General features: G+C 38.5%; 1 protein-coding gene and 3 pseudogenes across 1 annotated transcript; all 4 read left to right on the top strand.

Moving 5' to 3' along the window:
* The first annotated feature begins 9,125 nt into the window (after positions 1–9,125).
* On the top strand, positions 9,126–10,620 carry LOC149004719 (phospholipase A1-IIgamma pseudogene; annotated as a pseudogene).
* A 26,140-nt stretch (positions 10,621–36,760) lies between these two features.
* On the top strand, positions 36,761–53,223 carry LOC149004718 (putative folate-biopterin transporter 2). Its single transcript, XM_089169340.1, has 5 exons — positions 36,761–37,168; positions 51,872–52,131; positions 52,214–52,309; positions 52,395–52,565; positions 52,654–53,223. Exons 1-5 carry the CDS (start codon positions 36,808–36,810, stop codon positions 53,221–53,223), a joined length of 1,458 nt encoding a protein of 485 aa, XP_089025466.1. The 5' UTR covers positions 36,761–36,807.
* Positions 53,224–58,337: 5,114 nt separating this feature from the next.
* LOC149004717 (phospholipase A1-IIgamma pseudogene) lies at positions 58,338–60,104 on the top strand (annotated as a pseudogene).
* A 10,050-nt stretch (positions 60,105–70,154) lies between these two features.
* LOC149004716 (phospholipase A1-IIgamma pseudogene) lies at positions 70,155–71,888 on the top strand (annotated as a pseudogene).
* The last annotated feature ends 201 nt before the right edge of the window (positions 71,889–72,089 follow it).

The raw sequence follows: 72,089 nt of genomic DNA, 5'->3' as shown, positions 1-72,089 counted from the left end.
GCACCAACCGGTCTTAGTTGCAGATTCCCCACTTCGCTTGCAATTCTTAGAGAAGTTTCACAGTATTCCAATTGGGGGCCTTGATGGTTCCCTTTAGACATATAAGAGGGTTGTTGCAAGTTTGTACTAGAAGGGGATGTGGAGTTTTGTAAAGACTTATGTGGATTCATGCCCAGTCTGTCAACAAATGAAAGTAGCAATGACTACTCCAGGAGGCTTATTGCAACCTCTGCCCATCCTTGCTAATGTTTGGGAGGATATCTCCCTAGATTTCATCGTCTCCCTAGCTCCATCCAATGGAAAAACCATCATCCTCTCCGTGGTTGATCACTTTAGTAAGTTTGCACAATTTTGTGCATTGTCGGCCAATTTGACCAGATACAGTGTTGCTGATGTATTTCCTCTAGAAATTATTAAACTTATGGCTTTCCTCACACCATTGTCAATCACGGGAACACATTTCATCAATTAGTTTTGGTGTGAGCTATTCTGCCTTTATGGAACTACCTTAGCCATGAGTAGTGCATACCATCCAGAATTGGATGGCCACATTGAGGTTCTTAATAGGGTCATTGACCTCTATCTCCGTTGCTATGTGGTTGACAACCCCCATGCTTGGACAATTTATTTACCTTTAGCAGAGTTATGGTATAACACCGCCTTCCACTCGGTGGCAAGCTCTTTATGACCGTCCTCCACCTCAGTTAACTAACTACCTATGTTCTAGACGCAATCCTCAATCCTATAGTCTCTCAATTGGCCAGTGACAGGGTAGTGGTCTTGGCCTAGCTGCAAGCCGATTTACAGCAAGCCCAGGCATGCATGAAGCTCTACGATGATGCACCATACTGGACTTTCTTACTCTATTGGTGAATGGGTGTTCACGTGCATGAAACCCTATCGTTAAACTTTTCTAGCCATTCGTCGGAAATAAAATGTTGGACAGTGTTATTTTGGCCCTTCCCAAGTGATTAAAAGCATTGGCACTATGGCTTACAAGTTGGATTTATCCCCTGATGCCCACATACATCCTGTGTTCCATGCTTTTCTACTTGCATGGGTGATTCCTTAGCTCAACATGTTCCTCTGCCTCTAGCTATTGATCAGCTCCCAATTCCATTTGCCTTCCTTAATAGCCGATGTTTGCGTTGTCCCTGGGTTCTGGTGACGCAATTGTTAATCCAATGGCAAGGATTACCATTAGAAGATGCTTCCTAGGAGGATTTGTTCATATTGCATAGTTGTGTCCTTCCTTGAACCTTGAGAGACAAGGTTTGTTTGGAATTTGTTTGGAAGATGGAGGCAATGATATGAACTAGGAGGACAATGGACCAACTACTATGGATACAAACTGGGTCTGAACCAATTGAGAACAATATCACCCCAAATGCCTTGCGTCACATGGAGAGGCCACGAAGGCAGCATAGAAGGCCTGTGACATTCACTGATTATGTTCTATGGTTGTAATGGGTATGTGAGTTAGTTAGGAAGTACTAAAGTTGTAAGACAGTAGGTTTAGGGAAATTACTATTGTGGGTATGTGAGTGGGACTATAAATACTATAATGATCTTAAAGAAATCATATGAAAATATTTGTCTTCTTTCCCTATTCTTCTTCTCTTACCTAGAGGATGCCCCCCTCGAAGTGGTCATTGATCCCTAAACCTTAACATACTATAACTTGTTGCAGATCTGAAATTAGGGTTAGATTGAGAGAGACTGAAGAGGAGAGAATTGACACCAGTATTTACGTGGTTCGATTGGAGTGTGCAAACCTACATTCACAGGGTGAAGGATAGCTTCTCATCAGATAACAATATTCTAACAGATAAATCATTGATATGAAAAGGGAGAAGATAAATCCTAGTTGTAATATATCTTTCCTCGTATAGAGGGAAGAGCTTTTGTTCTCTATCCCTCTTCTTATACAAGAGATAGAAATTATAGGCAATAACATAGTGGAAAACCTTACAACCATGAAAATAGGTAGATGACAATCCAACCATGTAAATGCCTTAACTCTCTCAATTCTGAAAAATAGCAGTTTGTTCAGCCATCTTGAAGTCATATTTGAATATGATTCAAATTATAGTTGAGAATTACAAAATGGATATTATATCACTTATAATAGAGCCTCTTTGTAACCTTGTAATGTAAAACTTGTATCTCTTGTTTGTTTTTGGGAGTTAAACAACTTGGATGAATCCCTGACAAAGAGGACACTGTCAACTATGATTATTGGTCATCATTTATAGAGGATTCTCTTCTCACACCTCTTCACCACACATTTAGGAGGGGCCCACCTCTAAGCACTGATAATGTGGCTCAGAGATGGACTCCCCTACTAAACATATAATAATAGGGGAGCACAATCTTCTACTCGTCTCCCAACTTGTCCATTATGAGCAAAAAAATTAATGTGACTTAGTCCCAAGAATTCAAGATATATAATTGTGTTATGAAGCCAAGTAAACTAACATATTAATATTAATGTATTTATACATAGAGGAATGTACTAGAAGTACACTTATGGTAGTATCTAAAGTGCGCATAATGTACATAGGTAATTACTTTCCAACAAATTGTTTGCCTCCATGAGTTCTTCCGGTTCTCTGGATAGATTTATTTTCACCAAAAAAGAAAAGTGTAAAATAGATAGTGGTCTTTTATCTGATTTTTCCAAGTCAAATTAGTTTAAACATCATTTAGAAAGACTTCTTCCCTTTATGCTACAGAGCATGCATTCATCCAATCCATTCTCCCACGCTTTCCACATGTTGGAGTTTCAGAGAAGTGAATGTTGACTATTCTATCATGCCATGCTGAAGCTAAAATTTCATGCGTGTGCTTGAGACATGCTTGAAATGAACAGAGCAGAAATTTCGTAATGGTACAAGTTGCCAATTCAACTATTTGAAGATATGTTGGTCACATGGACACCAGCATTTGTAGAAATTTTAATCAGTGAAAGATATCTGAGCAATTTGAGACAAACAGCAGCCACGACCATGAACCAAGTCTGACTGAATCGATTAAGTAGATCTGAATTTTTGACATCCCTTGACTGTTAGAATGGTAGGTTTGGAATTGCCCTAGTCCTAACCCATATGCATGGGAAGAGCGCAAAACACCTTCCCGGCTTCAATACTTAAAGACCAGCTGACTTGGTCCAACAATACTGCATGAGCTTGCTGGTTCCGATCAGGGGACCAGAGGAGATCGCCGGGTAGAAGTTGATCATGATATTGCGAACTAGCATGGGGACAGGTTGAAGGATGAGTATCTTGTGACTGTTTCATGCCGGGTTGAGAAGAATAAAGGAATTAATGGTCCAAGTTGTTAATAATTCTTGGAAGTTAATGGAGAAAGATATTGATTTTGGGCTGTTCGTATCTTATACAGTTTCAGATTAATTATACCTCTTGCATACATTTGTAATCTATCAAATTTTGAATCTCATAGACAAAACTGTGTTTATATATATACATAATATTCATTAAATTTAATAAATAATGTGCATTTTATTGTCTGGATATGCATGCCAAGATGTCAACTCCTTGATATTCTTTTAATTTACCCATTAGATCTGCTAAACTTTAGCAAAAGGAGAAAAAGAATATGGAAATATATAGATGATAGTAAAGAGTGTAATTTCAATCATCCACAAGTGCACATAGATACATACTACACGGTAGACCTGTAAATGGATAGCTAAAATCTGCCTCCGATTTCGCATTCGTATTCATTTTAAGGATGTCTGTATACATAATTTTTCTTACCGGAAAATATTCATATCCGTCCACTAAGCAACCGTATTCAACTTTTTTTTCTTCTTAAAATGAATGATAATTGGATTTGGAAACCGGTAATCAATAATCGGATAATCATTCAGCTAGAGTAAAGTATTAAACACTTTTATCTAAAAAGGTGTTGATAATTGGATTCAGAAACCAGCAATGGCAGGGTATTGAATCCAAATGCATCTTGAACCTGATGATTTATTGAAATTAGTTGTTTATCCATGTTGATTGATGAGGTTTACTTGAGATTTGTTGAGTTTTAGTTGAAATTCAATTTATTTTTGAAATCACAGAAGAGAAGAACTTTTAGAATAATGCTCGAGGACAAACAATGGTTTAAGTGTCGGGGAACTAGATAGGTCACTTAATTGCCTTTATATTATATCAATTCTTGTATTTTAATGAGGCCAGATGCTTATTTATTAGATTTTTATTATTTGTGCTATATTGACATATTAGAGCATTTGAATATACACTCTAGAAAAAGAGTGGTTTAGAGCCACAACACCACATTTTTACATCAAAGGAAGGTTGACCGAATCAAAGAACAGGATCCAAAGCTGGAAGATTTGATTATGTCCAAAGCTGAAAGATTAGATTATGTCTAAAGCCGGAAGATTTCACTATGTCCAAATTTGGATGAAAATTCCTTCTTCAATAACCAAAGATTTGATTCCCTCTTGTGATTGGACATCTTAGGAAGAAGCTGAATTATAAAGTAACTAAATTGAAATTCATTACATTGGCAAGAAGAAGAATGGAAATAACCAAATAGGCAACGAACAAGAATGAAAACCATTACATTAGCAAGAAGGAGAATGGAAACAACTGAATTGGGAAGAATTGCATTAGTAAGAAGAACATTGGAAATGAAAAACTTAGAAATGAGACATAATTGTAAGAAGGAGAATGGAAACATCTGAATTGGGAAGAATTGCATTAGTAAGGAGAATAAAAGAAATGACAAAATTGGAATAGAGTTAAAATTGGCCGGAAACCACTAGAAGAAGGAAGACATTTCCAGAGAGTGATCATCACACACCACAACAAGAGGAGGCTATAGTTTTAAGGAAGAGAGGGAACAATGTTTTCATCATTTTTTATTTCTTTGTTCTTCTTTCCTATGTCTAGCTAATTCTGTCTTCCAATCAAAGTTAGTAGAAGTTTTATTTTCAACAATTGTGAGATTCCGAGTAAGTAGTTTTCTTTTTAATTCTCGGGTTTTTATACATTTTGCATATTTATCATGATATTGGAATAATACTTAGACAACGGGCGTATTGTTTGATGGTTAATTTTGATAGTTAGTCAATTAGAATAGTTATCTATTGATTACTTTAATATAATTGATGAATAGCATCGTCGAAGGATAATCAATGCCCTAGGAAGTTTGCTATGAGAATGTTCATCCTAGTTAAATAAATAAGGCATTTTTGGGTTTATCGGCTAGGGATTGGGTATTAATATTTAATTTATTAATAAGCATAGTTCATACGACTAATCAGAATGTTATGTTTATTGATAAGGGAAATAACTCAAAGGACAGATCCGAAGGTTATCAAGAAAGTAGGGAAAGATTGGTTATTAGAGCACTTATCCTCAATGACCATAACCAATCTATCCGAAATTAAAGGTTTTATTTTTGAGTTAATGATCAATTGAGGGAATCAATACTGAAATTAATCCTTGATTGAAAGTTTTGGTACATTGGTTTTCTTGTTAATTACTCATCCGATTTTTCATTCATTGTTTAGTTTCCCAATTCACAAACCCCCAATTTTTGTTAATGAATCAACTTCACCAATCTCTATGAATACGACCCTACTCACTACTATCAAAGATTCAACTCATAAAAGGATTATCTTTAATGGCACCACCCCTTCACCCACCTAGGTCTTTGAGAATAAATCTGAGGGTAAAATTATAATTTCATTTCTTATAATTTTAAATTTGGGTATTATGGTCATTTCATGTATGACATTGACAATCATGTGAAGGTGTTAGTTGCAGTTGGATCTAGACACAGTTTTGGTGGCAATAGGGATCCAACCCGAGTTTAAGCCCAAAAATATGGACTCCAATGTAAAATTTTCTATTGAAAAAGCATAAGGATATTTTGGTTGTAAAAGTGATTATGCATCACCAATTGGTTTTCTTAGATACCACACGAGAAGAAAATAGAAGATGTCATTTTTCTCGGTTAAAAAAGGACTTAGATCAAACCTCAAGGGATCCAAATGAAGATTACACATTTTTTTATTAATTAAAGGAAAAGAAAATCAATCCATCCATCCCAAATCTCAATATAGGAGGTTGCCAAAGAATGTCCACATATTACACCATATCTCATTAGAGAGGTACATGAATAAAAAGGGCAAACCTGGTGCCATAGGCTTCCGCACAATGAGAGTCCGAGTGGATTTCCTAAGCAGTCTTACCTGCCCCAACAATCTTTGTTGGGAGGCTGTTTTGAAGCCTTGACCTTGGGGCTACAACTGTGGTCTACCAACTGTCACGCCAAGGATTGTCCCTTAGAGGTACATGTAAAATTCCCTTAAATAAATGATTCATTTGGTTTTGACTATGTGATTCTTATCCTTATCATATGAGGTACCTCTAGCATTTCAATAATTGAATAGATTATTGGTCTTCTAACTTATTAAATCTGCGGGACTTCTCATCTGAATGGAGAACTGGTCTCGGGTTCCGTTAATTGATCAAATAAGTAGTGGTCCTTTAACTAATTTTTCCATGTCAAATTTAGTTAGCATGTATAACCATCAAACTAAGGGGTTTAAATCCTCGGCGGCGCTCATCCGAGCGGCCATCCAGTGGCTGCTTTGGATGAGCGCCACATCTCAGATAAAAAAATATGGATCGTTCAATGTTTTATTATGTTTTCCCTTTAAACCGCTCAATAAACTCAGTTTAAGACCAAACCGTGTTGCCTATCAACTTGCTTTAGACTATCGAATCTTATGGGCTCTCTTCTCTACCCTCTCCCCAGGGCAATCGGAGTTCCCAGCCGGACTCGATGAAGACATGGAATCTTATCCTAAATATCATAAAGTATCATCTTTGAAGCATCTGCATTGTTCATATCCAACATCTCCTTTGCATTAGTAAACAACTGAATTAGGAAGAATTGCATTAGTAAGGAGACAAAAAGGAAGGAGACAATGCAGGGGAAGGAGAGCCTGAATTAGGAAGAATTGCATTAGTAAGGATAATAAAGGAAATGACAAAATTGGAAAGGAGGTAGAATTGGCCAAGAAGGAAGACATTTCCGAAGAGTGATCATCACACACCACAACAAGAGGAGGCTATAGTTCTAAGGAAGAGAGGGTGCAATGTTTTCTTCATTTTTTATTTCTTTGTTCTTCTTTCCTATGTCTAGCTAATTTGTCTTCCAATCAAGGTTAATAGAAGTTTGATTTTCTATAATTGTGAGACCCCGAGTAATTAGTTTTTTTCTTTAATCCTCGGGTTTTTATACATTTTGCATATTTATCATGTTATGGGAATAATACTTAATTAGACAATGGCCCTATTGTTTGATTATTAATTTTAATAGTTAGTCAATTAGAATAATTATCTATTGATTATTTTAATATAAGTGACGAATAGCATCGTTGAAGGGTAATCAATGCCCTAGGAAGTTTGCTATGAGAATGTACATCCTAGTTAAATAAATAAGGCATTTTCAAATTTATTGGCTAGGGATTGGATCTTTAATATTTAATTCAATTAATAGGCATAACTCATAAAACTAATCTGAATGTTATGTTTATTGATTAGGGGAAATAACTCAAAGGACGGATCCAAAGGTATCAAGAAAGTAGGGAAATATTGATTGTTAGAGTACTTATCCTCAATAACTATAACCAATCTATCTGAAATTAAAGGTTTTATTTTTGAGTTAATAATCAATTGAGGGAATTAATACTTTAATTAATTATTGGTTGAAAGTTTTGGTATTTTGATTTTCTTGTTAATTATTTTATCTGGTTTTTCATTCATTGTTTAGTTTCTCAATTCAAAAACCCCTTAATTTTTATCAAGGAATAAATTTTCACCAATCTCTGTGGATACAACCTTACTCCTTACCATCATAGATTCAATTCAGAGAAGGATTATCATTAATAAATTTGACACCCACCTATATGGTCTTTGAGAATAAAATCTGAGGGTAAAATTGTAATTTCATTTCTTATAATTTTAAATCCGGGTGTTATGGTCATTTCATGTGTGACATTGATAGTCATGCGAAGGTGTCAGTTGCAGCTGGATCTAGACATAGTTTTAGCGGCAATAAGGATCCCACCCGAGTTTAAGCCCAAAAATATGGACTCCAACGTAAAATTTTCTATTGGAAAAGCATAAGAGGATAATTTGGTTGTAAAAGTGATTATGTGTCATCAATTGGTTTTTTTGGATACCACACAGGAAGAAAATACAAGATCTCATTTTTCTAGTTTTTCTAGGTTAAAAATGACTTAGATCAAACCTCAAGGGGTCCAAATGAAGATTACACATTTCTTATTAATTAAAGGAAAAGAAAATCAATCCACCCATCCCAAGGCTCAATAAAGGAGGTAATTGCCAAAACACGTGTATTACAAGGGCAACTGTGGTCTACCAACTGTTGTGCCAAGGATTGTCCCTTAGAGGTACATGTAAATTTCCCTTAAATAAATGATTGATTTGGTTTTGACTATGTGGTTCTTATTCTTATCATATGAAGGGCTCCTCTAGCATTTCAATAATTGAATAGATTATTGGTCTTCTAACTTATTCAATCTGTGGGACTTCTCATCTGAATGGAGAACTGGTCTCGTGTTCCATTAATTGATCAAATAAGTAGTGGTCTTTTAACTAATTTTTCATTGTCAAATTTAGTTAGCATGTATAACCATCAAACTAAGACTTTTTCTTTATCAAGCGTCCATGCATCCAATTCAAAATTTCTCCCATGTTTTGTAAATGTTGAATTTTCAGGCAAACGTACCTTTCCTATCATATCCTTTTTAAGCCTACATTATCAAAACACAAATTTCTCTATAGTTGTCATTCAACTCTTTGAAGTAATCGGGGTCACGCCCACCAATAACCGTACAATCTTTATGGTGAAGAAAAAAATAATGAAAAACAAATTTCGTAGGGAATCTGGGAGAAACAGCCATGACAAGTTTAACCAAGTCTGATTGGACTTAGAATGGTAGGTTTAAGGTTAAATATATTTTTTAAAATTTTTTGACACCCATTGACCGTTAGAATGGTAGGTTTAAGGTTGTCGTCCTTGCCATATGCATGGAAAGTGCCCAAGTAGCTTCTTTGCTCTTGATTTAAAGTTAAAGACCAGCTGACTTGGTCCAAGAAACTCAACTATATATTTGTAACGGGTATGATAGGACAATACAAGGAACTCTCAATTCAATCAACAAGAAACCAATGACAAATCTCTCTGATTCAAACTTGTATTTCGATAATTGAGTTTGTAAGTTAGAATCCCAGAAAAGATGGGTAGTCTTAGAGAAAGCAGCATTTCCAAGAGATGGAAGCAGCTAAGCGGGAAGGATAAATGGAGTAACATGCTTGATCCGCTGGATATCGATCTCCGGCGATATATCATCCATTATGGTAAAATGGGTCAGGCGACATACGATGCCTTCAACTCAAAGAAGGCGTCAAAGTATGCCGGAAGCAGCCGGTATGGGCGGTCAGACTTCTTCTCCAAGGTGGGTTTGGATATAGGCAACCCATTCAAGTATGAGGTGACCAAGTTCCTCTATGCCACTTCCTCAGTAGACTTGCCTAATGGTTTGCTCGTGAAGTCATTGTCGAGGGAGGCATGGAACAAGGAATCCAATTGGATTGGTTACGTTGCAGTGGCGACTGATGAAGGAAAGGAGGCTCTGGGAAGGAGAGATATTGTGATTGCATGGAGAGGCACCCAGCAGGCTATGGAATGGGCCAACGACATTAACTTCATATTGGTGTCTGCTGATGATTCCATATTTGGCCCAGATGCCGACCATGTTGATGTGCATCGAGGCTGGTACTCCATGTATACGTCCAATGATCCACGCTCTCGCTATAACAAGTCCAGTGCAAGAACTCAGGTATTGAGTGAGGTGAGAAGACTGGTGGAAAAATACAAGAACGAAGAGATCAGCGTAACTGTGACAGGCCACAGCTTGGGAGCATCCCTAGCAACAATAAACGCAGCAGACATAGCTGCTAATGCGGTGAACAAGCCCAAGGACCAACCAAACAAGTCATGCCCAGTGACGGCCTTTGTCTTCGCCAGCCCTCGCGTCGGAGATGGCGACTTCCGGAAGTTCTGTGCCGGATTAGATGACCTCCGAGTGTTGCGGATCACCAACGAACCTGACATCGTCCCTACATACCCACGCTTTGGCTACTCTAATGTTGGACAGGAACTGAAGATCGACACTAGAGAGTCTAACTACTTGAAGCATCCGGGCAATATTTCAAGTTGGCATAGCTTGGAAGCCTACTTGCATGGTGTTGCAGGTACCCAAGGGGCGAAAGGAGGATTTAAGCTAGAAGTTGATCATGATATCGCACGTGTGAACAAGTACATGGATGGGTTGAAGGATGAATATGATGTGCCCGTTTCATGGTGGGTTGAGAAGAATAATGGAATGGTTCAAGTTGCAGATGGTTCTTGGGTGTTACTGGAGGAAGATATTGATCTTGGGCTATGAATGGTATCTTATACAGTCTCAGTATTACTCGATCATCAAATTATTGCATCTGATGAAGCTAGATGCATCCATCTTCGATCTGATATAGATCAAACCTTGACCTTCTCACTGGAGGGGTTAGTCATTGACTCATTGACAACTGAGCTGACGTTTGATGATGATCTGATATAGCAGATAGTAATTTTTTAATGTACACTATTCAATTCATTCTTTATTTTATAGTACTTTATAGTGTTGATCCAGCATTCGTAGTTGTTTTTGTATCATAGTTGCACCATTTGGGTATGCCTGCCTGGAAGTTAACTATGTAATATTCTTTCAATTTATTCATTCTGCTTAAGTTAACTATGTAGTATTCTTTTATTTTATTCATTCTGCTTATCTATACGATTACATTTTAATTTATAAGAGCAATTGTCACCCATTTTAGTGGCCTAGATTCTATGGTTATGCAATGATAGATCCTTAAGAAGCAGCTTTAGGGATTCTTTGTTGGTCATGGATGAAGATCAAGATCGTGTAATAAGGGAAACTACAAGGGCTTCGATGCGTGTAACAATACAAAGTACAAACGGATGTTTTTGTCAATATGTAATTCACGTTTAACCCTCAATACTTTTCATATATTGGACCATGAATATAACCAATCAAAATTATAATTCCCTTTTTCATTGCTGGTAAATATAATTCATTCACATCTTTGGCATGAGCTACACAAGGTTTAATTGGGTAATATTATGATATGAAGCAGGAGGACAATGGACCAACTACTCTGGATACCCCCAACTGCATGGTTCTGAACCAACTGAGCACTATATCACCTCAGATGCCTTGCGTCACATGGAGAGGCCAAAAAGTCAGCATAGAAGGCCTACAATACTCACTGATTATGTGTGATGGTTGTAATGGGTATGTGAATCAGGAAGTACTCAAGTTGTAAGACAGTAGGGTTAAAAGGGAAATTACTATTGTGGGTATGTGAGTGGGACTATAAATACTGTAATGATCTCAAAAAAATCATATAAAAATATTTATCTTCTTTCCTAATTCTTCTTCGCTTACATGGAGGAGGCCCCTTGAAGCGGTCATTTATCCCTAACCTTACCATTGGTGCTTTCATTGAGAAACTTTCTGCCAATGGCAGAAGGAACTCGACTACGATTGTTGGATGAGGCAGTGAGCCAATTGTGAGACACCACCACACAACAGAAGTACTCACAATTTCTTGCATAGCAGAAGCCCAAATCACCTGTCCCTTTCAGTGGAATAGTCACTGGCAGTGATAGTTTTGGTGGGCAATGGGAACTGACTATGGTGTTAAGGCATGATATGGGGCCTTACAGTAAGATTACTTATGCATATGATGACAATTGATGTATTTGTCCTCCCTTTGTTTGGTGAAGATTTGGTCCTAAGTGTGCAGTGGTTGGCCCAGCTAGTCTAGTCCAATTCGACTATAAATGATTAACTCTAACCTATATGGATCAAAACCACGTAATTACTCTCCAAGGTGACCCCACCAAAGTGCTAGCACAATTGCATTATCACGATGTACATCACCTAGCAGCCACAAATGCTTTTGTACCCCGCTATGAATTAGAACTCCAACTCGGACAGACTCAGTGAGCTAATTCCAAAGATTCTGCGCTCACTTAACTCCTCTGCGATTTCAACTCAATGTTCTCAGAATCCACCAATCTTCTTCCTCACTGAGAACAGAGCCACCACATCCACCTGATGCCGACAGTGGATCCTGTAAACATCTGTCTATGTCGCTACCCCTATTATCAGATGGCTGAAATGTAGCAATAGGTTCATGAAATTTTGGCAACCAAAATCATCAGACACAAAACAAGCCCTTTCTCTTTCTAGCTTTGTTGCTGAAAAAGGAGAATGGAACCTGGAGGTTTTGTGTTGGCACAAAGCACTGAATGCAATCCCTATTTTAGAATGGTTTCCAATCCCAACGGTAGATGAGCTATTAGACAAGTTGAACGGCGCCACCATCTTCTCTAAGCTCAATCTCCATTTCGGTTGCCATCAAGTGTTAATTCATGAACCAGATGCTCACAATACTTTATTTGAACTCATGACGGCCACTATGTATGATTGTCACATCCACCTAGTTGGTATAGATTTACCCGAATACCCAGGGGGTGTGATTCGTAGTCCCACAGATCTGGTTTCAGACAATTATGAACCATTCCACACAATAGTCTAATCATGAGCAAGAATAAATAAATGTTATAATATAAAGAAACATGTCAAGTAACAAGGATCTTAAAACCAAATCAGAGTGCGGAAGTGATGACAAAACTAAAGTAAACAGCTGGAAAGGAAAAATAAAATATAATCAAAACTCCTAAGTCTTCTAATGTTTTGCCTTCTTCTCTAATTGTTTGTACACTTGCAACTTAGGATCAATATCTAGCTCATAGTCCCATTGGTGAATGAGGCGTCTCCTATCATTGTTGATCTAAGCCATAATAGTGCTTCATACTGGTATTGGGATCGTACCACGAGTCACTATCAGTTCCCATTGCTTCCTCAATTGAATAATAAATGGGACATATCTCCGAACTGTAGCTCGGGATCTCTTCTTCACCTTCATAGCCATTTAAAACAACAATTTCCCTAAAGGTTGAGCTCAAAAGAACTAAGCAAGTAGTTCACAAACAAATAACCAATATCACAGTCCAAATCAATACATCACATAGTGCAACACGACATGAAGTGGAATGCAACAATGCAACTATACTCTAATGGATGCTAGTTTCTAATGGTGGACACACATTAAGATAGAACACTAGCCTCCTCTCAAGGTAGGTCTCGTCACTCTGATCACTTACAGATTGGTTACCGGTCTTGAGATCCTGGGTAATTAAGGGGTACAATCATTCTTCTTGAACTATCACTATGGCTGGGGTTTAGGTCACCACTCTCTCACCACACCATTGGCATGAGAACCGGCGTGTCTTAGGGATAAGCCTAACCTAATGCAAGTCATCTACTTGGTCACATCATTCTAGGTCCAGATACCTCCCCTCATGCTTCTCACCTTCTTGGTTCAATATCCTCCCTATCTAGAGTCTACATTTCCTTCTCGGACTATGTCTTCCCTTAACCCTATTGGTCATCCACATATAATGGGCGGGAAGCTCTCGTGTCCCCTCATGTTTCTTGCCTTCTTAGGACATTAGACGGGTGATGGCTGAGAGTAGAGAGATGTAGTACCAGGAGGAGGAGAGGGCAAGAGCTAGATTTAGAGGAGCTGGTCCCTCCAGGCTTGCAAGGGCTGGATTAATTGGATTAGGGGATGAAGCATCTGGATCTAGGGACAAGGATGGTATACGTGGTATGTTCAGCCTGATCACAAAGTCAGAGGGTCACTTCTATGGTAGATCTATGAGGACCACGTGACTATCCACAGAGGAGGGATCCTATCCTAGACCAGGATCTAGATATTTTCAGAAAGGGGGCCAAGCAGCCCAAGATTACAGAGTGCATGGAAAGGGATGCTAGAAAGTGAAGAAGGCAGTGTCAAAGTGGATGTACTACGGTTTGTTCCAGCAACACAACACATGGTCTTTATTATAGGAATATGATTGACACTATTGTAGAGGCAAGTTCTAGATATCCTGGTCCCACCTCTAAAGAGGTGATGACCACCTTATTGATTGAGGAGAAGGAGAAGCTGCAGCAAGATCAGTGGTTTGAGATAGATGTGGGGGTCATATGGATGGACCATTATGTGTGATGGATGGACCGGTCCGACAAGAAAGTCTATCATCAGCTTTATGCTGTGTTGTGATAGGATGGCTTTTTTTAAAATTTGTGGATGCTATTGGGCAAACGAAGACCACAAGTATATACTGGACTCCTGCAGGATGTTATTGATGAGGTTGAGAAGAAGAATAATGTGGTGCAGATTCTCACTAACAATGGCTCCAACTTAAGAAGGCATGTGAGGTACTGATGAATACACTTAGATATAATCTATATTGGACACTTTGCGCAACTCACTGTATCGACCTCGTCTTAAAAGACATTGGTAAGATCAGTATTATCTAGAGCACAGTGGAGAGAGCCAAACAAGTAAATTTCATCTATAATCATACCGCTGCTTTGGATATGATGAGGTGAGCATGCGAAGGTGAGCTAGTGCGACCCAATCCTATGAGATTTGCCACAAATTTCGTCGCCCTTAGCAGTATTCTAGAAAGGAAGGTGGGCTTAAGATCCATGTTTGCATCAGAGAAGTGGTTCTCATGGATTGGATTAAAGTAAATATTTTTTTCTCTCTACTATTTGATTTAACAAGTTCTTAACTTCTTATACATGTATACTAAGAATATCTAATATGTAGTATTTATTACTAACTTAATGTGTTTGTGATAATTCCATACAAGTAGTGGGCGCACAGCACATATGACAATTTCATCTGATGAATTTTGAAGGAATGTGACAATTGTGTTGAAGACCTTAGATCCCATAATAAAGGTCTTACATATCCTCCCTAAGGGGGCCCACTATGCCCTTAAATTTATGCAGCCCCTGAGGCAAATGAAGATAGCAATCCAAAGAGCTAACCCCAAAGGTTGCACCCTTACCTGAACATTGTGCATGCTAGATGGACTGTTCATCTAATGCATTCGATGCATAGGGTGGGTAAATAATTAGTGTGGGTTATTATTATTAATTTGTAACTTGTAGTAGATATTAAGTCTCTAACTGTGAGTTTGTGAATTGTTCAACCTATTATCTCAATCTCAAATATCAGTATAGTGAAAATTTGGGGTTGCGGTAAGACTTGCTCAATGCCGTTATGGAGGTTATCTCGAAGATGGAGCCAAACCCAGTGGTCTAGTCAAATTGCCACATGGAGGTTAGAACCTAGTACTTGCTTTTTATTTTGTGAAAGAATTTAGCTAACCATCATAACAAATTATTGTAGATCAAAATGTATAGGGATGCGTTGGGGCCTTTGGTTCAATTCGCTGCTCTACATAACTAACAAAATTATGATCCAGGTTAGATGCATGATTACTACTATTATTATTACATTTTACATATAAGTATATAATTATATAAGTAGGATTTCTTGTTAAGCATTAAAGTATTAACTTAATTTATTTGTGATGTAGCTAAGTGGTGGTTTCTGTTTGGGGGCGATGCAAAGAACCTCTGGAGAGTGGCAGTGAAGATCCTCTCCCAAACTTGCTTTGCCTTTGGGTGCAAGAGAAACTAGAGTACATTTGGCATGATTCACTCATAGAGGAGGAATAGGTTGGGAAGTCAACGCTTGAATGACCTCGTGTATTGCCACTACAACATGAGGCTGAAGTTAGAGCATGCTAGGTTAAATGGTAACTGTGAGATGGACAGGAACATCTAGCTCGGTGATATCTTCGAGGTTAGTGCAAATGAGCAACATCCCTCACCGATTGGTTGTTGGACAGGGGTGAGCTGGTATTAGACCAGCCTGGAGGTAGGCCAAACCCAGTTATTGCTCAAGCTGATGGAGTTGATGGAGTTGATGTAGATGAGTACATGGTATCTCGAGAGGCGCAGGTACATGTACAGGTGATTGCTGCCATTGTGGATGAGGATTGGATGGTGGAGCTTGGCATGCACGAGGATGACTAGGCACCTGGACCGACGGAGGGAGATGAGATGAGACGAGGCGGTGGTGGTGGTGGTGGAGGAGTACATGAGCTATTACATGTTCCATTATCAGAGACATAACATCCCCCTAGAGATACACTGGAGAGACTTAGTACACGCTTGCCACCTAGGATGATGATCATGGTGGTGAGCTTTATTGTGGTCGTCCTATGAGCTACACTCAACCAGGGAGGGGGGAGGTTTATGAGGGGGGGGGGGGGGGAGCAGCAGCACATGCATGGGTATGGGCCATATGGCTATGGTTATAGTGACGATACTCGATCATATGGCTCATATGGCCGTTTCGATCCAATGGACAAGTTGTCGAGAGTGATGGGGTTCATGAGCTTGGAGGAGTCTGTAGGCTCAACATTTGCTTATGGCTATGGGGCTTCTGGTTATGGTGTCCTTCAGCTTATGGACATAATGATACATACTTGTTTTCTAGGAGTTCGCACTACCATGGTTATAATGATGGATCTTCCATGAGCTTGGGGTGCAACACATCTACTTATTGGGGTTATGATGGTTGGGGTCATCATCATCAGAGTGTCCCACTTATGCCTCCATCTGGCTCGGAGACAACTGCTATGTTGGAGACAGCATACCAATATCCTTTCGATCATACGATGCAAATTGAAGAACTCCATTCACATTATCCCCTGATGGGAGTAGTTTTCCAGCCATAGATGATGCCAATTATAGAGCTCTGGTTTATTTGTATGTCAACAACCATCAGCACGAGATGTCTTGGAGTGACTTCAAAAAAATAATAGAGCATAAGCTTAAAGTTGTAGCCTTTGGGCCTTGTACCACACTATCACAGAACACAGAGTTGACGGATCCGCCTAGGCATAGTACTTGGTAGTGAGTATTGACAAATACGTAGTTGTATACTTGTATTTGTATACCAGTATAGAAGTATTTTTTTAATGATGTTTATCACTGTATTGTCATTGTGCATATTTATGTTGGTTTAATTGTTTAAAATAATTTAAAATAATGTTATAGAATTACAATTTTACCCATATATAGTTGGGTATATGATTGAGAACACCAATTTGGGTGAATTTTTAGGCAAAACCAACCATTCCACTATGTTTATTGGCATCAAATTAGGATAGACATCAAGTTTCAGCCCAAATTGACCAAAAATACCACTGAAATGGGGGGCGAAATCTGCCGAAATATGGGCAAAATCTCGCTATATTTCAGTGAGATTTTGCCATATCGCCCGGTTCGCTGGGTAACGAATTGGTGATATGGGTGTTGTAATTTTCGTAATTTCATTTGAAAATTCAAATAATTTATTTTCCTAAAGGTTGGGTCTTTTCCTAAAAGACACCTAAATGGCCAATAGGCGTCTTTGCTAACAAATATGCCTTAAGGGAAGATGTTTGTTCTTTGGGAGACAACCTTTGGTGGTGTCTCTTACTCTTCTATATAAATGTGGGAGATGTTTTATTTATTATCGCGTGAACATTTTTTCAGAAGCATTGGTTTTCTTTAAATTGTGTCATAGAAAACAGATTGGTGAATGTAGCTTTATGGATCCCTTAGTCCATCAATTACGGGGTGCACCGTCTATGATGGAGGGGTTGACTGATCTTAGGGGTGAAAACGCACTTAGACCCGTGTGCACTATTCGGGGCGTTTAAATACCTTAAAGAAAGTGTCGTTACCGGCATGTTTCAAGTCTTGTCAATTTTCGTTTATCAAGATGGATGTACGTAACAAAGCTTTCGAAAAGGGTTTTGTTCATGCCATTTAAATCAAGATAAGTTTTCTAATTCTGCTTTATTTGTCTTATATGATTTCCCTGTGATAATATATTTCCAACAATTTTAAGGTATTTAAATCTCGTATAAGACAAACAAATGTTGGATTTGACTATTGGGCAAGTTGCGTCTTGGTTCCTTTACTGCTGGCTGAGGGTCTGAGAGGTTTTTAAGAGGACTGCAAATCCATCTCTAATTGAAGATGGAGGCGTATAGAAATCCATATGATTCTTATTAATATTTTATGGCCATCTCTCCGCTTAGAACCTTTTTCTTCTTGAAGCTTTAAAAACCATTGAGGTACACTAAAGAGTTTTCTGATTGTATTATCAGATTTTGAAAATTTCCAGGAAAGGAGAGGAACGAGGTTCTGATATCAGACCCACTTCTTCTCTTTTCGTTTTTATCTTTCCGAGGAATCGCTATCTTCTTTTCGATCTCCCTTTGTATGCCTCACTGTCTTTGATTCAAACTTTTCGGATTCGTCTGGTGCCATATAACAAGGTTGTTGGCTGAAACACTCTTTCTGATTAGTGTTGTTTTTGCTTTTATGATTTTCTTTTGACAACAGAGGCATAGCCAAAAATTATAGAAGAGGCTCTGTTCCTCAAGGAGAGTAAAAAAGAGCCCTCCATTGGTGACCTCCTAAAATCCACTAACAATTTTGACAAACATTATTGGATGTGGTGGGTTTTGCATGCATGGAATTGACCGGCTATTAGTCTACTCATTTAGTACCGGGTCACGAACACCTAACCAAAGGCTTTAAAAGATCTCTGCAGGACCATTTTTGTGCAAGAGTTTTGGCTTTGAGACTTAAGCAGATTAAAGAAAGAAAGAAAGAAAAAAGAATTAACCTGTTTTGTGACGACAGTTGAATTCATGTTCATGTGTTCTACCCATATTGCTTGGATCTTTATGGTGTTTAAATGTTGTTCTAACTCCGTGTAAAGTAGTGCAACTACGTTGCAAGCAATGGATATATAGTCAAAACTAAGTGGCTGGCAGCGATTATTGTGGGTTGTACAATTATTCTAGATTGTTTGGAAAGAGAATTTTAGGAACTGCCAGGTTACTAAAGCCCTTCAAAGCTAGTCTCTTTTATTTGCTGCAGATGACCGAGCATTCACTTTGAAGCTGGGCTGTATAGAGAAGGTATGTGATAAAACCAAGTATTCTGCAACTCTATCTGTCTTTGCCCCTTACTCCCCTGGTGTGGTAATACATCAAAAGTAATTCAATTCAATTAATTGTGGGGAAAAATTCCTTACTTGGTTCGCTTTCCCTTACTTGAAGTATTGGCGGAGTCTAGATCCACGCTGTCCACCACCAAAGATTTACCGGCGGTTCCACAATCACGGGAAGGGAATAATATCCACAACCCAAATGCGTGGATTAATGGAATGAAGATCAAATACTAGGAAAGAAGAATTTCAAGCCTCGATTCTAAGAGAGGGGAGAGAGAGTGGAGGCGTTGGAGATTCGCTCGGCGAATGAATCACTCGTTACTTACCACTAATGGGTGGTTACCAAATATATAACCCTATTTTGTAAGCCCTAATAGTGAGTTTCCAATAGCCTTGGGCATTTAATTTATTAATCAAATCAATAAAGGCCCCACTTGACAAGGGCAGTGAACCAATGTGTCCAGACACTGTATATCCCGGATATACACATTACCTCGCAGTATCCCGGTACATAGACATCTGTGTCCCGGACACACATGCATATAGATAACATATTCAACTCCGCTATGATCCAGATACAAGACCTCTTGTGTCCAGACACACAGATATCCCGGATATACATATATATTGATCTCTTCATTATGTATCGGATACATAGACCAGTGTCCGGACACAATATCACAAGCATCGGCAAAATGGGTTGTGCGACCGGTGATATAGCACGGTGAGCCCCAAACTAGAAACCTTCCCGGAAGGGAGGCACATCACTCATAAAACAAATCAAATAAGCATTAGTAAACAGGGCAGGTTTATTCAAACAGGACTAAAGGACCGACCGAGAGATCACTTTGTCCTTAAAATGTTCGAACAAAGGTGGGAAAACACTTTTAGGGTGCGTTGAATAAACCTTCCTGCGACCATCACACACTTAGGATTGACTCCTTTGGAGTGCCCCTTTAGGTCGAATCAATCATGACCATAGGTAACACCCCAAAGTAGCCACATCAACCCTGTTCATGATGCGGAAAGTCACTAAGAACACTAATGGACCATAAGGTCCAGGACTCACACAATGAGAGGAGCAGGATCCATCCTCTTATTTCCAATGATCCACTACAAAAAAGTGCCTTTAGTGGCGGTTTCCGCCACTGAAGGCCAAAACGCCACAATTAAATGATGGGGTTTTAAAGCACAAACCGCCACGGAAGGGCAGCCATTAATAGTGGCGGTTTTGGAGCGGACGGCAAATAGTGGGGTAAATATAAAAGTAACAAAACAGAGGATAGCGCTAATTATGTTTGGGATAGAAAATAAGGATTTAGTGGCGGTAATAGAACGCCACCAAGGAAGGCGTTATAATAGAACGCACGATGTGGGCTATTAGTGCTTAATATAAACCACCACAAAATGTGTTGAATTTGTAGGTTTACCTTTATTTCCTCAATTAGTGGCGGTTTATTTTACCGCACCAATTAGATTAATTTTTAAAAAAAAGCCCGATTTGCTATTATTACTTTATTCCTAAAAGTAATACAAATACTGAATACAAAGAAAATTAAAAAGCTAAAAGTATTCAAAGAACACAATAAGAAAATAATACAAACATAATCAAGCAACGTATACAAAATACAAAACACATGAGTACTCTACGAAGAAAAAAGAACAATGGCACTTGGGGAAAGGACCCTTTCTTAAGCAATAAGAACACACGCTATATATATGTAGAGATGATTTATGAAAATAGAAATGTTTAGCATAGAAACAATGTATAGCTATTACAGGCGTGGAAGAACAAGAACCATATAGCAAAGTACAAACAGGTGAAAAAACAAGGGTTTAAAGCCTAGTAAGATAAACACATGGATCCTGATATAAGGAGTGGATCTAGAAAGCAGCCTCTCGAAACTTTAAGGAAGAAGAAAGAAAACACGGAGGGCTCTGACATCAAGCCATTAAGGCAACCAAGACATTATTAATCAAGTGAACGGAGCATCCCACATGGATATAAAGAGATCAAAATAGCAGAAAACTAAACTGAAAATTAGATGCAATCAAGACTGGGAGTAGACCTTCGGAATTTAAAAACCAAAGCAACATTTCACTTGAATAGGGTAGAAAACAAAGACTAATTGGTATGTCAGGATTTGGAGAACTCAACCAAAGTAGCTGGTTTGATACACTCAGAACCCGAACAATATAGGAATAGTAGTGGTTGAACAATCTTACCATTTAAAGGGATTAATGGGTTTGCTTATTTGACTTACAAATTGCTCCTTCATGTCTAATAGCACATTTGAGAAAACTTGGCTAGTTTGGCCTAGCAAAGTGTGTAGAGGAACATTAACATCATAAACAGAAAACATAAGAGAAACTTAAATAGACTAGAATATCTACTCGAGACATGAAATAACTAAACTAAAATTTAAAGGTATAATATGAACCTCAAGTCCTATATGAACCACAAGTGAAAAAGAGTTGTTAGATTGGAAAGTTTAGGTAGAATTCTCCCAAAACTGAATTGTTGTTTAGGTGGCTGCAAAAAGATTACAAATATTACAAATGACAGATTAACCACATTGAAAGTACTTAGAAGTCCTTTCAAACAGAGTGACCTTGGTTCTAAAAGGCACTCAAAGATGCTAATTTAACTGAGAATGATTTAGGTATTGGTCCTGTAAGATTCTCATCTACGGAGCTATTTAATGAGAAAGAAATCAATCTAGGGTAAGGCACCTAAGATCATCAAGGCATTAGGCTGGTCCAATCCATCTCACCCCCAGTAGAACAAAACCCGGTAAGCATAGCCAGCCGCTCCACAACAACGGAATCACCTAGCATCTCCCTCCAATGCAACAGCCCTCCCTCTCAGGCATCCCCCCTGTTGGGGGACCCCATTGCCCCCGCTTTCTAAACCCTTGTCTCCTTCCCTAGAGTTGCACCAGCATAGAATAGAAACCCCAGTCAATGCCCCATTCCACCGTTTTCAAACAAAGGGTGACTACAATTAATAAAGATTCTCAGAAGAAGCATGTGGATGATAATCGGATCAAAATTTTGGAAACTGAAAATAGTGTCAATCAACAGAACTCTCTTCTTTCTCTTTTCTCTTCTCTTCAGATTGAGTTCTATGGCAAACCCAAATCAGAAAGTAGTACTAGTCTCAATTGAACCAACAAAAGCCCCAAGTAGAATTCAATCAATAGTTCAGTATAGGGAGTAGTAAGACAAAGCTTAAATCTAAGAACTCAACTCACTGAGAGAGATTTTTAAGTAGCATATAAACAAAAACAAACAGCTCCAGAATGCTGGTGAGTGAAGGCCCAAGGCCAGGGTTTGTTTCCCAAAGTTTGAGTGAATTCAGATGAAGTCTTGATTCAATATACAGACTATATGCTGGAGTCAGGAAGGAAACAGATCATAAGACAGAACCATAAAACTGAAACTAAACTCTAATCTGATCCAACGTGTTAAAACTTTAATCTTTTTTCTTTCTCTAAAAATTCTTCTTCTTTTGTTCAATAATTTATATTATAAAATATCGAATAATACAACTAAGTGTATGTTCATTATTTCCTAGAACAAATTAATGGTTCTAACATATAAGAGAATGATTGTCAAACTGGCATAATTTTGAGATGTCTATTCTTTTTGCTCATTATCTTAGTGTGAACCTAAAATGAAAAAAAATCAAGAGTCACTCATTCATAGATTAACAATGAGCTTGATTTGATTTCCAATATTGTAAGCTATATATTTCTTTGGGTATTGATTTCAAACTACTGCAATGGAACATATTATTGCATCGAGCTAGGTTCACCTTAGAACACGTAAAAGGCCTTAATTGTAAGTTTTGTCACCTCACCTCTTCTTCTTTTTTTTAGGTAAAGTCACATCACCTCAAAACATCAAACACTAAGCACAAAAATTGTGGAGAAGGAAGAGAAACCATAAAACTAAAACTAAACTCTAATCTGATCCAACCTGTGAAATGGAAGAAAACTGGTTACAAAGTGGTATGTAGATGGCAGAAAACAGAGGAAGAAGAAGTAGAAAACCTATCTCAGTCGCAAGGGTCTCTTGCACATTCCTCAAGCCAATTAAGGCAACTCAAGACATTATTAATCAAAGTTGTAACACAGCTGAACATTTCTACTTGAACTAGGAGTAGAAAACAAAGCGACTAATTGTGCTATACTGTCCCAGGAATTGGAGAACTCAACCAAAGTAGTCTGGTTTGATACACTCATGAACCTGAACAATTTAGGCTCCAAGTGCTTTCTAGTTCAGGTGGTTCATTATACAAGGTGTGAAAGAAAGTCTGCCATAGGTTTGCTTGAATCTCCTAATCATCCACTTGAGCAATGAATCAGCAAATCTCCACCACGTGAGGCTCCTAGTTGTCATAACAAGAGACACCCTACAATGGAATAGAAAAGAAGAATTTATCCTATAAGTCAGTACTTAGACCTAGAACTGCCAGAAACTGTGTTTAACGTGATCAGGAATCTCATATCCAGACTCATATATCAAGCAGCACATGACGGAGGACAAGCCTGTCAACATAACAAAAAAAAGGCAGGCTGGCATCCAAACGAAAAAAAAAAAAAACAGCAAGAGGAAGAAAGTGAAGGAGATGAAACAACATGGATGAGAGAAGCATCCACACAAAGAAGAAAAGAAAAAAAAAGAACAAAAAGGAAAGCACAAAAAAAAGTAAAGAAAAATAGAGGAAGTTCTTAAAAAGAAAGAAGATAAGAAGTTGAGAAAAAAAAGAAGATAATAAAAAAAGAAAAAATAAGAAAAAGAATAAGAGTATTAATTGATGAATTTAAACAAGCACTAAGCACCATAGCCCCTTCCGCTCCCTCCCACTAAGCTACCATCAATAAGAGGTATTCAAGTTACAGGATTTAATATAAGTAAATAAAAATCTAAAGTTATAAATAAAAGCAGTTCTATTTGCAACTTATGAACTGAGTAGTCCTGTAAGGCTGTAAGTTGAAATTCAATGGCTGACATTCAAAAATATAAAAGAAGTACAGAGAAAGAGAATTAAGAGGTATTCAACAACAAGAAAAAGTGAAAAACATGAAGTCAAAATGATTACTAGATCTTATTTACATGTAGCTCAATGACATAAGGGTACATACATAAACCTACCTATTGCTCACAAACCTCCACTTCTCAATGTCCAATGCATCCATACCAACATAAAAAAAGATAAATATCTCAGCAATAAATGACAATATTGCAAAAGCATGCCTGCAAAAATAGTAAAGACAGCCCATATGTAAGAATAACTAGTTTAAATCATCAGTAAGGCAAAACAAAATTACAGGTACATTCAACATACTTTGTGGTGACTCTTGAACTCTCTGTCACATTATGCCAGGTATAGTGGGACATGACAATCCCACAGAAGAATACAGTAAGAATACAACTCAAGTAGAACAGCTGCAATAAAAATTTGCAATAGGGCTGTGTAGGTACTGAATTTTTGGAAAATAATCCAGAGCAGAAGCATTCAATAAGGCTCACACAACATAAGAGAGAATATTTTACCTCAGCCAACATATAGGAAAGGTAGGCCATGAGTATCGTAAGTGCAACTTCACGATCAGTAGAGTGCCTAGAAGTCACAAGAACAAAAGCTATTAGAGTATTGATAGAAAATAAATTGCAAATGACTTGCATGGCATACCATTATAATTTTTTATTCATGCTAGACAATAAAGACATGACCCTGATGAGCTGCAAGAAACTAGTTGTCATTGAGAAAAGTATGAGTAAGCTGTAGAAAGCCATGGCTGGGAACCAATAGGTTGCATAAGAAGCTACCAGTTAGGATCCTGAAGACCCAACCCCCCCCCCCCTCCCTACCCACAAAAAAAAAAAAAAGAAAGAAATATAAGTACACGAGGCAAAATTGAGAACCAAAACTTTTTTAAAAACCCCCACCCCATAAAAGGAAAGCAAAAGATAGACCTAAGAGGATAAATGAAAAAAAAATAGAATGTTCAACAAAGATAGAAGAATGGAAGAAATATTAAAGAAAAAAATAAAAAAGCATAAAACCAAAAAAGCAGAACCGCAATAAAATGTAAATGGGGTAAGTGGAAAGGCTAATAGAGAGAAGGAAAGAGAGAGAGACACAATCACGGGTTATATAAATAAATAAAAAAAAAACGGGGAAGTGGAGATCAAAGTGGATGCATAAGAACACGAGGTGGAATTAACAACACCTCAAATACTAGACTATAGAGTAAAGGGCTCATGATAGAACCGACCATCAGATGGAATTAATATAACAATGAGCTGTTGTAACAAAAAGAGACTAAAAACAACGAGGGGCAAACATAATGGCTGCAGAAAATATGCTCCAATGCTAGAGACAATGAAAAGAATTAGAGGGATATACCAAGGGTTTAAGCATTCATCAAACAAAACCAAAAACAAAAAAAAGCTAAGAGAGTTCATGGAAGAAAAAGAAAAAGTAGAAGATGAAAAGCCTAAGAAGGCATGATGGACCAGGATTAGTAGATTAAAGCTACATAAAGTTTCACGTAAAAGATGAACAGATTTGATGAAATAAAGAAATGATCTTGAATTTGTGTCAAATAAACCCGATGTCATACAAAAATGAAGATGGCACAACACAGCTTGATTTAATTTGTGCTAGTTCCACAACACCGCTGACAAGGAATTTAAGTTTCTTAGATAGCTCGAGTGGATAAACAAGAAAGTAGTAAGTATTTAATCCCAGAGAAAGATAACAGAAAGAAAGACAGGAAGATGGAAATAGAAGTGTTACTACCCACGGAAACGCTCAAGTAGAAGCAATGAATTGAAAATCAGTGAAAGACCAAAGATAAGAAGAAGAAAAGAGCTATTAGTATATTCTTTCACAAAACAAAGCTTCAGCTAAGACATTTAAAAAAAAGAAAGGGAAAGAAAGGAGATTAAATAGAAACACGCCTGCCCTTCGCAACGTATCATATAATGCGACCCCAGCCAATTATGCCTATTTGAATTTGAAAAAGATAACACGCCCCTGTTCTTTTTGTTACAGTTCCAAATCTGAATTTGAATTTCTAAAACTTTTCTGAAATCCATCACAGAGATGACCCTTTAATTGCTTCTCTTTGTTAAATGCATCATATGAGCTAAACTAGAAATAAAAATTGTTAAACAACAACAACCCAATAAACATATTTTTTCATCAACGGATAAGGTTTAGAATATTCCAACTTTCAAATTAACAACCCTTTAATGAAATATCATGTCACTAATAGACACTTACTTCCCTAATCCCCCTCTCCTAGCTTGAGTGCTGAATGAACAAAAGAACCAACCATGCGTGTTCATCACCTACTAAATGACATACACACACCCCCAAATCTTCGGTATCTGCTCACGTGTCACCATGTGAATTCTTATAACTAGAACCCAAAATTAAATTAACAAACCTTAATAACAAACAAGATGGAACACCTTAATTAACAATCTGGTTCTGTAATTATCTATACATACTCAAAGATATGGAAACCTTTTCAGCATATACATGGTTTGTTTCAATTATTCAGAGATAAACAAAAATCAATAAACGACATAAGAGAAAGAGAAAAAGAGAACGATCAATACCTGATGAAAAAGAGAGGGAGAGAGAAAAGAAAAAATGAGAGAGCAATCGAGAAAAGAAATGAAGAGAGTAGAAAAGAGAGAAAAAGAGATAAGATAGCTCCACGGTGCACTTGATAAGTCGAAGAGTTGAGGGCTTAGAAGTTCCAACCATCAAGACGTCTCCTTCAAAGTCCAAACACGAGTATTTCTTGCTTCGATTGCAGATCTAGTTAGCCACGTACAACTCTTTTTGAACAAAAGCTGGGATAACTTCTCAAACACAAACCATTTACTTCAACTCTGTAAGTGGTCACTAATAAATCAATCGACTTTTCGATCCCTTTCACCCCGCTGGCTTCTCCGAAAGAACTTTGTCCAGGAAGAACCCGGGTATGGTCACCGTAAGCTTGGAGTGCCGAAGCTGATCCAAAATTTCGAGTGGATTTCTCACCGAAAGTCCTATCGATTCTCTGAGTTCTGAAGCTGTCGTCTGAAATAAAAAAAAACTGAGTTGAGATTTGAGAAGCTGAAAATGTAAATCGAAGAAAATAGTGAAAAATGACGGGATTGGGGAGTATTGAGGTAAAAGGGCGGTAAAAGTCTAGGGTTATGAACCGCTGCAATATTTATCTTCAGTGGCGGTAATATATAAACGCCACTAAATATTAATATATTTAAAAAATATAGAAAAGGCCACTGATATTTGATATTTAGCGGCGGTAATCGAACAAACGTCACTGATGTTTTAATAATTACCGACTGTTTTATAAAACCGCCAATAAAACCCTAGATCTTTCCTCAACCCTAAGGGTGTCAATTTGGTTAAAAAACCGTTAAACCGAGATCAAGTTTAAACCTACGATCGATCGTTTAAATTGACGGTTTTACGTACGAATTTGGTAATTGAGGAGAGCGTTACGTAAAAAAGTGTCATACCGCGGTAAATACGTACCGGACCGCTTTACCGATACGGTTACCATTTACCGTACCATATACCGTTTTTAGATATTAACCCTTTTAAAGTTTAAACCCTAAACTTATCTCAGAGAGTCACGCTTCACTTCGAAGAATCAGAGGACAAGAGTCACAAAGATAGAGAACATTGCCAGTGTTGGGAGCATAGAGAGTGATATTATATAATGCTTGAGGTAAGTAACTAATCAAATGTTATAGATCTAATTAATTATTTACTACCCTTTCTTATTCGTTTGAAAACGTGGACATGGATCGTAGTCAAGTAAATCAAGTAGACTCGTCGAAGGGGCAATGGAATAGACAAATCTAGTGAATGAATTGGAAGTCTTGAGAGAAGAATTCCCTCTCCCTTGGATGACAAGCAAAGACAGAGAATAATGGATAGATTTAATGATTGCTCTTTTATGGGTTTTTGTAGATCATGGCAATGTTCTTGAGCTCAAGCATTTCAAGAGACTTTAGCAATTGCATATCAAGATATGTGGCTTCTTCCACCATCACATATCTAGACTTTAAAAAAAGCAAGAACTGCTCCCATATAAAAAACCCAGAACAGAAGAAGAAAGAAAGAGCCGAAAGAGAAAAGAAGAGAAAAAGGAGAGGAGGTGAGGTTCAAACAAAGAAAAAAAAACGGGGGGTGTTTTCAATAGTGAGGTTTATAAAAGACAAAACAAGAGGTTATCAAAAACAAAAAACAACACAGGAGACAAGAGAAAGGAGGGGAGCAAAAAGAGGAAAAGAGGAAGGGCACCAGAGCCAAGGAACAGAAAGTGAAACAGGACCTACAAGAGAAAAACGACAAAAAGAGAAGACACACAAGGCAGGAGTGAGGAAAGAGAGTAAAAACAAAAGTGAATAAAAAAAAAAAAAAACATTAATAAGAAAGCAGAAAAAGAGAGAAAAAAAAAGAACAGAGAGGACAACCGGAATCTAAGAAAAGGCCCATCTGGGCGAAGGCACAAAGAAGGTCCGGAAGGACGGAAAGAAAGGAGAAAGAGGTGAGGAGAAAATCGAAACAACAGGTAGGAAAAGGAGGAGGAGAAAACCAAAAAAAGACACACAAGCGACCACCAGGAACTCCAGGCCCTGTCTAGGACAAGACTGGAGACAAGGGGAGGAGAAGAAGCAAAAGGCTTGAGATAAAATCCAGAAACTGAAAGAGCGCACAGCCCAACAAAAGAGAAAAGGCAAGCAGCAGCATAAGTAGCATAAAGGGAAGACAAAAAGGATCTCTGGTGTAAACAGGGCAGGGAAAAACCAAAAGCGAAGAAGAGAGTGCAAGAAGGACCTAAGCAACAAGTAGCCAAAGCCGAGGTGATCCAAGATCTCCAAGCGAGAAGAAAGATAAGGAGAAAGGCAAAAAAGTAAAAGGGGGGAGCCCAGAAAACGACCGAAGAAAGCAAGTCAACCAAGCGACATGAAACCAGACCAAACGCAACCCGGCGGAGAGCAGAGATGAAGAGATCCAAGGGCTAGGAGCTACAGTAGGCACAAAGAGAGAACAGGCAAAAGGGGGGAAAGGAGAAAGACACCCGACGAAGGTATATAAGAAGGAGTGACAAGACCACACTGTATCTCAAAAAATGGTCGAACCGAAAGAGATGGAAAACATCCCAGGTGCAAGACAAGTCGTTCTCCTCTCACCTCATCTAGTCCAATGAAGACATGGCCCTTTAAGGGTAGATATCCACAAAGAACACTCTTCGGGTCCAAGCTTTCCATATTGGTGAGAAGTAGAGTGAACAAGGACATCCGGAAGAACCAAACGCCCGGTCCACAACTCATATGGTGTGGAAGGAACCGATTGGTTGGAATCGGAGGATATAGGGGATCAGAAAGCATCTCCCCAATAAGAGATGGGTAGATGCCGCGCCATCGGATCTCACCATGTCTAGCAAGGTTCACCTCCTAAGAATTCCATCGGGAGTCCCCGGAATAGTAAGTTGTCTAGATATCCCCTTTTCATCACATAACCCTTTGAACATATCGGAGAGATACTCTCTACCTCTATTCGTTGAGAGTTTTAATCCTTTTATCTAACCGATTCTCAACCAAGCTCATGAATTTCTTAAAACATTCGAGCTTCGACTTATGAGAAATTAGATAAATGTGACCATACCTTGTATAGTCATCTATGAATGTGATGAAATAGAGTCCTTTTCTAGTATGCACATTCAGGGTCCACACACACTGAATGGATAAGTTCTAAAGGAAGAGAGGCTCTCAAAGCCCTTTTAAATGGTTTCTAGTTGCTTTCTGCTAGACAGACAGATGGCAAACGGAAGTGAACCGGCCTAAGAGACCTCTCGAACTGTTCATCCTATCTAAACCAATATGTCTTAGTCTAGCATGCCACAAATTAGAAACAATACACAAGATCGGCAAACAAAAGCACTACTAGAATTAAATGAATAATCAATGTATCCAATACAATGAAACCATTCAGAAGAAAACCAAACCAAAATGATCAGGATACAAAACCAAAGAATGTTTTCAAATACAACTCTAAAACCATGTCTCAAAACCACTCTGTTGTTCCCACCTCTATTACTTTGCCTAGACCATGAGGTTGAGCCTCTCCTCTTGCGCTGAAGCGCACCCTTACAAGTGCTTGCTTCAGAGACAACTATTTCAATGTGAGGGACACGGCCAACATCCGATCCTCCTCTAGCTCAAGGTGCTTGGCAGCTTGATCAAATGTCTTGACCTCATCAACATGAGTCAAGAAGATCTTCATATGCTCCCAAGACTTAGGCAAGACCTAATGAATGCAGAGACTTGCTCCTCATCGGTCTTTAGGCGCCCACATTCGCTCAACTCACTAATCATGTTGGACATGATGGTTATATGCTGCCTCATGGTGTGATCCCGACGCATCTTATAACCGTCAAAGGTGAGTCGAGCTGGGGCCTCTTGTGGTGGAAGTCCCTCCATAGGAACTTCACAGCCTCCCACAAAGACTTTGAGTCCTATGCTTCTCAAATCGAAGCATCAGGTCATCCTTCATGGAGCTCGGGATTGTAACCCGGCTACCCGGTCTTTCCTCTTCCGGGCATTGTAAAGCTCAAGGTTCTGCTATCGTGCGGTGGTACCTTCCTCGGTGGGGACATGGTCTAGTTTACGGTTTCCAGCAAGTTCTATTCTTCTAGGAGATACTGCACCTTTCGGTGCCAAAGGTCATAATACCTCTCATTCGGTTTATCTCCTTTCGCGAAGTTAGCAACAATGCTCTTGGTAGCAGCCATTTATTCTAGAGACATTACATACTAGGATGAGTTCAACTATTCTAGCATAAAACACAACTCAAGCAACAACAAATCACACTAGCATAGTCAACCTATGGGATAAGCATTTAAACCAAAAGAGATGCTAACAAACATTCAATCAAATTCTCATGCAAACCCACATAGACTTATACACTAGTTTCATTCTGTGCAAGAAACATGATTGATAGACCCAAAATAAAATAGTTTTATTAAAATAAAACATGCAATCATGTTAAAGCTATGAGGTGGTTCACACAGAACACTTCTACCTCATTAGCTCCCACTAGGCCCCAATAGGCCCTTAATACTCAAACATCACATAGATTGTGAGCCATAGATGTCCAATAAATAGAAACACATTCAAAATTGGACAAAAAACTCAAACGGATTCTGAGACGGATCACCGTCTGACAATCGTCTGAGACAGATTCTAAGACGGCTCTCCGTCTGGAGTCCATCAGCCCAGACGGACTGCCGTCTCACCAGACGGACAGTCCTTCTGGCATTCTGTGACCAGACGGATTCTGAGACGGCGCACCGTCTGAGAGTCCGTCTGGCTTCTGTGACCAGACAGACCCGAGATGGCGCACCATCCGAGAGTCCATTTGGCCGTGACCAAACGGATTTCGAGATGGCTCACCTCTCAAGATCCGTGCAGTACCGACGTCAATTCCCCATTTAACGATTTTTTTTTCTTTGAACGAAATTTTTTTCAAAAAAAAACGGAAAATCACGTTTTTTTTTTTTTTTTTTTTTACAAAAATTCATCCAAAAACACATGAAAAAAATCCAACATTAATTATTAACAAAAATTATCATCATGGATTATCAATTCATGCAAATCTTCATTAGGAAAATTCACAAGGATCCTCCCACTCGGATCCGAACCCAAAACATAAAGGTTTCCAAAAACCCTATCAATTCTCCCATGGGTTTCGTATTAAACCCTTGATCCTCCCATTGGATCCATACAATAAAATTAAACAATGGGGAGGAACAAAAAAACGTGGGAACCAATGGCTCTGATACCAATGTTGTAATACATCAAAAGTAATTCAATTCAATTAATTGATGGGGAAAAAATTCCTTACCTGGATTCACTTTCCCTTACTTGAAGTATTCGCAGCGGAAGTCTAGATCCACGTTCTCGTTCCACCACCAAAGATTTACCGGCGAGATTCCACAATCACAGGGAAAGGGAATAATATCCACAACCCAAATGCCGTGGATTAATGGAATGAAGATCAAATACTAGGAAAGAAGAATTTCTAAGCCTGCGATTCTAAGAGAGAGGGAGAGAGAGATGGAGCCGCCGTTTTTCAGAGATTCGCTCGTGCGAATGAATCACTCAGTTACTTACTCACTAATGCGGTGGTTACCAAAATATATAACCCTATTTTGTAACCGCCCTAATAGTGAGTTTCCAATATTGCCCTTGGGCATTTAATTTATTAATCAAATCAATAAATTCCAACACCTGACAATAAGCGGCAGAAGTTTGTTAATATCCATAAGGTTTTGGTGCTAGTAATGTCAACAAGATGTTACAGATATTTCAGGTTTTGGGGTATCTTCTTGACAAAGGGTACGGTGATGTACTTGATGATTACTTAGTGGTTATAGGAAAGATGAGTAGCTGGGTGATTTGGAGTTTTACTAGAAACCGTTCCTGCAGATTATATTGTGTCTTGCAGGAGCTGTTGTTGTGTGCTTATGTAATGGGCAAGAAACTAGTTGCTATCCCTGCACATAATAGAAGATCAACTTGCAATGTGCTTATCATCGTTACTTGAAGGTTGAAGCATTTGAAACAGGATTCAGGTTCTTTACAAGAACGCATGTAGTTTGGATTGTTCCAATTTGGCATTGCAGTTTTGACTGCTGTCTTAGCTGTCTTAGCAGCATGTGATAAACCCGGGGTCAAACCGATCTTCCATCTGTGATTACGTTCAGATTGTTTGGCATTTTCAAATGTGTATGAGCAGGAATTAAATCCCAGCTGTAAATACTTTGATTGTTTCCCGTCAAATGTGGATGCAACACTACCTAAGGGATGAGGGTGTTTGATGAGTTGTTTAACAGGAATATCATCACATGGACTGTTGTGATCTCATCCCTTGTTCAAAGACTTTTTATGAGGAAAGTTTAAAATCTTATTCAAAGACGGGTTTGGATCAGTAGTGCCTAATTCTGTGACATACACAAGCCTTCTTTTGGCATGCTTTGGTTTACATGCTCTGGAAGAAGGGCGTCAAGTACATGGGCTTGTCCTGAAATTAGAATTTCCGTTAAGATTTGGGCATTGAAAGTGCACTAACGGATATTTATTCCAAGTGTAATAGCATGGAAGCTTAAGGTGCATGCTAGATTTTGAGGCCACTGAGATGGCGGATGAGGTTTCTTTGGCTGTGATCCTCATAAGTCCTTAGCTAAAATGGTATGTTGTTCTTGCTGAGGACCTTTAAATGCTATGATTCATGCATTTATGGTTATGCTAAACCAGTAGCTTGCATTCCATAATGCTTGGATTCGTTGGGTGCCTACACAATTATGGAGCCTTCAATAAGTTTTCAGATCAAGTATAACCATTGAGGTTGGTTATCCATGGACTCCTAGAAAGAGTTTCAAAGGTCTATATTCATAGTTTTGGGAAACCTCCCATGATTTATGGGGCTTTCTAATTAAAGAGGGAGGACTGATATGTTTGCTTTGGATTCAAAGTGGGTTTATATGATTTCCTAGAAAGGGTTAATTTCAATATCCTCGATGATGATAATCCTTGAATAAATGAATTCTTAATTTCATGTCTGCCCTAGTCGTCAACTAAGGAGACTACTATTAAGAGAAGGAGGACGTAGGTTTTCAAGGGACTCTTAATAGGCCACTTTTGATTTCTATAGATTGAAACAGTGAGCAGTAGCAGCCAAACATTGGATGTACCTATCAGATTTGGACCAATTTGTGGCCTATACACTATGAAAGGTTGTATACTTTTGTGATAGCTCGAAAACAATGAGAATAATGACCTTCAAAAAACATATGAGAGCTTGGCACTATTGTGTCAAATTGTTGATGCAATCTTCTATGTGAAGGTATATTCTTGCAAACCTTTGCAAATGATCCTAATCTATTTGGGTTATATATGTTAAAGTCAATGTTGCCCATACCCAAATAGCTATTAATGACATGGTATAATATATGTAGCCTAATTCAATTGGCACTATGTGTGTGTGGTGGTTGTGACCTACTTATAGGACATAACAACAATGGCCATTGAATTTCTACACATTGTAAACCCGAAATGTGGGGGTAATGTAAGTTTACATGTAGAGTCTCTAAAAAAGAGACAAGTCTAGTAAAATGGCTGATCTTACTTGAAAACAAAATGATATTTGCTTCATACACATTTGGGCATCATCTTGATTCAAAGGTGATATGTATAGACCCGTGATGGTGAATTGATTTTAGATTAAAAATATATGTTACACCAAATATCACCAACTAGGTTATGCCTTTGTAAGAAGATGGGAAACTCAAAGAGTAACATGTAAAAAACATGTGTTGGTAGATGATTATTATATGTAAGTATCTACATGTATGGCTTTATAAATTTGTTGAATCCTAAGCCACAAAGCTAAGGTGACAATGAAAGATACATGATGGTGATAATTGGAATAAGCATTTACATTGACGGTAGATGTCATGATCAATAGATAATGTAAGATATTGTGTCTTAGAAGCATAAATCTATAAATTGAAGGGACATCATGTTTTATATATATGTCTAATGAGGCCGATAAAATAGCGCTATATGAAGTCAATAAAATGGTTTGACTAAATATTGTGTAAGCCTCAAAATCACTAATGTGATGTTGTTTGGAGGAATGAGCTATGAAAGCCTAACCAAGGTCATGTGATGGACACTCAACGTATGTGAAGAGGTTTCAATCCTGAATTAGGTTCAAAGGGTAAACAACGAAGTCACGGGATGACCTAAAGAGTACTACTAAATTTATTCCAATATTATGGTAAAGTAGTACCATCACAAGAAAAGAGGTTGAATAAGAAGTTCTTAATTAGCTGAAGCCTATGAAATGTGGGGGTGTATTAATTGTGGTGGACACTGGCTAACCTAAGTGGAAGGAAATAAGGTCGCTTTTTTATGAAAATTATATAGGCAAATTCTCTTGACATCCATGAGACTAAGATCTAGGACATGGCCTATTCTCTTTTAGAGGAAAAAATTCCAAAAAGAAAAAAAAAATTATGAAAGGGTTTATCACGTAAAGTCGACTGATATTATATGGCTAATGAGCTTGTCAGCTACGCACTGAGGAAATGTTCAAGAAGTCTGACTTCACCCATACTCTGTAGCGAGGTTCGTTAGACTTATTATAGGTTCAAATTTGAAAGATACCTATAACGATGTGTCCTATTGTGTCTAATGTGTTCGCCAATTTAGTGTTTTGTTTTCCAAAAAATTTTGAATTTTATGGGGGATTGTTGTAATTTTCGTATTTTATTTGAAAATTCAAACAATTTATTTTCCTAAAGGTTGGATCTTTTCCTAAAAGTCACCTATTTAGCCAATTAAGTGTCTTTGCTAACAAACATGCCTCAAGGGAAGAGGTTTGTTCTTTGGGAGACAACCTTTGGTGGTGTCTCTTACTCTTCTATATAAATGTGGGAGATGTTTTGTTTATTATCGTGTGAACATTTTTTGAAAAGCATTGGTTTTCATTAAATTGTGTCATAAAAAACGGATTGGTGAATGTAGCTTTACGGATCCCTTAGTCCATCAATTACGGTGTACACCCTCTATGATGGAGGGGTTGACTGATCTTAGGGGTGAAAATGCAGTTAGACCCGTGTACACTATTCGGGGCATTTAAACACCTAAAAGAAAGTGCCGTTACCGACACGTTTCAACTCCTTCAATTTTCATTTATTAAGATGGATGTACATAACAAAGCTTTCGAAAAGGGTTTTGTTCATGCCATTTGAATCAAGATAAGTTTTCTAATTCTGCTTTAATTGTCTTGTATGATTTCTCTGTGATAATGTATTTCCAACAATGGGCCAAAATTTCGCACCCTGCACAGCGCACACTGTAGTTAATGTAACAGGTTAACTACTCGATATATATATACATATGGTAATAAAAACTTCATTGTCCAGACAAATGTGAGAATCAATTTTAAAAGAACAAGAGCTTGTCGGCGGAAGGACCAGAGTCACGTTTCGCATTAAAAATTCTGCAACGCGACATCGATGGAAAGTCATGGAGTGGAGGGCAAGTATTAATTTGCATGGTCCAATCAGAAAGTGTCTCGTGTTTACAAATGAACTGGAGAGTGGTTTGTTGTTTTTAACTGGTGACCCTACCACTGCCTTATGATCATTAAAATATCATCAGATGGGCAGAGTGCCAATCAATGTATGGTATAGTAACTAGTAAGTACCAACTAGGGTTTGGTTGGTCAGAATCTACTGTTGTCTCTCTGCTTCCTCACCTGCCCTCCTCTTCTTTATCTCTACAGTTGATTTTCTGAAAAGAAGATGAGTTTTCTTGGATGAATTTGGACTCTTGCATTGAGAGTGAAACCATCAATATCCATTCAAGAAAACGGATTTTGGATTGTTCTGGTGACTTATGGGATCAAGGAATATTAAGGCTGAAAGGGCATCTGAGCAGCTTAGCTGAAATTCTTTCTAGTTTCACACAACTGTGATGTTTGATCTGTGATGCTGGTTTCTTTGTCATTAAATCTGTCTGGGAAACGAAGATGGAAGAGGAGTCTCTTCCTGTGAGCGATGGATCAGCAGAACAGAGTGAACCTGAGCATGGGTTTTGGGATTTCTTACGGGCACCTCTGTATTGGTTCAGAATGCTTGCTGACGAATTGCATTGGAGCTTTGTTATGGGTGTAGTTGTTGTTTTTGGAATCAGTCAGGGTTTGGGTGGAGGTCTGGGTTGGGTTGGCACAGAGTATTACTGGAAAGATGTTCAGAAGGTTCAGCCATCTGAAAGTCAGGTGTACTCTGGAATTAAACTTATTCCTTGGATGATCAAGCCTGTATATGGTCTTCTCACTGATGTGCTCCCTGTTGCTGGCTATCGCAGAAGGCCCTACTTCATTTTTTCTGGTATTGCAATAAACATGAACGTTTTGTTGGCTTTTGATTCTGCTAAATTTTCTGTTTTGGCATAATTTTTGGTTACACCATGGAGATCTGATATTTTTAGGATTCTATTGAGTACTCTTTGAAACTAGTTGGCTATTATCCCCAAGACTTATTACTTGATTTTGTTGTCAAACGGTATCCTGAATTTAGTAGTCATTATGTATATCTTCTAATTATAATATTGGTCTTCTAAACGAGTTATTTTATCTTATTTTATATTTCTGATATCTTTATTGCGTAGTTTTCTTTCTGTCAATAACACGATCTTCATGCAAGACTAAACACTTGACGTTGCTTGGGTTAGAATAAGATTCTGGTTCTGGTTCTATTTTTCTACTGTCATGTAAAGTTGCTAGGGTTTTCTTTGCTCTTTTTTTATTTTTTATCTGGAGATGTTCATGTTGGGTGCATGTCTTTATGAAATATAAGCTGTTGGAAGTAATAGTAATGTGAAAGAGGTTCAAATACTTGCAATAGTTTAGGAAACGTTTTAGGCTTGAATTGCATAGGATCTGTCTTCAAGTGCCTGCAGTTGTCCAAGTCATCATACTGGTATCTCCTGGAAGGATCTTATAACAGTCTAGGAAACAGAAAAATGAGGACTCCTGCGGGAGGCTGAATTGCTTGAATCTCCTTATTAAGGATGACTTTATCTGTACGCAATAGTTTGGGAGGATATCAATTTATAGTTCTAGTAAATCATGGCTTTCTGTTTTCTTCTTGGGTGGAGTTTTTTATTTTTTTTGTTGGGTAGAACTTGGGTGGAGTTTGAACGATCGTGTTATCTGAGTTCCAGTGATAAAATAATCTTGCTATTGCTTAATATGTCTACGTAAATTTACAACAGCTGTGCCCCTTGTCAAACTATTTCACTTATTCCAAGATAAAATTTTCAGGGAACTTGAGAGTTGATACCACATTGTTCTTGTGAAATAATATCTTAGTCAGCTGACTTGCAATGCATTGGCTTTAGGTATATGTATGTCCTGGTTGGTAATCTCTTGCTTCTGACTTGGTTTATAGGTTTTCTATCTCTAAGAAGTTTAAAAAAATTTGAAATACACATGTGGGTATCTACGAATCTGCCCTACCTACATCGGAATTATTGAAAAAGACAAGCCAGCTAAAGAAACTGGAAAGAGACAGGCTACTTTGGTTTTTATAGTATACATCTGATACAATTTAGGCATGAGCTTTTGTGGGTGAGTAAGCATTCTTATGCTTAATTCAATGAACTGGTAAATCTAGATGTAAGAGAGTGCCTCCATCTATGCATTCTATCCAATTTTGAGAACAACCAGATTAGGTTAAACTAGTTGACATTAAGTTATTAGAAAGAAGATGAAAATATTTTCTAACATCCAGAAAGGACCTATAAAATGTTTTTCAAATTTAAATGGTGTGAACTAGTAATTAGTGCCAATTCATATTTAATGGCCTGAATAGCACCTTTCCATATCCCAGCACATAGATAGTTTTGGGGATTCTAATAACGTCATTACCCCTAGTAGTTTGTGATTCATTTGACAGTGTGAACTATAACTCCCTACATGCATTGTTGAATATTAATTAGAGCAAATTGCACCGGCACCCCAAAATGGAGGCCTTAAAGCATTGACACCTCACTTTATGTTTAAAAGCATAGAGATCCCAAAATTGGATTTTCATTGGATATATTATTCCAATTTGTCATTGAAAACATTTCAAACACTGTTTATCATAGGGATATTTTTGAAAATAAACAGTGATTTAACTGTTTTCAGGGATAAATTTGACAAATATATCCAATAAAAGTCCAATTTTGGGGTCTATGTGCTTTTTAAACATAAAGTGGGGTGTCAGTGCTTTAAGGCCTCCATTTTAGGGTGCTAGTGCAATTTTCTCTATTAATTATAATATGCTCAAGGGCAAAATTGAAAATTCAACTTGTTGGCGGTTAAAAAATATAGGGTTATATATTTTGGTAACCATAGCATCACTTGGGTGATCACATTACAGATATGTGAGATTTCCTAAAAGGCGCCTCTCTCTCTCTCTCTCTCCCTCTTTCCAATAAACGCAGGAAGGAGAAGCTTTCATGGATCTTCTTGTCCTTAGTCTTAGTCTCTATTTTTTTCCATCCACACGACATTTGGGTTGTGGAATATATTCCCTTTCCTCATGATTGTGGAATTAAACCGGTAACGATTTCGAGGAGAAACGAGGACGTGGAATCAAATTAACTTCCGTTGCAGTAATTCTATATTGGGATAAGTGAATCTAGGTAAGGATATTTCTCCCTTCTATTTTGAGTATAGGGATATATAGAATATTACAGACATTGGCATTAGAGCCTAGGTTCCCATGATTCTTTGTTCCTCCCAATTGTTTATTTTATTTGAATGGATCCAATGGGAGGATCAAGGGTTTATAGAAACCCATTGGAGAATTCAAGGTTTAATGGAAACCTATGGGAGAATGAGGGTTTTGTAGGAACCCTATTTTTTTGTTTGGATCTAAGTGGGAGGATCTTTTGATTTCCCTTATGTAAAAACTGCATAAATTGATGATCCATGATGAATGTTTTTGTTTAATGTTTATTGGATTTTTTCCATGCATTTTTTTTTTTGGATGAATTTTTGGAGAAAAATCATTTTTTTTTTCTGTTCTGTGGAACTGAAATTCGTTCAAAGGGAAAAGACGCCGTTTGGTCACTGAGGACTAGATTGACTGACGGAATTTTTGTTTGGTGAGACAGCAGTCCGTTTGTTTGGGAGATGGATTTTGAGACTGTAGTCTGTCTAGTTCAGAATGTGTTTCTAACTTATTGGACACCATAAGCCGGACACCCTGAGTGATGTTTGGGCATTGAGAGCCTAATGGGCTAAGTGGGAGCTACTAAGGTAGAAGCGTTCTGTGTGAACCACCTCATAGCATAAAAATGATTGGGTGTTTCATTTTAGTAAAACAATTTTGATTATGGGTCTTTTAATCATGTTTCTAGCACAGAATGAAACTAGTGTATAAGTCTATGCAGGTTCGTATGAGAATTTGATTGGATGTCTATTAGCATTTCTTTTGATTTAAATGCTTATCCCATAGGTTGATTATGCTAGTGTGAATTGTTGTTACTTGTGTTGTGTTTTATGCTAAAATAGTTGAACTCATTGTTGCATATATATTGTCTCTAGTTTAATGGCTGCTACCAAGAGCATTGTTGCTGACCTCACAAAAGGAGATAAACTGAATGAGAGTAATTATGACTTCTGGCACCGAAAGATGCAGTATCTCCTAGAAGAGCAGGACATTTGGAAACCATAAACTAGACCATATCTCCACCTGAAGAAAATACCACTGCACAGCATCGCAGGGACCTTGAGCTTTACAATGCCTGGAAGAGGAAAGACATGGTAGCTAGGATTACTATCCTAAGCTCCATGAGGGATGACCTGGAAGAGGAAAGACATGGTAGCTAGGATTACTATCCTAAGCTCCATGAGGGATGACCTGATGCTTTGGTTTAAGAAGCATAGGATTGCAAAGTCTTTGGGGAGGCTGTGATGTTCCAATATGGAGGGACTTCCACAACAAGAGGCCACCAACTCAGACTCACTTTTGATGGTTACAAGATGCGCCAGGGTCACACCATAAGGCAGCACATAACCATCGTGTCCAACATGATAAGTGAGTTAAGCACATGTGAGCGCCAAAAGATTGATGAGAAGCAAGTCTCTACAGTCATCAAGTCATTGCCAAAGACTTGGGAGCACATGAAGATCTTCTTGACTCATGCTGATGATGTTATGACTTTTGATCAAGCTGCCAAACACCTTGAGCTGTAGGAGGATCGGATGTTCGCTGATGCCCCTCCCACTGAAGTACTTGCTGTTGAAGCGAGCAATAGTAAGGGTGCAGGCTTTAAGCGCAAGAGGGAAAAAGCTCAACCTCAACGGTCCAGACAAAGTAAAAGAGGTGGGAATAGAAACAAGAATGGCCCCAAGTGTTCAAGAGGGACCAATGCTAGCAAGAAGAAATCATCTTTGATTTGCTTTAATTGCCAAAAGCCTGGTCATTTTGCTCGTGATTGCACTAAGCAGTAGGTATGTACTGTGTGTTATACCTCATCTTGTTATGTAACAAGTTCTACTATGCTTGTTGAATTAAGTCCTTTGTGGATTGTTGATTCAGGTGCGCCAGAACACATAACGAGGGAACGCTCGAGCTTCATGGAATACCATCGTGTTCTAAGAGGAAGCAAGAGAATAACGGTGGGGAACAGCTCGAGTGTGGAGGTTCATGGCGTTGGCATGTGCAAATTAGTTTTGCGAGGTGGCTGGACGTTGTTACTCCATGATGTGCTGTATGCTCCAGGACATTCAGCAAAATTTTGTTTCGTTATTTTTCTTATGAGACATGGTTTTAGAGTTGTAGTTGAGAACAATTTTTTGGTTTTGTATCTAGGTAATACAATTTATGATTATGGTTTTCTTCATAATGGTTTTATTGTATTGAATACAATTGATTATTTATCTAAATCTAGTAATGCTTTTGTTTGCAAAATACTGTGTGTATTGATTCTAATATGTGGCATGCTAGACTAGGACATATTGGCTTAGATAGGATTAGCAGGTTGACAAGAGAAGGTCTCTTAGGCCAAGGTTCACTATCTAATTTTCCAACCTATGAATCATATCTAGCAGGTGGCATGCTAGATTAGGACATATTGGCTTAGATAGAATTAGCAGGTTAGTAAGAGAAGATCTCTTAGGCCAAGGTTCACTATCTAATTTGCCAACCTATGAATCATATCTAGCAGGGAAATCAACTAGAAAACCATTTAAAAATGCTTTGAGAGCCTCTCTTCCTCTAGAACTTATTCATTCAGATGTGTGTGGACCCATGAATGTGCATACTAGAAAAAGACATGCTTATTTCATCACATTTATAGATGACTATACACGGTATGGTCACAATTATCTAATTTCTCATAAGTCGGAAGCTCTAGAATGTTGTAAGAAGTTCATGAGCTTAATTGAGAATTAGTTAGACAAAAGGATTGAAACTCTTAGAATGGATAGAAGTAGAGAGTATCTCTCCGATATGTTCAAAGGGTTGTGTGATGAAAAATGGATATTTAGGCAACTTACTATTCCAGGGACTCTACAGAAAAATGGGGTTGCTGAGAGGAGGAATAGAACCTTGCTAGACATGATGAGATCCATGATTGTGCAGGCAGATCTACCCATCTCTTATTGGGGAGATGCTTTGTTGACTGCGGCCTATATCCTCAACAGGGTTCCAACCAAATTGGTTCCTTCCACACCATATGAATTGTGGACCGGAAGGGAGCTAGATTTGAGTTACATGCGTGCATGGGGATGTGCAGCGTATGTTCACTCTACTTCTCACCAATATGTGAAGCTTGGACCGAGAGGAAGAAAATTTATCTTTGTAAGATATTCTGAACTCTCGAAGGGTCATGTCTTCATTGGGCTAGATGAGAGTGAGAGGCGAACGGAACTTGAATCTAGGGATGCAACATTCTTGGAAAATGATTTTCCATCTCTTGCAGGAGTTAGCAAAGAATCATTGGAATTCGTTGAAATACAAGATAGTGATCTTTTCACTCTAAGGATTCATATTTTTTATGATGAATCTAGGGTTCATCCAAAAGATTCTAGTGGGAGTGGGAGTGCAGATATGATAGTTACCTCAAAGGGTGAGCAATCTAACATGCACTTGCGCCGTAGTGAGCGCGGGCTAGTTCCTCGTCGATGTTTCGACATAGAGGATGAAGCCTACATGGTAGCTCCTGAAGAAACTGACTATGAGATGACTCTAGTCCATGAGCATGAACCGAAGAGCGTATAGGAAGCTCTTGCGGGAACAAGCTCAAAGGAAGGGTTGAAAGCGATAAAGGAAGAATTGGAGTTGATGAAAGTCAATCATGTTTGGGACTTGGTTGACTTACAGCTGGGCCGAAAGGCAATTGGGAACAAGTGGGTTCTCAAAATCAAGAGAAAGGTGGATGGATTTATTGAGAGATTCAAGGCTTGTTTAGTGGCTAAGGGCTACACCCAACGAGAGGGCGTTGATTATGAGGAAGCTTTTCCCCCTGTGGTTAGGTTTGCCTCCATCTGCCTCATATAGCCATTGTTGCTCAATTGGACTTGGAGCTTTATCAAATGGATGTAAAGACTGCTTTTCTCAATGGAGAACTTGAGGAAGAGATCTATATGGATCAACCTCAAGGCTTTGAAGCTAATGGACTACTGCACAAAGTCTACAAGTTCAAGAAGTCTATATATGGCTTAAAGCAAGCTTCTAGACAGTGGAATGTGCGCTTCCACCAAGCTATAATGGAAAATGGTTTTTCCCTGCTTGAGGAAGACCATTGTGTTTACACCAAGAGATTTGATGGTAATTATGTCATTCTAACACTGTATGTAGATGACATACTCATGGCTACCAATAGCAAGGAGATATTGGAAACCATTAAGTAATGGTTGTCCTCCATATTTGATATGGAGGACATTGGTGAAGCAAGCTATGTGCTTGGTGTCAAGATTGTCAGAAATAGGCAAAAGAGATTATTGGGTTTATCTCGAGAACCCTATATTGACAGTGTCTTGACGAGATACCAGATGCACAACTGTAAACCAATAGATACTCAACGGAGAAGGGTTTGCATTTGAGCCTTGATATGGGTCCTAAGACTCCAGAGGAGAAAACCAAGATGGAAAGTGTAACAACCCCCATATTTCTAACCCAGGGTCCGTATTGCAGATCCGAGAACCCGAAGGTCTAGCTGGGTAAATTTGTGGAGTGTCCGGATAGAAGTCCATGATCTATACCCTGAACCCATGGATCTGGATTCTCTTGTTGATGAGCCTGCCTTGCTTAGTAGTTGGACTTCTGGAAGGCAAGTGATGTTTTGAGATGTCCGGAATGAAAGTAAGATCTCCCCCATGTGTTCATTAGGGTTAGGTTGTACTTGGACATCAACCTCCTGAGCAAAGCACCCTTGTATAGCAATATACTAAGGGCGGTTGCTAGTGGCGGTTGCTTGTTGATTGGACCAAGCAACCGCCCCAAGTGACCGCCTCGTCCTGGTTGCGGGGTTTTGCCCTATTTTGCCCCCATACATCTATAAATAGTAACCCTCGTCTATTTTATGAATATTATATTTAGGATTGCTGTTTTTGGTGGTTAGGCAGCTGTCGAGACGTGCTGGAAGGTGATCTGCTGTTAGTGTTCCAGAAGCTTCTACTGTCTTTTATAGCAAATCTGGTAGAGGTAAGTGATTCCCTAAGCACTCATACTCTACCTTTGGCTATGATAAAAGTAGACTTGTTTTCCTCTTTGGTTGTTCATGATCTTTCTATTACAGTACCTACATTTTTAATGATCTTAATGAGATTAGGTCTAAAAACGAAACCCTGCTTTCGTGAAAAGGACTGATTTAATCAAGGGAAGGTTTCTGGATAACCAATTTGGTGTCAATTGTTAGGTTTAGTATCACCCTTGGTTGTGGGAGTGTTAGATTTGAAATTCGGACTATGATCATTCAAAAATCGGATTGGTATCGATGATTAGAAGCCTGAGTTTCGGATTGAAACTCACTGTTTTTGGGGCGGTCACTAGTGGCGGTCGCTCAGCCTAAGCGACTGGCCCAAGGGACTGGCTGGTTTCCAGTGACCAAATAACTTTTGGATTTTGTCTGATTTGATTCATTCGACTTGCATATTATTGTAACCCTATTTATAGGTGTCCTCTGTTTCAAATAAAAGTCTTATAATTGTTTCTGGTTTGCAATCTAGAGGATTTCTACTTATTTACAGGTAAGGACATACAATCCTATCTTTATGTGATGACTTGAACATGCTAGTCCAGTGTCTTTCATTACTGTTCTTTCATTCTATTTACTACTGCAACCATGATTAGCTTGCTGATCTTAATGTATACTTGCTGTTTGTACTGTCTTTATATATACTTTATCAATTATGAATGTGGTATGATGATATGATTAATGTATTGTGGTTCTAATGGAAAGGGTATTTCATTGGGATATCTTAGCTTGAGATATCAGAGGGCTGTGGTATGGGACACATGCTCGCTGATGTTTCCAGCACTTTCATAACTATTGGATGACTTACCTAGGTAGAGTCTAGAGTTGCATGGCTAGGTATCCCACATGCTACTACCATTTTGGTAGGGGAATTGAAGCCGGATGACCCGTGATGACAGCGATGTGACTATGGTCCACTGTTGGTCATAGAAATGGTAGGGTTGCATATGTTACGGTTGGGCTCGTGGACGTCCAATGAATGGACCGGGTGTCATGAGAAGTCATGAGAGCATTATGCCCCAACAATATGTGGATGACCATAGGGTTATGGAATGGAGTCCAATAGTGGTAACCAGTCCGTGAGGGTTCTCATTCCTAGGTTGCAAAGGATACTGAACCGAGTTAGTTGGTGCCATAAGGGATGTATCTGGACTTCATGTAGTATGTTACCATTATGACTTGCATTGGATTAGAAACCCCGACATGCACAGTACTCATGCCAATGGTCGTGGTGAGAGAGTGTTGACTTAACCCTAGCCATGGTTTGAGAGCCAGGTGTGGACTTTTCATTTTACCCAGGATTTCTACAAAGGTAAGCAATCCTTGCTAGATCAGAGTGACTAGACCTACCCAGAGGAGGGCTGGTGTATATCTTAAAGCATGTCAAATGTTAGGTTCTTATACAGTTAGATCTTAGCGGTATTCATACTTTGCACTCATACATATCATATATGCATTTCTGATGGTTTGACATATAGATGGGAATTATTGTTGTTCTTACTGAGTCTCCCAGAACTCATTCCTTTATTTGTGTATGTTATATTAGCCTGTACAGATGGAGGAAATGCGTCGGAAGATGGATTGGTTTTGTCACACCCCACCCGCCGGTCTCGGTTACCCGCCCGACAACCCATGGGAGTGATCCGTCACAGGATCTACGATTTTAGTCTATCAACAATAATAAATACAAATAACGACAATCAAGAGCAAGAATAGTTCAATTAATGAATCCAAGGATTACAAGAGTCCAAATACTACAATAAAATAATCAATGAAAGAATAATAAATCAAAAGAATACAAGTTCAGCAAAAGCAATCAAAAAGAGTTAAATTATTTTCTTTCCAGTTTCTTTTTCTAAAGCTATAAACTTAGACTCAAGTTTATCAAGATGAGGGGTTCTCCAATTCTCCTCTATACGGTGAGCAAACTGTTTGGCAACTTGTCTCCTCCACCCATCAATGGGTGTGATAAGCAAATTCCATGCACTCGCAAGAGCTCTTGCAAAGGCTATTTCCATTTCCCATTGTCAGTGCCACATCTTCTTCATACGGGAAGGCTCCTTCATAGGAAACCAATCCATCTTCCGACACATTTCCTCCATCTGCGCAGGCTAATAAAACACATACAAATAAAGGAATGAGTTATGGAGAACTTAGTAAGAACAATAACAAGTCCCATCCATATGTCCAAGCAAAACAAAAATGTATATATGATATGTATGAGTGCAAAGTATGAATGCTGCTAGATCTAACTATGCAAGTCTTTAACAGCTGACATGTTTTAAGATACACCAGCCCTCCTCTTGGAAAGTCTAGTCACTGTGATCCGGCAAGGACTGGTTACCTCTGTAGGGATCCAGGGTAAAATGGAAAGTCCACACCTAGCTCTCAAACCATGGCTAGGGTTAAGTCAACACTTTCTCACCACGACCATTGGCAATGAGTACTGGCGCATGTCGGGGTTTCTAATCCAATGCAAGGTCATACAGGTAACATACTACATGAAGTCCAGATACATCCCCTATGGCACCAACCAACTCGGTTCAGTATCCTTCGCAACCTAGGAATGAGAATCCTCACGGACTGGTTACCGCTATTGGACTTCATTCCATAACCCTATGGTCATCCACATATTGTTGAGGCGGAAAGCTCTCATGACTCCTTACGACACCTGGTCCGTTCCTTGGACGTCCATGAGCCCAACCCTAACATATGCAACCCTACCATTTATATGACCAACAGTGGACCAACGTCACATCACTGTCATCACGGGTCATCCGGTTTCAATTCCCCTACCGAAAGGGTAGTAGCATGTGGGGTACCTAGCCATGCAACTCTAGACTCTACCTAAGAATGTCATCCAATAGTTATAAAAGTGCTGGAGACATCATCAGACATGTGTCCCATACCACAGCCTTCTGATATCCCAAGCTAAGATATCCAAATAGAATACCTATTCCATCAGAACCACGTACTATCAATCAACATCATATCACATTCATATTCAACAAAGTGTATATATAAACCAGATAAACAGCAGTAATATAACAAGATCAGTATGTGAAACATGATTACAGCAGCATATAAAATGAAAGACTAATACTAACAGACACTAGACTAGCATGTTCAAGTCTATTCATAAAGATAGGATTGTATGCCCTTACCTGCATATAAGTAATTTGTCCGTAAAAAGAAATCCGTAAACAATTATAAAACTTTCTCTTCAAACAGAGGACACCTATACACAGGGTTACAATAAGGTATAAGTCAAATGAATCAAATCGGATCAAAACCAAAAGCCATTTGGTCACTGGAAACCAGCTGGTCGCTCGTGCCGGTCGCTTAGGTTGAGTGACCACCACTAGTGACCGCCCCAAAAACAGAGAGTTTCAATTCAAAACTCAGGCTTCTGATCATCCAAGTTCAATCCGAAATTTGAATTATCATAGTCCAAATCTCAAATCTATTACTCCCATAACCAAAGGGTGATATGAAACCTAACAATCATCACAAATGGATTACCCAGAAACCTTCCCTTGATCAGATCAGCCCTTTTCATGAAAGCAGGGTTTCATTTTCGGATCTGATCTAACCAAGATCATCAAAAAGATAAACAATGCAATGGAAAGATCAAGAACAACCAAAGATGAACACTGAACTACCTTAATCATAGCAAGTGGTGAAGCATAAGTGAACAGGGAACCACTTACCTCAACTGGATTGACTATGAATAATAGTAGAACCTTCTGGGACTCTAATAGCACTTCAGATCTGCTTTCGGCACTTCTCTGCAACCGTCTAACCTCCAAAAATGGTAACCACGAATAAAATATTCGTAATATAGGCGGGGGTTACTATTTATAGAAGTCAGGGGGCAAAATAGGGCAAAACCCCGCAACCAGAACCAGGCGGTTGCTTGGTTCAATCGATTGCCACTAGCAACCGCCCCCATGTATTTTGCCATACAAGGGTGCTTTGCTATGGGGCTGATGTCCAAGTACAACCTAGCCCTAAAGAAGACATGGGGAAAATCTTACCTTCATTCAGGACATCTCCGGACATCACTTGCCTTCCAGAAGTCCAACTATCAAGCAAGGCAGGCTCTTCAGTCAGAGAATCCGGATCCCTGGGTTCAGGGTATGGATCATGGACTTTTATCCGGACACTCCACAAATTTACCCGACTAGACCTTCGGGTTCTCGAACCTACAATACGGATCCCAGGTTAGAAATAAGGGGGTTGTTACAGGTTTCCTATGAAGGAACCTTCTCGTATGAAGAAGATGTGGCACCGGCAATGGGAAATGGAGATAGCCTGTGCTGGAGCTCCTGCGAGTCCATGGAATGCACTTATAGCACCCATTGATGGGCGAAGGAGACAGGTTGCCGGGCAGTTTGCTCATCGAATGGAGAAGAACTGGAGGACCCCTTTTCTTGAGATACATGAGAAACATTATCTAGCTTTAGCAAAAGAAACTGGAAAGAAAATCATTTAATTCTTGTCGATTGCTTCCATTGACTCATATTCTTTTTTATCATTTATTCTTTCCTTGATTATTTATTGGAGTATTTGGACTCCTATAATCCTTTTATTTAATTATTGAACTTATTCTTGCTCATGATTGTCTTTACTTGCATTTATTATTATTGATGGACAAAAACGATAGATCCTGTGGCGGATCACTCCCACGGGTTCTTGGGCGGGTAACCAAGACCGGTGGGTGGAGTGTGACAGAAAGAGTTCCATATTCCAGTGTAGTAGGTAGCCTTATGTAAGCTATGATGTGTACTTGACCAGATATTTGTTATGCAGTAGGTTTGGTTAGTTGGTACCAATCAAACTCAGGCATAGAGCACTGGAAAGCAGTCAAGAGGGTATTAAGATATCTCAGAGGAACAAGTAACTACATGTTGTGTTACCAAGGATCAAATTTGCGGTTAGTTGGCTATAGAGATGCTGACTGGGCTAGAGACATTGATGAGCTCAAATCAACCTCTGGATATGCTTTCTTGCTAAATGGTGGGGCCATTTCGTGGTGTAGCAAGAAGCAAACTTGTATGTCACTCTCGACCATGGAAGCAAAGTATGTGGCATGCTCAGTTGCAATTCAAGAGGCTGTTTGGTTGAGGAGATTCCTATGACATACTGGATTTGTGTTGATATCCAAACAGCCTGCTCTTGTCTTCTGTGACAGTACGGCAACTCTTAGTTATGCCAAGGACCCCAAGTATCATGGGATGACCAAACATGTACAGATAAGATATCATTTTGTTAGATACAATATAGCAAGGAAGAAAGTTGTACTTAAGCACATATCTACTAGTTAGATGGTAGCTGACCTCTTACCAAACCCATAGCTAATGATGTTTTTATTTCTTATGTAAAGTCCTTGGGTTTGCGTAGATTGTGACTTATTTTTGTACTGAAACTTTCTTATTATTGAGTAATGAGTTCATTATAGCATTTATTTTTCACTTTCTGTTTGACTGTGTTCTAGCATAAAACATGATATGTCAATAAGCAAGAGAATGGCTCACTCACACTAGCATTCGCCTCTGGTGCCTTGGAAGCGAGTAGAGATGAGACAGATTGTGAATGACCTTGTGTAGGTCAATTCTTAATCATGTTGTCGCCTTGATTTGGAATCAAGATGAGTTTCTCTATTATAAAGAGAATTGACATGAATGTTCCCACTATTTATGTTGTCTATAGAAACTAGGTGCGAGTACTTTATGTAGCGCTAGGGTGGTGACAATAAAGAAACTCGGGTTAGGCGCAAGAGGTTTCAACTAGACTAAGATCTGTATGGTGTTGAGAGAGACATACGTTCTATTGTGTATAAAATGCTCCACCATAGCACGTATATCATACTATGTGTGTTTAGCGATTAATGGAAATGATAGGATGGATCCCTGCTCTTTTCATTGTGTGAGTCTTGGACCTTATGGTTCATTAGTGTTCTTAGTGACTTTCAACGACATCATGAAATGAAGGGTTGATGTGGCTACTTTGGAGTGTTACCTATAGTCATGATTGATTCAACCTAAAGGGGCATTACTGGGAAAGGAGTCAATCCCAAGTGTAGTGATGGTCTGGGGCGAAGGGAAATGTTTGATTCAATTGCACCCTAAAAGTGTTTGTTGGTGCCAACTGTATGTGTTACAATAGTGAAAATTTTTAGGACAAGAAGGTGATCTCTCAAAGGGATCGAGATACCTTTAGTCTGGTGAGTTTGAATAAACCAAGGACATTATGGTATACTAATGCTTATTTGATGTGTTTCTTTGAGTGATGTGGCATTCTGGCCTTCTGGGAAGGTTTCTAGTTTATGGCTCACACGTGAAGGTTATCACCGGTTGCACAACGCATTTGCCAGTATAACTTATGGATGTTGGTATCTGGGACACAAATAGCTATAGCAAAGAGATCAAAATATGTAAATCTGGGATATAAATGTTTGTTTGGGACACACTGTGATAGAGAGAATAAATGTGTATATCTGGGATATACATGTGTGTCTGGGGCACGCTGTGACAGAGAGATTAACACTTGCCTTTGTGTAAGTGGGAGATGTTGGGTTTTATTAATTATAATATGCCTAAGGGCAAAATTGGAAATTCAACTTTTAGGCGGTCACAAAATATAGAGTTATATATTTTGGTAACCACCGCATCACTTGGGTGATCACATTACGGATACGTGAGATTTCCTAAAAGACGGCTCTCTCTCTCCCTCTTTCCAAGAAAACACAGGAAGGAGAAGTTTTTGTGGATCTTCTTCTCCTTAGTCTTGGTCTCTACTTTCTTCCATCCACACGGCATTTGGGTTGTGGAATACATTCTCTTTTCTCATGATTGTGAAATTAAATTAGTGACGATTTCGTGGAGGAACGAGGACGTGGAATCAAATTAACTTCCGCTGTAGTAGTTCTATAATGGGATAAGTGAATCCAGGTAAGGATATTTCTCCCTTCTATTTTGAGTATAGAGATATATAGAATATTACCTACAAGAGCCATAGAGACCAATTTTTGGGGACTGCTTTCCATTAGAAGTAGCACTGATCTTTTGATTCAACAACCTCTGCTGGGATTTGGTATTCTTGGCAAAATCTAAGCTTCCATTTGGTAAGAAAGCATGTCACTCCTCAAGGCGTCTATTAGATTTGTGGTTAGAGTTGTTAGTTGGTTCCTTGATTGGGAATTGAGTGTTAACGTACCGGTTCAGTAAGAGTAGCTCCATCCTTTGCAAGTGTAATTGATTTCTGTTGCACTGACTACTGTGGCATTTGACTGATACAGTTCTCTGACCTGAATCATTTATCTGTATAAATTTCAGGTGTTCTGGGTATAATCTCGATGCTTTTTCTAGCATTCCATAAAAATTTAAATGTTGTGTTTGCTTTGTTATCTCTTACGGCGGGGGGTGCTGCTGTAGCCATAGCAAATGTTACAATTGATGCCTGTGTTGTTCAAAATAGTATAACTCATCATTCTCTTGCTGCTGACATGCAAAGCTTGTGTGGGCTGAGTGCCTCCATTGGTGCACTAATAGGCTACTCCATCAGTGGTTTTCTTGTTCATCTAATTGGCGCTAAGGTTAGCTTCTTTTCATTGCCTGTGGTCATTACTTGAATCCAGAAGTTGCTTACACCTTTGTAAACTCATTCTTTTGTGACAGGGTGTGTTTGGCTTGTTGAGCATACCTTCTGCACTTGTCTTTTTGGTCGGAATGGTTCTCAATGAACCCCGTATGCCCAACTTTGACTACAGACTGGTAATACTGTCTCCATTTCAGATGTTGCTCGGAGTTCTATTCCCTTTTCTGCTCATTGTATTCTTAAGATACATTCTTGAATTAGGTTTTCCAGAAGTTGCTAGATGCCACGAAGGCCATGTGGAAAACGCTTAGATGCCCAGAAGTTTGGAGGCCATGTATATATATGTACTTGTCAGAGGCATTGAGCTTGAATATCCAGGACGGAATGTTTTACTGGTATACAGACCATAAAGGGGGTCCATCTTTCTCTCAGGTACCTTAAAGGTTTTTCTTTGGCTGTCTATGAACAAATCTTTTGTGGTTATATCCTACTACAGTTACACCTTTTTTGCTTGATTCAGGAGAACACTGGTTTCATATTCAGCATTGCTTCGGTAGGGCCACTCCTGGGAGTGTTACTCTACCAAAAGATTCTAAAGGAATACCCGTTCCGTGCTTTGGTTTTATGGACACAGTTGATTTATGGTTTAGCAGGGATGCTAGATTTGGTGTGGGTGTTGCGGTTAAACCTGAAATTTGGGCTACCTGATTATTTCTTTGTCGTAATTGATGAAGGAGTTTCACAAATGACATACCGGCTAAAATGGATGCCTCTTCTTGTTCTTAGTTCGAAGCTTTGTCCCTCTGGCATAGAAGGCACATTCTTTGCCTTATTAATGTCTATTGATAACATTGGTTCACTCACGTCCTCATGGGCTGGGGGCCTCCTACTCCATATCTTGAAAGTTACCCGGGTACAATTCGACAACCTCTGGTTGGCTGTCTTGGTCCGCAATATAATGAGAATATTGCCATTGGGTCTGTTTTTTTTCATTCCTAGAAGTGATACCACATCGTCAATCCTCCCAAACGATGCAGGGACTCTTGAAACTGAGAACATAGAGCTGGTTTCTGCTGTTAGCAACACTTGACTTAAACATGGCTGGAAGAGCTTATCTATGTGAATTTCTAATAAGAACTACTTTTCTGTGGTGAATGACCAATCATTTGCCTTGATAGGTTGTGGTGTTGCTTGAAGTGTTCTAATTTGCCTATCACATGCAGAAAGATAGGAAGCATATTTTGCTTCAACACAGCAGCTCTAGATCGGGGATTACTCTTGTTTGGAAGTGGCCCAGTGTGTGATTATGTCATGTTTCCTCATATATTCCATGGTTATTTTATTTTATTTTCTTCCTGATTCCATCGATTCTTTTCAGCCGAGTACTTCAGCTTCATTTTTGTCAGTCATCATCAGAATGTGCTCATATTTTTTGTGGTTTAGGGGATGATATACATCTTCTCCTTTCATATATCAAAAGGAGGAAGACAAAGAGAGGCACAGGGAGACAACAGGGTGGGGGCAAATACAGAATTCCATGTATTTAGTTTCATATTCTGTTGTATATTCTCTTATGCCTTATATATGTTATTCAATTTTTTAATGAAGATGTAATACTATGTCACCTAGAAAAATTTTCTGTAGCAAATAGTAGTAGAATTGAAGTTAAACTTTCCATATTACAGAAGCTGAAGATTCCACCTGAGCTACTTTGTAAAGTCAGCAAAGGGAAGAGGAGGGGGAGGGGGAGGGGAGGAAAGACCAGGATGACAAAATAAATGCTTTCAACAGGTAAAGCAAGCATAGCCTGAGCTTAATTTTGTGCCTTTCTGCTGAGTCCAACCCTGATCTGATCATCTGAATACAACCCTCAAGCAAAACTAATATGTTGAAGCTGACTCATTTGAAAAAGGTTGTATATTTTCTGGACTGGTATTTGAGCATAGACAAGCCAGGATCCAAGTCGAGCTCAGCCAGCAGATTTTGAAGAGAACCTTGATGAGTCAACCCCAAGTTCAACAGATCTGGTTGATGGGGCCCCAACATCTTTGGGGGAAAGGGGGGGGGGGGGGGGGGGCGGGTAGAAATGGTATGAAGGTTTTGCTGTAATAGATAACACTTCTTTCCAAGTTCAAAATAAATTTTACGTAATTGACTGGTAACTGATGATCTACCCATGGGAGCTGCCACAAGAAGCTACTAGGAGATCATGGCTTCCTCACTAAGAACAAAGCCACCACATCCATTTGATACCGATAGTGGATCCTATAAATGTCCATCTGTATCGCTACCCCTATTGTCAGATGGCTGAAATATAGCGATAGGTTCATGAGATTTTTGCAACTAAAATCATCAGACAAAAAACGAGCCCTTTCTCTTTCTAGCTTTGTTGGTGAAAAAGGAGAATGGAACCTGGTAGTTTTGTGTTGACACAAAGCACTGAATGCAATCCCTATTCTAGACTGGTTTCCGATCCCAACGGTAGATGAGCTATTAGATGAGTTGAACGGCGCCACCATCTTCTCCAAGCTCGATCTCCATTCCGGTTGCCATCAGGTGATAATTCATGAACCAGATGCTCACAAGACTTTATTTTGAACTCACGATGGCCACTATGTATGATTGTCACATCCACCTAGTTGGTATACATTTACCTGAATACCCGGTGGGTGTGATCCACAGTCCCACAGATCTGGTTTCAGACAATCACCAACCATTCCACTCAATAATCCAATCATAAGCAAGATAAATCAATGTTATAATATAAAGAAACATGCTAAGTAAAAGGATCTTAAAACTAAATCAGAGTGCAGAAGTGATGACAAAACTAAAGTAAATAGATGGAAAGGAAAAAGAAAATATAATAAAAACTCCTAAGTCTTCTAATGTTTCGCCTTCTTCTCTAATTGTTTGTACACCTGCAACTTAGGATCAATAGTCCCATTGGTGAGGCGTCTCCTATCATTGTTGATTGGAGCCATAATAGTGCTCCATACTGGTATTAGGATCATACCACGAGTCACTGTCAATTCCCATTGCTTCCTCAACTGAATAATAAACGGGAAATATCTTTGAACTGTAGCTCAGGATCTCTTCTTCACTTTCATAGCCATTTAAAACAACAATTTCCCTGAAGGGTGAGCTCAAAAGAACTAAGCAAGTAGTTTACAAACAAATAACCAATATCATAGTCCAAATCAATACATCACATAGTACAACATGATATGAAGCAAAATGAACAATGCAATGATACTCTAATGGATGCTAGTCTCTAATGGTGGACACACATTAAAATAGAACACTAGCCTCCTCTAGGTAGGTCTCGTCATTTTGATCTCTCACGGATTGGTTACTGGTCTTGAGATCCCGGGTAAGGGGTACAGTCATCCTTCTCGGACGATCACCATGGTTGGGGTTTAGGTCACCACTCTCTCTCACATCACCATTGGCATGAGAACTGGCGTATGTCAAGGATAAGCCTAACCTAATGCAAGTCATCTACTTGGTCACATCATTCTAGGTCCAGATACCTCCCCTCATACTTCTCACCTTTTTGGTTTAGTATCCTTCCCTATCTAGAGTTTATGTTTCTTTCTTGGACTACGTCTTCCCTTAACCCTAATGATCATCCACATATATATATATATAATGGGCAGGAAGCTCTTGTGTCCCCTCATGCTTCTCGCCTTCTTGGGCACCCACGAACCTAAGCCTATTATATGCAAAACCCTCATGCTCCTTGCAGTATTGGGTGCCCACCAACCAAATGCCGCAACCACGGGTCACTCAACATCAATAACCCACCAATAGGTTAATGATTTAACGGGGTACCTAACCAAACTCTTCTAGACTTCCTAGTCATGGCATTTAGTAATCGTGAAAAGCGCCGAGGGGCATTAGAGGATTGTGTTCCATACCACTTCCGCTGATGTCTCAAGACAAAAACACCTAAATAGGTATTACCCAATTCACAATCACAACACACATTCATGTAGCAAGAAGGTTCAATCACATCCCCAATTCAGAAATCAAACTAAGTCCATCAAGTCACATCTTGATCCATATATCAATAGCATCAATAAACACTCATATTCTATAATTTTAGAGTCATAATCATCATTCCAAAACTCTAAAACAGGAGCATGTGAAATTATAAGCAAGTTTCATAACAACCAAGAAAATAACAATGATTATGTGCAAGTGAATGTCTTCACCTTGCTTTGATAGGATCAAACTTCCTTCCTTGCAAGAGAAAGCAACTTTTCTCTCTACCCTGACAGCTTGGGGTGCATTCGGTCTATTATATATGATAGCACTTGCTTTCTTGATTGGCCAAAAGAAGTTGGGAGTCCAAGATAAAACCGGTGAGACTGCACTGATTAAGGTAATCGATGCCTCTAGTAGGAGCTAGGTACCCGGGCTGAAGACCACACTTGATTTTGCCAGGTTGAGTTGTTGTCTAGACCCGAGCTCGTAGTCCTTCAAGATGTGTAGGATGGATAAGGCTCCATTAGGATTTGCTGGGTTGAAATCATGATGTCATCCAAACATTAGGTGAGTAATCTGGTGGCTTATCTTGATACTCATGATAGAGTTTCAAGGGGGATCTAGAAGAAATTGCCTCAACAGAGCGTCTTGGCATAAGATGAAGAGGTACAGCTAAGTGGACACCCCTTTTCATCCTCTAACCAGTTCCCTATTGATCCTTTAACCTGGTGATTTGGTTGAAGTGTCGGTGGCGGCAGTGCTTGTATGACAGAACTTGGTGGTTTGTCTCCATGCTTAAGCTTGTATCCCAAGATTGTTGCATTCATATGTCTCTTTCTGCTTTAATAAGGTCTCCAATATTGCTTGGAGCCCCTATTCCTCAACATATTTCCTTGAGGATGGTGGTTGGAGTTGTATCTTGGAAATCGGATGAAACGAAAAAATTTATGGAACCAAAGAGGAATTGAATAATTCTATTTCGTTAGTTACTAACAGGGATAGCATAGCAGCTAAGTTTGTTCTAATTCATAGCAGTGTATCCTCTTTAAATTCACAATGGACTTGTCAGATGCATTGATAATAAAAAAGATTTTAAGTGAGGCATGGAGCAAGGAACCCAATTAGATATGTCATGTTGCAGTGGCCAATGATGAACAAAAGAAAACGTTAGGAAGAAGAGACAACTGCCAAATTTTCTCCTTCTTTTATTTATTTAGGATGTATGGTGGCGGCAACAAACAATGTCATCACCCACTTCTTAACGGAAGTTAGCTCAATACCTTTCACCAGTGTTACCATTCAATTCCATAATTTAATTGCCATAAAGAAATTGGATGATTTGTTTATTTACAAGCAAACTTGTCCTATTGTGATCCGAATTCGTGTATTCAATTTCATATATATTCTTTTGTATTATAGATTTTCATCTTCAAGGTTTTTGAATGAGAGTTTTGTAACTCTATTCTAGAAATTTTTATATTATAGATTTTCATCAGATTTTCATCTAAAGGTTTTGAATGAGAGTTTTGTAATCATATTCTAGAGATTTGGATAGAGATATCCATTATATTTATTATTATTATTTTGAAATAGGATGATTTTATATATAAGGGATGGAAATATTACATATACCATCTACAAGGGTCAAACCCATAACCTTTTCACTAAAAGGTATGGGCCTTGCCTGTTGAACCCACCACGCACCCGTTCATCCTCAGATTAATGAATTGTATTCAATGTATAAACATGTCAAATCCTTGAGTTACTTCATTTTATTTAGGTACAAGTTGCCAATTTAACTCTTTGAAAATAAGTTGGTCACGCCCACACCGGTACTGTAGAATCTTTGATCAGTGAAAATGAAACAACGTGTTTCGTTGGGTACATGGAACAAAACAGCCATGACCATGAAATCCATGATGCCATGATGCTGTCAGCCGCGTGGATTTTTTGACATCCTTGACCGTTAGACTGGTAGGTTTAGGATTGTCCAAGCCCCAAGCCACACGCAAGCATGAACAAAGCTCAAGCACCTTCTGAGCTTCTTGAGCTCAGGCATCTTCTTCATACGTTTTCATGAATTTGGGACAAATAGCCGCTAGTATTGACTATCAAGTAGTTACAACTTATGAAGGGAACCCCATATATGAGGCCACGACTCTGTCCACCCAGTCTGACTGGATCAATTAAGGGTTGCCCTAGCCATATGCATGCACCTTCTTGGCTTTTTCACTTGAAGACCAGCTGACTTTGTTCATCCAAACTGTAACTATATAAATTGGTGATGGGTGTGATGGAACAACACAAGGAATTCCAAATCCAATTGAGGGGAAGTTAAAGGAGTTAGAATCTCTCTGATCACAAACTTGAAATTGATTATAAGCTTGTGTTTTTCGTTCATCTGGAATTTAAAACAAAGAAAAGATGGTTAGCATGAAGAGCAGCAACATTTCCAAAAGATGGAAGCAGCTTAGCGGGCAGGATAAGTGGAAGAACATGCTGGACACTCTTGACATTGATCTCCGACGATACATCATCCACTATGGCAAAATGACTCAAGCAACATACGACACCTTCAACTCTGAGAAGGTGTCCAAGTATGCCGGAAGCAGCCGGTATGGGAGAACAGATTTCTTCTCAAAGGTGGGTCTGGATATAGGCAATCCATACAAGTATGAGGTGACCAAGTTCCTCTATGCCACCTCCTCAGTGGATTTGCCAGAAGGCATGATCGTGAAGTCATTGTCGAGGGAGGCGTGGAGTAAGGAATCCAATTGGATTGGTTACGTTGCAGTGGCAACAGATGAAGGGAAGGAAACGCTGGGAAGAAGGGATATCGTGATTGCATGGAGAGGTACGGAGCAGGCTCTGGAATGGGCCAACGACATGAACTTCATATTGGTGTCTGCTGATGATTCCATATTTGGCCCAGATGCTGATCATGTTGATGTTCACAGAGGCTGGCTCTCCATGTATACTTCTACCGATCCACGTTCCCCTTACAACAAGTCCAGTGCAAGAACTCAGGTATTGAGTGAGGTAAGAAGACTGGTGGAAAAATTCAAGAACGAAGAGATCAGCATAACTGTAACAGGCCACAGCTTGGGAGCATCTCTTGCAACGATAAACGCAGCAGACATAGCTGCCAATGCAGTGAACAAGCCCAAGGACCAGCCGGACAAGTCATGCCTGGTGACGGCCTTCGTCTTTGCCAGCCCACGCGTTGGAGATGGCGACTTTCGGAAGTTCTGCGCCGGATTAGATGACCTGCGAGTATTTCGCATCACTAATGAACCTGACATCGTCCCTACATACCCACGATTTGGCTACTCTGATGTTGGACAGGAACTAAAGATCGACACCAGAGAGTCTGACTACTTGAAGCGTCCGGGTAATATTTCAAGTTGGCATAACTTGGAGGCCTACCTGCATGGTGTTGCTGGTACTCAAGGCCCCAAAGGAGGTTTCAAGCTAGAAGTTGAACATGATATTGCACGTGTGAACAAGTCCAAAGATGCCTTGAAGGATGAATATCGTGTCCCTGTTTCATGGTGGGTTGAGAAGTATAAAGGAATGGTTCAAGATGCTAGTGGTTCCTGGAAGTTAATGGAGGAAGATATTGATTTGGGCTTATGATGAGTGGCATCTTTTACAGTCTCATTACTAATCGGGCCATTTCCATACATTCAACATTAACTCAATTCCTAGATCTGTTTAAGCTGCATGCCGTGATTTATTTTTCATCTTACATACCATTTTTTTTTTTGCTTTTTTTACTAAATATGTATGGTAGATACATTCAAAGTTTATATTTGTATTTCTTCTTTTTAAACTATGCATGTATACATACAATATACATGAGAGTAAGGAACATAATTTCTCAGAAACACCATACAAATGTATCAGTACATTGTTTAAGTGTTCCCGTAGGAATGCATGTAGATGCATCCAACATTGGTGTAATATTTAAATTTAATTGGGACAATGTGATTATTTTATATTTTACATACACGCTTATTTACATAGAATGATCTTGCCTACCATTTTCCTTTTAGAATTCTCAAAAACTTCAAAGATTTTACCAATACAAAAATATCAAACTTGACCAAAACAATAAAAAAATTCATGAAAAATGATTAATTGAATAAAAATAGTTAAAAAAATTTCATCATGAAGGATTAAGTGAATGACTTGCTAGTACCCCTTGCGTGTAATTGGCTTCAATCTCCTTAACCTTAATATAAGTCGTATAACCTAGTTAGTGCGATTGTGGGATCAATGTGGATCCTTAGAAATAGTAAGACCAAAGGCTTGGACACTCGTATTAATAAAATTAAACAAAATGTAGCATAGCTTGAGTTCATGCTTCTTATACTTGTCATAAATGGAGGATTGGCCTGTCATTCCGATAGTTAAATGGATTAGCAGTTTTTCGCATTCTCCATTGAGGTTCTAATACTTCTCATATGGTGGGCTTGTTCGGCTCTCTGATCATTTGGTCAAATTTAACTAATATGACACTATTCTATTATTAAGACTTCTTCCCTTCTGTTAGGTAGCATGCATTCATATACTCAAATTTAATTTTTCTGTCCCATATTTTATGAGTACTCACTCTTCAATGATAATACATTAAAACAACATTTCTTGCATATATGAGACATTTCTAGTAAAAGTTCATCAAATAAATAAGGGATCATTAATATTGAATGCACGTATTATGTTGGTTATAAAATAAAATGAATTCCTGCCACTATTGAGAGAGAAAAAATATATTTTTGAGAAGATGGCATGGAAGGGTATGGAGCAAGTTAACAACATAACTTTTCGAGGTTTTATATATGTGTTGGGGAAAGACCTCAACCCTTGAATTCATGACTTTTTTCCTTATCCTACAAGTATGCATCTAATTTATTCTTATATCCCACGTTTTGTAAATGAAAATACCTACTGATGTACTTTCAGATAAGTGAATATTGACCTTCTATCATACTATGTTAAAGATAAAATTTTACACGTGGCATGAGTTATTTCAGAGCTAAGAACAAGTTTTTCAGGGTGAAGGTTTCTAATTCAACTCATTTTTGTTTTATTGGTCAAACCCTTAGCAACAATAGGGCCATGAGGATTAGTGATAAAATTAATATTGATTATTTAGGATGCTGTTTCTATCCACATGGCATGTATAGAAAGGTATTTCCTGTAGTCAAATAAAAACTCATTTTATTCATTTTCCATGAGCCACTTGAAATTCAAATTCAAATTGAGGATATACTGGTAAATTTTTCCTTTGTCGTATCCCAAACCCAACTTCTGCACTCATTGGGCTGATGTCTCCTTGGCAACTAAAGCACCCCATAAGGCCTAAGAGTTAAGTCCAATGGACCAAGAAACTTGGGAAAAGTTCCTTGAGTGTCATCCAATCAATGCCAAATTGTTGGAGGATGATGATGTGCTTGCTCAATATGACCTTCTCTTGGGTAAGCTTTTATTTTCTGTGTGCATCTGTCCTTGATCTACCTTGATTAAATATTGAACAATGTCGTTCTTTTTTCTTGCAGCGGGTAAATAAGTGTCTCAAAAGGAAATGACGAAAGTCTCTCTAGGAGATAAGGAGAGAAAAAAAGAAAAAAAAGAAGAGGGCGAAAGCTCGGCTTAAGAGAGAGTCTGAGGAGGCAAAGAAGAAGAGGGAGGAGGCCAAAGAGGCCGAAAAGAGAAGGAAGGCTGAAGAGGCCTAAAGGAAGAAGAAAGCTGGGGAATTATATGAGTGATACATTCCGCTACTTCCAACTTTAGAAATTTGCAAGTGTTTTGATCTAGGCCCAAAAAGCAAGCAATTGAGAAGCTTCCTATCCATTGATTAATCCAAAAATTAACCTCATTTCCAATCTCTATAGACCATTGCTCCTTTGGTTGAACAAAACTCTAAACCTTCTTCAAACCTTTGAATACAAAAGAGTGTTGTATTGAAGGTTTTAGCAGTCCTATTGCACTTACCAATCTTCCCCTTAGGAACATAGCAAATTTTGATTCTTTAGGTAAAAAACTCATTCTATTCATTTTCCACGAGCCACTTGAAATTCAAATGCAAATTGAGGGTATAATGGTAAATTTTTCCTTTGTCGTATCCCAAACCCAACTTCTGCACTCGTTGGGCTGATGTCTCTCCTTTGCAACTAAAGCACCCCATAAGGCCTAAGAGTTAAGTCCAGTGGACCAAGAAACTTGGGAAAAGTTCCTTGAGTGTCAACCAATCAATGCGAAATTCTTGGAGGATGATGATGTGCTTGCTCAATATGACCTTCTCTTGGGTAAGCTTTTATTTTCTGTGTGCATCTGTCCTTGATCTACCTTGATTAAATATTGAACAATGTCGTTCTTTTTTCTTGCAGCGGGTAAATAAGTGTCTCAAAAGGAAATGACGAAAGTCTCTCTAGAAAAAAAAAAAAAAAAAAAAAAAAAAAAAAAAAGAAGAGGGCGAAAGCTCGGCTTAAGAGAGAGTCTGAGGAGGCAAAGAAGAAGAGGGAGGAGGCCAAAGAGGCCGAAAAGAGAAGGAAGGCTGAAGAGGCCTAAAGGAAGAAGAAAGCTGGGGAATTATATGAGTGATACATTCCGCTACTTCCAACTTTAGAAATTTGCAAGTGTTTTGATCTAGGCCCAAAAAGCTAGCAATTGAGAAGCTTCCTATCCATTGATTAATCCAAAAATTAACCTCATTTCCAATCTCTATAGACCATTGCTCCTTTGATTGAACAAAACTCTAAACCTTCTTCAAACCTTTGAATACAAAAGAGTGTTGTATTGAAGGTTTTAGCAGTCCTATTGCACTTACCAACCTTCCCCTTAGGAACATAGCAAATTTTGATTCTTTATGCTTGATTTTCCAAGCAAGTCTACAGAAGCAAGCAAAAGTTCATCTCACGAAGTCGTCGAATTCCTAGGCCCCCCCTTCCTTCTTTGGTTTGCAAACCATGTCCCACTTTATTGTCACCTTCTTGATTGACTCAATGTTACTAGTCCAGATAAAATTTCGCATCCATAATTCACCTTGTTTTATAATAGAACACGACCACTAATATATTGCAAAATTATGAATAGGGGTACTAGAAATTACTAACCTCCAACTCCACCCTGCCAGCTTGTGACTGAAGCTTCTTTTCCCAACAAATTGGCAGCATTCTTGACTGAGTTACTCTTCCCTTGAATATGTCCACGCCAAGGTATGTGGTAGGAAACGGAGGAACGGCATGTGCCAGAATCTTTGCAATTTTGTGCTTTCTTTGTGGAGTACTCCATTTGCCAAGGAAAAGTTTGTTTTTTTCCACACTAATTTGTTGTCTAGAGTACTCTTGATATTTGTTCAGGAAATTTAACAAGTTTCTGACATACCTTACAGATGCATTAGTACAAATAAATATGTCATCATTATATAACAGGTGAGAGGGAACTTCAACCTCCCTTGGACCAAGCAAGGTTTTTAATTTCCCCTCTTGTACTCGGGCACTCAAACCTCTATGAAGTGCCTCTTCTGCAAGTTGGAATAGCAAGGCAGAAATAGGATTCCGTTGTCTTAGCCCTCTTTCCACACCAAAGAATCCAATAGGATCCCCATTTAATAAGATGGAAATCCTAGATGATACAACATCTCATGAATCCACCCAATCCACTTGGCAGAAAAACCAAAGATTTTAGTACAACAAAAAAAAAACCCCAAATAAAGAATCGTAGGCTTTTATTATTATTATTATTATTAATTTTTTTATATATATCTAATTTTAAACCCAACCCTTCCTCTGATTGTGACATGGAGCATGTTAACTAACTTAGAAGCAACATAAATATTTTCGAGCATAATCTTACCTCTTTGAAAAGTTCATTTATCTTCTGAAATCAACCTTGGTAAGAGAAGACTAAGATGGGAAGCTAACACCTTTGAGAGCACTTTGCAGAAGAAGTTTCCCATTCAAATCAGGCAAAACTTTTCTAGACATGCCGCATTTCCCAACTTTGGGATCAATGTAATAAAATTGTTGTTCACTCCCTTTGGTAGTTTCCCTTTTCGAAAAAAGGATTTACTGGTTGCCCAAAAGTATTTGCAAAGGATGTCCCAACATGCTCTAAACAAGGTACCTGGAAATCCATCAGGCCTTGGAGCACTCTTTGGATAAAGTTATCAAATTGTCTTCTGAATCTCTTCCTCTGACAGAGTGGCTTCCAGAAACTCAAGATTTCTCTCAAACAGAATACAAGAAATGTGCTTAAGCAATTCGTGTTGAGAAGTGCATGCTACTGCCTTATGGAATTGATCATAAAATCCAAGGGAGTATTGCATTTTTATCGCATTTAGAATCCTTGTTTACATGAGACTCTTGATAGAAGAGCTCATCAGACATGCCCTGCTGGTCTATTAGAATTTGTATTTGTTTGAGGTCCATTTCAGCTTGCTTAATTGCAGAAAATATGTTAGGAAACTCCAATTTTGCCCAAGCCCTCAAAGGACTTTTCACCTTTTTAAAATTCTGTTCTAGACCAAAAAGGGGTTCCCCCTCCGTAGGTTTCTACCATACATTCCCTACAACACCCCTAAAATTTGGGCTATCAATCCAAAATTATTAAACTGAAAAGCAATGTTTGAAGTCTCTCACCGACTCCAGAAATCAACAAGAGAGGCTTGTGGACAAATGCCTGTATAGGAAGCACCATCTGATGAGAATCCTTGAAGTCGTGCAACCATTCTTCATTACATAGACTTCTATCAAGCATTGTCTGAACATTACCTCTATAGCGATGATTAGACCAAGTGAATTTTCTCCCCTAGTGAAGGTAACTCCAACAAGTCACAAAAATTGACCATTCCTTGAAAGTTAGTTGCAAAACCAAGATTGTACCTCCCTGTACCCTTCTTTTCAAAAGAGTGGATAGTGGAATTAAAATCTCCCACCACAACCCGTGGTAAAGTACTCAATGGAAGTGCCGCCAAATCCAACCAAAGTTGCTGACGGTCAGCCTTGAAACAACTTCCATGTACTACCGGAAGCCCTCACTGATCACCATTCCAATAGACTTCTACAAATATTTGTTGGTCAGAGGAAGAAAGCACCCAAGGTCTAGGTAGATCACGTCTCCAAAAAAAGCCAGAAATTCAGCTCTTTATTAATTTTGTTATTAAAAATAAAGTCACTACCAAACCCTAATCGATTGAGCATCCAGATCGGGCATCCTATCACCTCTACCACATGCACAACGAGACAAGGGAATTCTACTTGGTGCGACATAAGTAGTAGCTTAAGAGCTCTTCAACCAGTTGATTTTCTAATACCACTGTTGTTCCAAAAAAACTATTTCATAAGAAAAGAATTTAAGGATTATGATCGTCTCCCCTCTTGGATTGACCTACTGTAGAATTTTATTCCTTTACAAGCAATAGTGAATCAACTTGATGAATCTCCTCCGAAGTCTTCACTGAATGCAAAGAACTAGCTACCTTATTTTTCCCTACTTTGTTCAGCCGACTTGATTTATGGAGACCAAAGACTTGTTCAACCTATTCGACAACACCTTCTAGGTTTTTCATTGTGAGATCTACATCCAAAGAACTAGCGGCCTCCTCCCCCATGGCATTTTGACATTGTTGGATTGGAATCAAAGCATTTGTGACTTCCTGAGGAAAAGAGCTCAATTCCACACCAGAAGAGTTTTCCTACGCATCAAAGTTATATATTGAGGCTACCTTTTTCTTAACACCATCCTCCCTCTCTCTTTGACTCAATCTAATACACTCTAGAACTTTCCTAAACCATAATCAAATGCAACTCTCAAGCAAGCATAGTTTCTAATTACAATTTGACCAAAAAGGAAACTAAATCCCTAAAGCCCTTAGATCTTTGCTAAAGTCCATAGTTTCCAAGAAAAATGTGGGAGAAAGGGTGAGATAGTTTGATAAGGGATGTATGTGGTTTGGTTGTTGCAACCTACGTCTGCGAGAATGTGATTTGCTTCCTTGAGATTGATTGTAGTACATATTACATAGTTATAATTACAAGAGTTATGTTCAACATTAATCTTGGACTCTTACTCTAGAGTTTGAATAACACAATTTATCTATTTGTGTTTGGTATGAACTATGTCTCCTATGTGTTTGAATATAATGATGAGTCAGATCCACTTGTGGATAAGATGTAATCTGTTGGAGTCTCTTAAGTAGTTGAGTTTGAGTCTAATTTTTGAAGCCTTACATGCATGGAGGAGGTATTCAAGTTTGAGCGGAGTTCTTGAGGCCTTGCACGCATGGAGGTAGTTGAGTTTGAGAGGAATTCTTGAAGCATTGCACACATGGAGTAGTGGTGGCTAGGGTTGCCTGTGGTGTTTTTGTTTTGCCCTCAGATTTGCAAAAAACTATTATTATCCTTAACAATAGCCTATCCTTGATTATTACCTCTAGAAGTCTACTTTGAGCTTTGACCATTTATTTTGATAAGGAACCAACATATAAACCTTATCAATCTTTTTTGTTACTTTCCATCTATTGAACCCTAATCGAAGGATGGTTGAGTTACTGATATGAAATGTCAATTAATGGTGAGAAGAAAGGGCAAGTACTCCAAACATGATACACCTTTACTTGAAGTTCTTCTAGAAGGATTTTTTTTTTTTTTTTTTTTTTTTGGAGAAGAGATGAGAAAAGAATAAAAGAGAAAAAGATTTTGCTTGAAAATAATGAGTTACTTGGAAAGTAATATCATTGTGCTAAATACCTCATTTCCCCCAATGCATACTGCTTTGCCCTTTTGGTTTTATGGTTTCTATAGTTTTTGAGAACCTGATGGAAATTGATTATGATATGTCATTGTGATTCAATTCATTCCTTTGATTTCATTTTAACCCAATTTTTTTTTCCCTTTCACACCCCTACCTAAAGCCTGATTACAACATGTTAACGACCCTTGGATGTGTGTATTTGATTCAATACTTAGTGGTGGAGGCATGATTTCTTTGCAAACATATGATAATTATCCTTCAATGATTGATTTGAGTGATTTTGTTACCCTTAAACACTTGAGCGTTTAGAGTGAATTCAAATGACAGGGTATTGAAATCCGATGCATCTTGAACCTGATGATATATTGAAACTAGTTGTTATCTACGTTGATTGATGAGGTTTACTTGAGATTGTTGATTTTTAGTTGAAATTCAATTTATTTTTGAAATCACAGAAGAGAAGAACTTTTGGAATAATGCTTGAGGACAAATAATGGTTTAAGTGTGGGGGAATTTGATAGATCGCTTAATTGCCTTTATATTATATCAATTCCTTGTATTTTAAGGAGATCAATTGCTTGTTTATTAGATTTTTATTATTTTTGTGCTATATTGACATATTGGAGCGTTTGAATATATAGTCTAGAAAAAGAGTGGTTTAGAGCCACAACACAACATTGTTAGATCAAAGGAATGCTAGACTGAATCAAAAAACCAAACCCAAAGTTGGAGGATTTGGTTATGTCCAAAGCTGAAGGTTTTGATTATGTCTAAAGCCTGAAGATTTCAATATGTCCAAATTTGGATGAAAATCCTCTCTTCAATAACCAAAGATTTGATTCACTCTTGTGATTGGACATCTTAGGAAGAAGCCGAATTATAAAGTAACTAAATTGAAAACCATTACATTGGCAAGAAGAAGACTGGAAACCATTATATTAGCAAGAAGGAGAATGGAAACAACTGAATTAGGAAGAATTGCATTAGTAAGAAGAACACTGGAAATGAAAAATTGGAAAGGAGACATAATTGACAGGGGGTAAGAAGGATAATAGAAACAACTAAATTAGGAAGAATTGCATTAGTAAGGAGAATAAAGGAAATGACAAAATTGGAAAGGAGGTAGAATTGGCCAAGAAGGAAGACATTTCCGGAGAGTGATCATCACACACCACAACAAGAGGAGGCTATAGTTCTAAGGAAGAGAGGGTGCAATGTTTTCTTCATTTTTCATTCCTTTGTTCTTCTTTCCTATGTCTAGCTAATTTTGTTCCAATCAAGGTTAATAGAAGTTTGATTTTCTATAATTGTGAGATCCCGAGTAATTAGTTTTTTTTCTTTAATTCTCGGGTTTTTATACATTTATTTATCATGTTATGGGAATAATACTTAGACAATGGCCCTATTGTTTGATTGTTAATTTTAATAGTTAGTCAATTATAATAGTTATCTATTGATTATTTTAATATAAGTGACAAATAACATCGTTGAAGGGTAATCAATGCCCTAGGAAGTTTGCTATGAGAATGTAAATCCTAGTTAAATAAGTAAGGCATTTTCGGATTTATTGGCTAGGGATTGGATCTTTAATATTTAATTCAATTAATAGGCATAACTCATAAGACTAATTTGAATGTTTTGTTTATTGATTAGGGGAAATAACTTAAAAGGACGGATCCAAAAGTTATCAAGAAAGTAGGGAAAGATTGATTGTTAGAGTACTTATCCTCAATAACCATAACCAATCTATCTAAAATTAAAGGTTTTATTTTGAGTTAATGATCAATTGAGGGAATTAAATATGAAATTAATTATTGGTTGATAGTTTTGGTATTTTGGTTTTCTTGTTAATTATTTTATCTGGTTTTTCATTCATTATTTAGTTTCTCAATTCAAAAACCCCTTAATTTATATCAAGGAATAAATCTTCATCAATATCTGTGGATACGACCTTACTCCTTACCATCATAGATTCAATTCAGAGAAGGATTATCATTAATGGATTTGACACCCACCTATATGGTCTTTGAGAATAAAATCTAAGGATAAAATTGTAATTTCATTTCTTATAATTTTAAATCCGGGTGTTATGGTCATTTCATGTGTGACAGTGATAGTCATGCGAAGGTGTCAGTTGAAGCTGGATCTAGACATAGTTTTAGCGGCGATAAGGATCCAACCCGAGTTTAAGCCCAAAAATATGGACTCTAGTGTAAAATTTTCTATTGAAAAAGCATAAGGATATTTTGGTTGTAAAAGTGATTATGTGTCATCAATTGGTTTTCATGGATACCACACTGGAAGAAAATACAAGATGCCATTTTTCTAGGTTAAAAATTACTTAGATCAAACCTCAAGGGGTCCAAATGAAGATTACACATTTCCTATTAATTAAAGGAAAAGAAAATCAATCCACCCATCCCAAGGCTCAATAAATGAGGTAATTGCCAAAACACGTGTATTACAAGGGCAACTGTGGTCTACCAACTGTTGCGCCAAGGATTGTCAATTAGAGGTACATGTAAATTTCCCTTAAATAAATGATTTATTTGGTTTTGACTATGTGGTTCTTATCCTTATCATATGAAGGGCTGCTCTAGCATTTCAATAATTGAATAGATTATTGGTCTTCTAACTTATTCAATCTGTGGGACTTCTCATCTGAATGGAGAACTGGTCTCGTGTTCCATTAATTGATCAAATAAGTAGTGGTCTTTTAACTAATTTTTCATTGTCAAATTTAGTTAGCATGTATAACCATCAAACTAAGACTTTTTCTTTATCAAGCCTCCATGCATCCAATTCAAAATTTCTCCCATGTTTTGTAAATGTTGAATTTTCAGGCAAACGTACCTTTCCTATCATATCTTTTTTAAGCCTACATTATCAAAACACAAATTTCTGTATAGTTGTCATTCAACTCTTTGAAGTAATCGGGGTCACGCCCACCAATAACCGTACAATCTTTATGGTGAAGAAAAAAATAATGAAAAACACATTTCGTAGGGAATCTGGGAGAAGCAGCCATGACAAGTTTAACCAAGTCTGATTGGACTTAGAATGGTAGGTTTAAGGTTAAATTTATTTTTTTAAATTTTTTGACACCCATTGACCGTTAGAATGGTAGGTTTAAGGTTGTCGTCCTTGCCATATGCATGGAAAGTGCCCAAGTAGCTTCTTGCTCTTGATTTAAAGTTAAAGACCAGCTGACTTGGTCCAAGAAACTCAACTATATATTTGTAACGGGTATGATAGGACAATACAAGGAACTCTCAATTCAATCAACAAGAAACCAAAGACAAATCTCTCTGATTCATACTTGTATTTCGATAATTGAGTTTGTAAGTTAGAATCCCAGAAAAGATGGGTAGTCTTAGAGAAAGCAGCATTTCCAAGAGATGGAAGCAGCTAAGCGGGAAGGATAAATGGAGTAACATGCTTGATCCGCTCGATATCGATCTCCGGCGATATATCATCCATTATGGTAAAATGGGTCAGGCGACATACGATGCCTTCAACTCAAAGAAGGTGTCAAAGTATGCCGGAAGCAGCCGGTATGGGCGGTCAGACTTCTTCTCCAAGGTGGGTTTGGATATAGGCAACCCATTCAAGTATGAGGTGACCAAGTTCCTCTATGCCACTTCCTCAGTAGACTTGCCTAATGGTTTGCTCGTGAAGTCATTGTCGAGGGAGGCATGGAACAAGGAATCCAATTGGATTGGTTACGTTGCAGTGACGACTGATGAAGGAAAGGAGGCTCTGGGAAGGAGAGATATTGTGATTGCATGGAGAGGCACCCAGCAGGCTATGGAATGGGCCAACGACATTAACTTCATATTGGTGTCTGCTGATGATTCCATATTTGGCCCAGATGCCGACCATGTTGATGTGCATCGAGGCTGGTACTCCATGTATACGTCCAATGATCCACGCTCTCGCTATAACAAGTCCAGTGCAAGAACTCAGGTATTGAGTGAGGTGAGAAGACTGGTGGAAAAATACAAGAACGAAGAGATCAGCGTAACTGTGACAGGCCACAGCTTGGGAGCATCCCTAGCAACAATAAACGCAGCAGACATAGCTGCTAATGCGGTGAACAAGCCCAAGGACCAACCAAACAAGTCATGCCCAGTGACGGCCTTTGTCTTCGCCAGCCCTCGCGTTGGAGATGGCGACTTCCGGAAGTTTTGTGCCGGATTAGATGACCTCCGAGTGTTGCGGATCACCAACGAACCTGACATCGTCCCTACATACCCACGCTTTGGCTACTCTGATGTTGGACAGGAACTAAAGATCGACACCAGAGAGTCTGACTACTTGAAGCGTCCGGGTAATATTTCAAGTTGGCATAGCTTGGAAGCCTACTTGCATGGTGTTGCAGGTACCCAAGGGGCGAAAGGAGGATTTAAGCTAGAAGTTGATCATGATATTGCACGCGTGAACAAGTACATGGATGGGTTGAAGGATGAATATGATGTGCCCGTTTCATGGTGGGTTGAGAAGAATAATGGAATGGTTCAAGTTGCAGATGGTTCTTGGGTGTTACTGGAGGAAGATATTGATCTTGGGCTATGAATGGTATCTTATACAGTCTCAGTATTACTCGATCATCAAATTATTGCATCTGATGAAGCTAGATGCATCCATCTTCGATCTGATATAGCATATCAGGGTGGATCAAATAGATCAAACCTTGACCTTCTCACTGGAGGGGTTAGTCATTGACTCATTGCCAACTGAGCTGACGTTTGATGATGATCTGATATAGCAGATAGTAATTTTTTAATGTACACTATTCAATTCATTCTTTATTTTATAGTACTTTATAGTGTTGATCCAGCATTCGTAGTTGTTTTTGTATCATAGTTGCACCATTTGGGTATGCCTGCCTGGAAGTTAACTATGTAATATTCTTTCAATTTATTCATTCTGCTTAAGTTAACTATGTAGTATTCTTTTATTTTATTCATTCTGCTTATCTATACGATTACATTGTAATTTATAAGAGCAATTGTCACCCATTTTAGTGGCCTAGATTCTATGGTTATGCAATGATAGATCCTTAAGAAGCAGCTTTAGGGATTCTTTGTTGGTCATGGATGAAGATCAAGATCGTGTAATAAGGGAAACTACAAGGGCTTCGATGCGTATAACAATACAAAGTACAAACGGATGTTTTTTGTCAATATGTAATTCACGTTTAACCCTCAA

The sequence above is a fragment of the Hakea prostrata genome, chromosome 9 (genome assembly GCF_041222555.1).
Source record: "Hakea prostrata isolate BN-2017 chromosome 9, UWA_Hpros_2, whole genome shotgun sequence".
Classification (NCBI taxonomy): domain Eukaryota; kingdom Viridiplantae; phylum Streptophyta; class Magnoliopsida; order Proteales; family Proteaceae; genus Hakea; species Hakea prostrata.
The sequence above is the reverse complement of the archived record's forward strand: the minus strand, read 5'-3'. Positions and strand labels throughout refer to the sequence as shown.

Bases quoted from the DNA above. Each gene is read 5' to 3' on its own strand.
- LOC149004718 (XM_089169340.1), top strand. From the start codon at position 36,808: ATGGAAGAGGAGTCTCTTCCTGTGAGCGATGGATCAGCAGAACAGAGT. The intron at 37,169-51,871 runs GTATTGCAATAA...TATAAATTTCAG, and splicing joins GCCCTACTTCATTTTTTCTG to GTGTTCTGGGTATAATCTCG. The intron at 52,310-52,394 runs GTAATACTGTCT...TTCTTGAATTAG, and splicing joins CCAACTTTGACTACAGACTG to GTTTTCCAGAAGTTGCTAGA.